General features: G+C 37.6%; 1 protein-coding gene across 1 annotated transcript; it reads right to left on the bottom strand.

Annotated features, from left to right (window-relative positions):
• Positions 1-8,508: 8,508 nt before the first annotated feature.
• Positions 8,509-47,448, bottom strand: EIF3E (eukaryotic translation initiation factor 3 subunit E). The gene is made up of 13 exons (XM_004607671.2): positions 47,308-47,448; positions 41,123-41,237; positions 39,788-39,905; positions 37,130-37,172; positions 36,104-36,208; positions 31,214-31,339; positions 30,038-30,162; positions 23,415-23,541; positions 22,502-22,603; positions 20,967-21,076; positions 10,544-10,646; positions 10,141-10,275; positions 8,509-8,693 (listed from the first exon to the last, which is right to left on the bottom strand). Exons 1-13 carry the CDS (start codon positions 47,395-47,397, stop codon positions 8,655-8,657), a joined length of 1,338 nt encoding a protein of 445 aa, XP_004607728.1. The 5' UTR covers positions 47,398-47,448; the 3' UTR covers positions 8,509-8,654.
• Positions 47,449-68,798: the final 21,350 nt, after the last annotated feature.

Here is a 68,798-nt window from a genome sequence, read left to right as displayed (position 1 = left end):
TTAGGGTGTGATAGTATAAAAACAGATATAGTTGCAAATCTGGGTAAAACAATGTAAAAAAGATTTGTAAAGCAATTCCATTCTTAATATTATACTACCATAATGTAATAGATAATTCTTATTATTTTATTTTGCAGTGATGACTTCTGTAAATTTGCCTGATAACCCACAAAACAGTGTTCCTCCACATTTGAAAAATCAGTGTTTTAAACAGAAACAATCCTTTCTATACTTTGATGCCTGCAATACTTTCCCTTCTAAGAACAAATTTTGTTTACTTCCAACCCCACCTTCCATCTATTCCTAGTTCTTATTTTACTTATGCTTTAGAACTTAATTCAGATATCAAGAAAAACTTGACATTTCCTTTGCCAAAGAAATTTCTCCTTACCTCTAGTTTAGGGTGGATTTCTTCTGTTATAGTTTCAGTTTTATTTGCATTATTTTCCCACTTGGAAATACATGATTAATTTTTATAATTATTCATGTTTGTCCTAGACTGTTATTTTCATTTGTTTATGGATGATATCTGTCTTGTTCATTACTTTAACTCCTGGCTCATAGTAGGTCCTTGATAATTATTGAACAACCAGGCCCTGTTGAGTCCACAGAGGCAGGAATAGCCCCAAGCACCTCTGGCTCTGGCTCCAAATACAAGTGAGATGATGGATGTGGCACTGCTAGAGAAAATGCCTCCATATGGGAGGCATTAAGTTTACCTAGCAGCAGCACACACATGAATATTAAGCAAGCATTACCATTCTTTTATTTATAAAAGACAATCAGATTAAGAATATAATTGAAATGAGAAAGTTTATGGGTGTTGAACAGAAAATGAGTTAAAATCATGAATAAACTGTAATACTGAAATCAGCCAAAGTGAAATGTAGTAAATATTGGAGATAAACAACATAAAAGGGATAGTTATTTTTTTTTAATAAATGTTCCTTGTCACGTCAATATTTATTTTGGGCTTTTGGGGTCACACCCAGCGATGCTCAGGGGTTATCCTGGCTCTGCACTCAGCAACTACTCCTGGTATTGCTCAGGGGACCATATGGGATGCCGGGGGTCTCTATGGGATGCCAGGAATCGAACCCGGGTTGGCTGCGTACAGGGCAAATGCCCTCCCCTCTGTGCTATCGCTCCGGACCCAGACATAGAGACTTAAAATTTTTTTTTCTTTTTTAAATGAATCACCGTGAGATATAGTTACAAAGCTTTCATGATTTTCAGTCATATAATGATTGAACACCCATACCTCCACCAGTGTACACTTTTCTCCACCAATGTCCTCATTATCCCTCCTGCCAACCCCACCCCAACCCACCCCCTGCCTCTATGGCAGACAATTTCCTTCTTACTCTCTCTCTACTTTGGGGCATTATGGTTTGCAAAACAGACACTGAGAGGTCATCATGTTTGGTTCTTTATCTACTTTCAGCACACATCTCCCATCCCAAGTGATCCCTCCAACTATCATTGATTTAGAGATCCCTTCTCTATCCCAGCTGCCTTCTTCCCCAGCTCGTGAGGCAAGCTTCCAACCATGGAGCAATCTTCCTGGCTCTTGTCTCTACTGTTCTTGGGTGTTAGTCTCATATTATGATACTTTATATTCCACAAATGAGCACAGGCATTCTATGTCTGTCCCTCCTTTTCTGACTCATTTCATTTAGCATGATACTCTCCATTATAAGCAAATTTCATGACTTGATCCTTTCTAACAGCTGCATAGTATTCTATTGTGTAGATGTACCAAATTTTCTTTAATCAGTCATCTGTTTTCAGGCACTAGAGTTGTTCGCAGATTCTGGCTATTGTGAACAGTCCTGCTATGAACATACAGGTGCAGATGTCATTCCTACTGTGCTTTTTTGCACCCAGGATATATTCCCAGAAGTAGTATTGCTGGTCGTATGGAAGCTCAATTTCTAGTTTTTTGAGGAACGCCCATATTGTTTTCCAGGAGGGCTGGGCCAGTCGACATTCCCACCAACTATGAAAGAGAGCCCGTTTCTCCTCACATCTGTACCAGCACTGGCCATTTTTGCTTTTTTAGATGTGTGCCAGCACCTATGGTCTAAGAGGGTATATCTTTATTGTTTTGATTTGTATCTCCCTTATTAGTGATGTAGAGCATTTTTTCATGTGCCTTTTGGCCACTTGTATCTTTTTTGAAGAAGTTTCTGTTCATTTCTTCTCCCTATTTTTTGATAGGGTTGGAGATTTTCTCTCGTACAGTTCTACTAACTAAAACTCCTTATCTGATAGGTACTGGGTAAATAATTTTTCCCATTCTGTGGGAAAATTTGATCTGACTTTTATGCCTGGCATTAGAGGTCTGCGTTTATTTTTTTGCAAGTAGCTGTCCAGTTTTCCCAGCATCATTTGTTGAAGAGGCTTTCCTTGCTCCACTTCATATTTCTTGCTCCTTTATCAAAGCTTAAGTGATCATATATTTGAGAGTCTGTGACCAAATATTCAACTCTGTTCCATTATTCTGCAGTCTGTTTTTATCCCAATACCATGCTGTTTTAATTACAACTGCTTTGTAGTTGAGTTTAAATAAAGATGGGGAAGGTGATGCCACCCATCTTCTTTTCCCCAAGGATTTCTTTAGCTGTTTGTGGGGGGTTATTGTTCCATATGAATCTCAGGAGTGTTTTGTGAATTTCTTTGAAGAACGACATGAGTATCCTTATAGAAACCGCACTGAATCTGTATAATGCTTTGGGGAGTACTGCCATTTTGACGATGTTCTACTCGTTCATTATTGGTATATAAGAAAGCCCTGTGCTTTTGAGTGTTGATTTTGTAGCCTGCCACTTTGCCATATAAATCTGTTGTTTCTAGAAGATTTTTTGTAGAGTCTTTAGGACTTTTTTAGCATTATATCATCCACAAATAGTGAATGATATCTGGATGCCCTTGACATCTCTTTCTTGAACTGCTATGGCCAAGACTTCCAGTACTGTATTGAATAGAAGTGGCAAGAGTGGGCGATCTTGTCTTGTCTCCAGTCTTAGAGAAAAGGCTTTTAGTTTCTTCCCATTGAGAATAATACTTTGGGCTTGCGGTAGATGACTTTGACAATATTGAGGAAAACTCCTTCAATTCCCTTTTTGTTGTGTTTTTAACATGAAAGGGTGCTGGACCTTGTCAAATGCTTTCTCTATATCTATTGATATGATTATATGGTTTTTACCTTTTCTTTTATTGATATGTTGTGTTATGCTGATTGACCTGCAAGTGCTAAACCATCCTTGCATCTCCAGGATGAATCCTACTTGGTAATGGTATATTAACTTTTTGATGAGTTACTGAATTGTTTGCTAGGATTTTGTTGAGGATCTTTGCATCTGTGTTCCTCAGGGATATTTGCCTGTAATTCTCTTCCTTTGTGGTAAGTAGAGATTTTTTGAGTGAAAATTCACTAACACTGCATACCAAAAGAATTAATATTGACTAATTTCACAATTTCACAATCATGTTTACTATGGTGCCTCAATAATGAAACTATTTAAAAAATAAAAACTTGGAGAATGAGAAAGAAGAAATACCTGAGATAATTTTCCAGAACTAATGCAAGACAATAGCCATTTTCAGAATTGGAAAACCCAATCCCACCCAGAATAAATAAAAGTAAATTCACACTTAGACCCATCATAGTGAAATACCAGAATACCAGACCCTAAAGGTAACCTAAGTCATGAAAGGACCAAACAAGAAAACTTCAAAATATTGTTTGAAATAACATCTAATATTATAAAGAATATGAACAAAAACAAATCAGAAGAAACACAAGTGTAACAAAACAAAACAACCTGTCCTCATATGGAAGGCGTTTTGGAGACATAGGAAGAGGGATATGGGCACATAGTAGTCTGTGTGGTGCTGGAATGATGTAAGCATGAAAATATCATCAGGATTGTATATAGTACTTCAACAAAAATGGAATGGACAAAACATAATATATATGGGATATGTGTCTATCTATATATCTATAGATATATAGATGTTTTATACATACACACATATATAAATGTATATGTGATATGTATTGATATATATGTACATGTATATCAGAATTGAACTGCCATATGGTCCAGCAATTCCACTTTAGGGCACTCATTCCAAGGACATAAAAACACTCTCTCAAAAAGACATATACACACCAGTGTTCATTGCTGCACTCAGAACAATAGCTAAGATACAGAATCAACCTAGGGGTCCAATGACAGATGAATGAAGTGTGGTATATATACACACATATATACGTGTATGTATATATATACATATATGTATGTACACATACATACACACAATGGAATACTATGAAGTTGCAAGGTACGATGAAATCATGCAATTTGCTGTAACTTGGTTGGACTGGGAAGGTATCATACTGCGTGAAATAAGCCAGAAGAAAGACAAACATAGGATGATCTCTCTTACCCATGGAATATAGCATTCTCGTTGAGGAAATGTATTGTAATAAAAATGGGATGCTTAAACCAAGATTGACCCCAGCGTTTAGAGAGGAGATGGAAGAAGAAAAGAGAATGAGAGTAATGGGTGAATAGTCAGTAGGGCTTTAGTTATACCAGTGATATGAGTGAGGGGTCTAGAATATATATACAGATTCAACTGAATACATGAGACCTAAGCTGCAACCACTGAAATTTTGTAATGTGCCTGTTGACAGGGGTGGGGGGTAAGGGGGGAAGAATGGGAGAATGGGGGAGGCAATCTGGGAATACTGATGGAGGAAAGTTGACACTGATAGAGGTATTGTGTTGAATTACTGTATGCCTAAAACTCAACTATCAGTTGACTTTGAAAATCATGGCTCTTAAATGATATCACTCCCTGAGTGATCAGGGTAAGAACAGAATGCTTATCTACCCCACTTGCAAAAGGGAGAAATGTTCATCATGAAAAGGTAAAAATAGAAGGGGAGGGGAACCAAAGTGGGGAAAAGAAAGCTCATAAAGATGGTACACACACACACACACACACACACAGACACACAAGTCAGTAATTAACAGACATGTCTAGGCTGATTCCAAAAACTTCAAAAATAACCGTGTTCGTCGATACTTGAATAAATCTAAAGGTATGCAGAATATTCCAAAGCAGTGAAAAATGAATAGCAAATATACTAATGTGAATAAATTATCAATGAATCTATTTGAGAAAAGGAAGCCAAAGATGCCAAGTATGACCACAACGAAATGTCAGATATGCTTTTTTTAAAAAAAAAAAAGCAGTAAATACAGCAAAGGATTAACACAGGTATGGGTAATGGTTACTTCTCAGAACAAAGGGAAATAATTAGTGAAGTCTTTTTGGGACACACCTGGCAATGCTCAGGGGTTAATCCTGGCTCTGTAGAATCACCCCTGGTAGTACTTGGGACCAGATGGGATGTCAGGGATCAAAACCGGTTCAGTGAATGCAAGGCAAGCACCCTACCCGCTATACTAGCACTGTGGCCCTGGGCTGCTCAGTCTTAAAAATGAACTAGGACCATTCTACTTATTGAGCCAAGTAGTAGATAGCAGGTATTATGTAGATAATTTTAAGTAGACATTCGCACAATATATATATGTGCATACATACATATGCCCACTTTTGCATATTTCAGCACAGTTTAAATATACATGCATGTGAATGACAGACAAGGACCACAATCGACCATTTAGTGTAAACTTCAAACTTTTTCTTCAATGTGATTATAGTGCCTGTAAAAATTGCTGACACAAAGAGTCTTACTATTTACTGGAGAATAAAGAGCACAAAAAATTAATCAGCACCATCCCATCCAGACCGCTTGTTAAATTTTAAGTTGATTCTAGAACTTTTAATGTAAACCTCAAAAATGAATTTTAACAATGAACAAATGTTGGTGATGGCCATATAATTTTGCCAGTACTAGTAGTACTAGGGCGGCAATAGTGTTTGCATGCAGCTTTTCATATGTAATTACAACTGGTTACAAATTGTTTTCATTTTGCCAAGATTCACCTGAGTTATGTGGAACAAAATCCTCATTTATAAACAATGACAGTTCTAGAAATATTTACCCATTGCAAATCTAGTTTGGACAGATTATAAGAAAAAAAGGATATAAGGACGGACAATGTGATATAACTAAGCCTGCTTCCAATTCCTGGCTTCATTTTCTCTGCTACCCACTACCCAACCTCCACTACCCAACCGCCACCACGATCCAGGCTGCTTTCCGGATGCTCCAGCCGAGCCTCACACATGAATGAAGTTCCACGGGACCCTGATAATGTGGAACTTTGTGACCTTGGACTCTGGACTCAATGGGACCCAGAAGCAGAGATCCTCTGCCTGCTTCTCCCACCCTCTGGTGACTCAGGGATCACACCCATAAGCCACACCCTGCCACACCCTGCTGGCACCAGGGCCACCCTCCAGATCTCAATGGCTGGCTCCTTCCAGACAGGAAGTATAAAATGAGGCCCCCATAGCCATGCCACCAGACTCCTCGGGTACCCCAGAGGGGGCTGGGTGAAAACCCTCCCCACCCCAAGGAACCCAGCCTGGCAGCTGACCTACACTACCTAACCACTGCCATGCTCCAGGCTGCTTTCCGGACACATTATAAGACACTTCCTACCTACTTTCCATAATTGCCACACCATTTTGATGGAGTTCAGAAAGTAGGCAACAAATCAGAAAGAATGATATATACATACCTCTCAGAGAGCCCGGCAAGCTACCGAGAGTATCCTGCCCACATGAGCAGAGCCTGGCAAGCTACCCGTGGTATACTTGATATGCCAAAAACAGTAAAGATAGGTCTCATTCCCCTGATCCTGAAAGAGCCTCCAATTGTTGGGAATGACAAGGAGGGGCTGCTAAAATCTCAGGGCTGGGAGGAATAGAGACACTACTGGTGCCTGCTCGAGTAAATCGATGAACAACAGGATGACAGTACAGTGATTTTCTCTGTAGGATCCTGAATAGCCATGTGAGAATGCTTTATGAAAAATATGTAGTAGCACTGATATTTCAAAGTTTCAAAATATAAGGCAAATATTAAAAATGTCTGTTCCTTACTCAGGCAGGTTAAAAGAAAAAACCCTGCTTGAGACACAGTAAATGCTAAATATTTTAAACTTCCAATATTTGCCCCTTGTGATTTTTTTACCTGACTCACCTTAACTTTGTTTTTAACAGTTATATAAAACAATAGAATGATTTGTTTGCTATTAATGTGCTTCGGTTGAGTTAGTCATAAAAATATTAATGATGCCTGAATTAGAACTCTTTGCCCTTCATCACTAAGAGGAAAAACGTGAAAACATCATTCCTATTTTATGTAGCCAAGTTATTTATGCAATTCTATGTACAGTTCTATTGTAATGGACCTGCACTTCTTATGTGTGTAATTAACTCTACACATGAGGTAAAAGTTTATTTCTATCCAGTTACTGATTACCATTTTCTGGTATTTTGTCAATGATCTTTACTATATGTACTGCCCCCAAAAAAAAAAAAATCTCTAGATTTAGCATTCTCACAAACAGTGGTTATAGATTAATACAAATAGCTCTGGCTTACACTGACCTGTAATCTGTCCCCAAGCTTCAGAATCAATCAGGGGTCCAGAACCAGTACTAGGGGGGAAATCTGAGCTGTATTCTCAACATTTTTCATTAACGTTAAAAGGAAGCTTGATCAGAGGTCAATAAAAGGAGAACATGTATGTATTTTCTTCCTTTGTATTGCTATTTTCAACATAAAAATTTCTGTTGTGATTTAGTTAAAAAACCAAAGTACAAGTCAGAGTAGTTCTGAGAGAAGAATACCCAATCAAGGCTTATATATTTGGGTATCCAACATAAATAAATGCCTGCAACATACAGGCTTTTAGAAAATTAACCTTATACTTATATTTTAGCCTAAGTGACCCAGAAGGCACTTGGTTAAGTACTTAACAGCAGCTTTGATAGTTCCACACTGTAAAAACAAGCAAATAGCCTTCTAGTAGATACTTGAAGAATGTGCTATATATCTATACATATGTATATATATACACACACCACACACATATATATAGCAATATGTGGCCAGTTTGATGCAGCAATTAAAATGTTTGGAATAGGAACATATGTAACAACTTGTATGGATTTAAAGGGCACTGAGTGAAAAAGCTAACCTCTAAAAAATCATACATCTGAGGCCAGAGGGCTAGTACAGGGGTTAAGGCTCTCGCCATGCACATGGCTAAAACCAACTGAATGCCAAACAGCACACGTTACCCCAAAGCCAGGAGTAAACACAGAGCACCCCCAGGTGTGGCCCCAAACCAATAATTATATAAAATTATTTAATTATTAAATTACTTTGTAAAAGGGGAGAAAATAGGTTAGGCAACATAGTAACTAGCATTTCTGCAACGTCCTGTGACTTTATCAAATAAATTGCTGTATCAAACAAACCTATGTTGTACACACAAGAAAATTCACCAGATAAAATGAAACAGCCAATTTTATTTAAATTTCCAAAATTATATTCAATATGCTAGTTGTTTTTTTAAATATGTCATCCTTTATATAATGGTTTCATTAGTTCATCTTTCATTTTTGAGCTTTTTTCATTCCCTTCTTTATAGGTCTTCAGTAAAAGCCAGAGTCTTGAGTAGCCCAGTTTGGAGCCTAAAATATACAAAGAATCATTAAGGTGAAAACAAATATACTTTCTGAAAGAGCTAGCAGGAAAAAGTGATACTGGCATTTTACAAAGTTTTTAACCATCTCTACAATTATTAAATGTCAGATGCCCTCCATAGAACAATATATCAACTAATAACATTTTTGAATAATCGTAAGGTAAAATAAATATGAACAAAAATGATACTGACATGCAGAAAGAAATATTCTTACAAAAGCAGTTTTCCAGGGGCCAGAGATATGATAAAAGGGGTAGAGAACATTATCTTGCATATGTGAGGCTCTGGGTTTAATCCTTGACACAACGTGACCAACCCCTGACCCCCAGCACTGCAGGATATGGTCCCCATGACATATTTTTAAAAAGTCACTTTCCAGATTCAGTTATTCTAGACTTGGATGGAATAAGCATGACTCTTTCTTCTTATAAAACTAAGAACTGTTCTAAGGACATAAACTTGCAGCTGAAACCTCAACCAAATAAAGTCCTTGAATGTCCTACAACTGCTTCCTAAAAATTTCCTACCCTCTAGTTACACATAATCATAATGTCCTCTAGTTACACATAATCATAATGTCTAAAGAACTTTGAAAGTGGTTAGGATTCCAAATATTATAATCACATTGCTTTAATATCACATTCCTTTAATACCTAATCACATTGCTTTAATATCTAACATGTAGGATAATTTATACCAAAGGCATACAAATATTTTGACATGATTAAATATATGACTAAATTTTATGAAATGCACACTGATACACACAAGATCAACATTTAATGAAAGTGCTTCTTATATTTAAAAAGAACACACATTTCGAGCACTTGAGATGAGATATACATGCAAGTTATCATCTGTTAGCATCAAAATGATGTTTTGAAAACCCTGAGAAAACGAGTTAATAAAGTCAAAGGAAGAGTAAAAGAAAAACTGTTACAATAAACTAGGAACACTTATTTTCTAGTTTCCTTAAAAATAATGTATATAATACATCTGTATCACTGTATCACTCTCATCCCGTTGCTCATCGATTTGCTCGAGCAGGCACCAGTAACATCTCCTCTCCATGTGAGACTTGTCGTTACTGTTTTTGGCATATCAAATAAGCCACGGGTAGCTTGCCAGGCTCTCCAAGAGGGGCAGAGGAATCGAACCCGGATCGGCCACGTGCAAGGCAAATCCACTGTGCTATTGCCCCACTGTGCTATCGTATTATTGGGGTGATAAAACATCTAAGGAAAGATTTTCTAAGTTTAGTAGTTTTTTAAAACGTTCATATGCCTAACAAAAATTTATATATATGTATACACACACACATATATATAAGAAACACCACATACAACAGATATCAAAAGTTCTCATTTCAAGTCCCTGCAACATTTAACATATTAATGCTAAATATCAGAAAGAACAGGAAATGTGTTTCTTACCTCTGACCTACTATTCTGATTAAGTTTCTTCTCAATATTCATGGCCAGCATTTGGCTTCTAAATGAGAGGCTTTTAGTTTTTTCAATCACTTGCTGATAGGGTGACACAGCATTGTTACCCATAACCACATGACCCTAAGTTGAGAAAGAGGAAAACAAATACTGTAATGCAAGTTTCCAAGTCAGTCCTGAGACTGCCCCAACAATACCCAACTGCTGCACACGGTCTTTATGTGATGTGCAAAGATAACATTCATCCAACAACAAATAGTATATTGCCACCAACCACAAAGCAACAGGTTACAAAAAAAAGCAAATAATAGAACATATAGTCAGAAGTCCCCCCAAATATAGAATTAGCAACTGATTAACGAGTGTGTCATGTTGCAGGCATAATACCCACCAACTTAGAATCAATCTTCGCATCCAGTCTTGCATTTCTAATCAAATTTACAATCCACCTTTCAGCTTCTTCTGGAGTCATATTCAGTTTATCTGCCAACATACTAATGAAAAGGGCAAAAGATTAGTTGGTCCTAAAAACTTGTATGTACTTATGACCTTGACCCATACCCCGCATATACACATATTCTCAGCATCGTTCACCAGCTGGTAAGGGCCTGAAGCAGGGGGTGGGGGTGGGGGTGTTCGTCACCTTATTTTCCACCTAACAGAAATCCTTCCAGCATTAAGACTAGTATCTAACACTTGGATGATGCTCAACTAGTAATGGTCTAACAGAAAAGGTTTTATCATGCACAATGATTCTGTAAGTAATCATAAAACAAGTAATAATTACAAAATGAAACAGCTGAACAAGTCCAGAGCTAAAGTGTGCCTCTCCTGGTGTAGGTAGGAAAGGAAAAGGTTGAAAGAGAAAAGACCCAAGAAGTCTAGCAAACTTGTGCTGAATGAACATGCCGATTTCAGAAGGAGGGAGTTGACGGCAAAGGACTTCTGGATCATCCGTTTTTTATACCTATACTCAAAAGCTGGCAAGCCTAACACTGGGCTACCACTGCCAGGGTGAGCAGGAAGTGGCCATATTCAAGGTGAAACGCGCCCAGGGAAGTCACAGTCTCTGCTCAGACAGACTCCTGACTGAGCTGACCTAAGTCCCACAGAACAGGTTTCCTCTGAGACCAGATACAAGCAAGGCAAGGATGGTCACTTTTTCTGCTATGTAAAATAGTTTTATGAGGTCCTCGCTATACCAATCAGGCAAGAAAGAAGAAAGTAAAAACAAAGGCATACAATTAGGAAAAGCTACTAAATTTGATGTTTGCAGACGACATGTGACCCTAAATGCTACACTAAAAACTCAGAAACATTAAGTCAATACAACTGATCATCACAGTATAAAAATCAACAAATAAAAATGCTGTATTTCTATATACAAGTAACAAACTAGAAGAAAATAAGACAATTCGATTTAAACTAGTGTTTCAAAACACCAAATAATTGAGAGCCCAAAGAAAAACTTCTGGATTTATGGACAGTTAATCCATGACAAAAGAGCTGGGTGCATGAAGTGGCACAAGAAAAGGTTCTTCAACAGAAGGTGCTAGGAAATTTACAGGTGTGGAATAACTGCAAAAGTTGTTGAGACAACTGGTAAAAAGTGGATACACATCTCACACCATAGAAGTTAATTCAAAGCATGTGAAAGATTTTGCACTTTTGTTCTCCCTGCCTCCTCTCTGCCCTTGCATTCTTTCTGGTTTTGGGGTCATGCATAGTGGTTGCTTAGGGCTTAGTCCTGGTGTGCTCAGAGATCACTCCTGGCAGTGTACTGTGGATTGTGTGGGGTGCTGGGGATAGAATCCCAGTCAGCTATCTGAAAGGCAAGTGCCCTGCCCACTGTATTCCAGCCCTAGATTAAAGAATTTCAGATTTGGGTCTGAGACAGATCAAGAAGCTAGAATACGTGCTTTGTATTCAGGAGGTCCAGGTTCAATATTACATGCTCTGTTGAGCACTGTAGAAAGTGACCCTGAGGAGTTAGCTGCGAGTGGCCCTAAACACTCTTGGGTGTGGCCCAAGAAACAAAGGTTCCTTTCTCTCCAACAGGTGTTCCTTTTTTGTTTTGACCAGACACAGCAGTGCTCTGAGGCTACCAAGCTTTGTGTTCCTTTGGAGACCAAGTGGTGCTGGGGACTCAAACCTGGGATTCCCGCCTGTAAAGCATGCACTGTCTGGCCATGACGCTCGTTTCTGTCAATGTCAGCCATCTTACTCTCATAGGTGTCGTGGTGATACTTGATTTTCATTTATCTAATAATCCAAAATAACTATTCAAACCTGTCTATTTTTTTTTAAATTGGGTTGTTCTTTGTTGTTAAACTGTTTTTAACCTATTATCCCCATGAAGTGCAAATAGTATTCAATATGCCATCTTTTTCTTCTGCTTATATTCTCAGCTTAATATATAGTTCATCTTTGCTTAAATTTCCCCTGTGATTGGGGCTGAGTCTCCAGAGATATTCTAATGCTGATGTCATGGAATTCTTCACTTAAGCTCTTTATGGTTTGGGATCTTACAGTTAGGTCCTTAATACTGTAATTTTTATTCTTACAAGATAAAGTGGCCCAGTTCACTCTTATGCATGTAGCTGTCCAGTTTTCCCAATACCACTGGAAAAAGCTTGGTACTAGGAAAGTTTGCTATTGAAGAGCTTTCCTTTCTCTACTGTATGATGTTGAAATCCTTATCATAAGGATTAATAAATGTGTGGGCTTATTTTCAGGCTCTATATATTTTTACTTCAATACCAAATATAGTCTTAATTACCATTACTTTGTAATTAAGTTTCATATCAGGTAACTTTACACTTTCATACTTTGTTCTTCCATTTCTTTTCCACATAAGGATTGCTTTAAGCTATTAGTCTGCTAGATTCCATATAAACCCTAGCATTTGGGGGGTTCAATTTCCTCTTAAAATGGACATGTGGCTTTTATGTTAATTTTCCCCATCCATGCATAAGGATGTTTTCCCATTCCTTTAGCATCTAGTAGATTTTATTATGAAGATCTTTCATTTTGGGGGGGTTGAAATCCCTGTATGTTTATTTTAATGTATTTCAGAGTATTTTATTGTCATGGATGCAACTGTCACTAACTATAAACAAATTCTACAATTTTTCATATACTGACAATACAACAAGATAGTTTACTAGTCACTGTTTCTAATAACTTTTTAATGGGTCCTGGGTTTTCTACATATATTACCATATCATGTGCAAATGACGCATATCACATACAACTGACCTTTTCTCCAATCTGATTTAATTTCCTTTTATTATAAGACCTCTGAAATAAAAATTAAATGTGATTCCTAATTCTAAAGAAAAATCAGTTTTTCACCAGTGAGTATGGTTTTAGACCTAGTTTTATAGTATAGAACTCTTTTTTTTTTCTTTTTGGGTCACACTTGGCGATGCACAGGGGTTACTCCTGGCTTTGCATTCAAGAATTACTCCTGGCAGTGCTCAGGGGACCATATGGGATGCTGGGAATCAAACCCAGTCGGCTGTATGCAAGGCAAATAAATGCCCTATCTGCTGTGCTATCGCTCCAGCCCCAGTATACATCTCTTATTATGTTGAGATATATACTTTCTATATAAACAACCCTTGTTTTGGGGGATACTGGGAACAGAAACCAAGTCTGACAGATATAAAGCATGCATGTGTTTTACCACTGAGCCACATCCCTGGCCCTTCTATCACCATTATTACTGGGAGTTTTAATCATGAATGGTTACTGAATCTTGTCAAATGCTTTCTTAGTATCCAATGATATAATCATGGTATGTTTTTCTGTAATTATTAATAGTACATTTCATATTGATTTGTGTAGGCTAAACCATCCCTTTCTCTCTAAAATAACACCCACCCACTTGTGACATATGATCTTTCTGAATTCAATTTGCTAGTAGTTATTTTGAGAATATTTGCATCTAAGTTCAGAGATACTCATATACAGTTTATTTTGGAGTGTGTGAGCGCTTCCTTATCTGGTTTGGCTATCAGGGTTATGAAAGTCTAATAAAATGAATTTGGAAGTATTCCTTCTTGGATATTTTTGGGCAAAAGTCTGAGAATAGGTCCAAGTATCTTTTTTTAAAAATAGAAATGTTGAAGCTAGAGAGAGAATACAAAGGAGGTAAGGCGCTTGCCTTACACATGGCAACCCCAGTTCAATCTACTACATCACATAAGATCCCCTGAGCACAGTGGGCTTTGTGCCTCCTCCAATACGCTCTATCAAATTAATTCATTTTCAAAATTTGACATGTTGAGCCAGTATGTGGCTCTGTGGTCTTGCATGCATGTGAAGCTCAGGATTTGAGCCCAACACTGGGGGTGGGTGAGGGGATAGATTTTTAATTTTTTTATTATTTTTTTTTTTTTTTGCTTTTTTGGGTCACACCTGGCGATGCACAGGGGTTACTCCTGGCTCTGCACTCAGGAATTACCCCTGGCGGTGCTCAGGGGACCATATGGGATGCTGGGATTTGAACCCAGGTCGGCCGCGTGCAAGGCAAACGCCCTACCCGCTGTGCTATCTCTCCAGCCCCCAGGGATAGATTTTTTAAACAGAAATTTTATTTCTAAAAATTACCATATGCAATTGGTATCATAGAAACAATTTTTAAAAATATAAAGAAAATCTATTTCAAATGTTGCTTTAATAGTAACAACACTATTTAAACATACAGGATTTCTCTTTGTGCTTGCTATTTCCAACTCACAAGGGTCTCACTAAACAGCACCATCATAGTCTTCTAAGATACCTCTTCCAACTGTGGCACATCTCTTTCAAGTTTTCGTCACTGTCTATCTTTCTTATAGCATTTATATTCAGTCCTGGCTTCCAGTATCGCTCACCAAAGCTATTTTGTTGACTGAATAAATCAAACAACTGATGCACCACATACAGAATGCAATACGTATTTATTTTTAAATACCCAGGGAATACTCTAGTTGAGACTAGATTTTATTATGATTTTCTAGTTTTCTAAATAATTTACCTCTCAGACTTTCATTATCTACTTTATCAGGTTAGTCCTATAATCCAACTAAGCAGTTTATACTCAAGTTCCTTTCAAAATATTAACAAAACCCTCAGAAGAAAAAAAGTAAAATTCCAACTTCTATGTTCTTACTCATGGTACTCTACAATTTAGCAACCATCTAGTTTTCCAACCACCCATTAATCTCCTCTATGGCACAACATGCCAGCCAACCAAACCAATTCTCTTCTTTCTCTGTCATTCATTCAACAAAATATGAACCAAGTTAAACTGCTAGTGATAAAATACAGTCTGTTCCCCACTTCTACCAAGTATGAGTTGGACTTTAGAGATGGAACAATCACACAATGCCCAGAAATATAAGTATTTTAAGAGTAGTAATGAAAAAGTTTAAGGAATTACATCACACACACACCCGCACCCACACCCACACATACTGTTAAGGGACTATTTCCAAAAAAATATTTAATTTCAAATTTTTTAAATAATACAGAGCTTTGTTTTTGTAATAATAATTTCAGCTATTTATGCCAATTTCCCCCCCAAGCTTCAATGAGTTATCTTTTATAACCTCTGTTTGCTGGACCATGCCACAGGTCCTGTTATTCTCTATGCCTGTATCTTAAGCAAATAAACATTTGGGATAGAGCATTTGGCATGACCTGAATAGTCTGGTTTTCCAGATTTAACTTGACAGGTTTCATTTATCTCAAATACTACTGACTTAGGCATAAAGACATGGAATCTCCTGCATTTCAATGAACACTGTGACCATATGCTTATCATATCCAAAGTACTTGCATCCTTTATAAAGACATACACTGATAAAGATGAGTGTCAAGTGTAGAATGTGTTTAACTATAAGATTAGCAGGAACTGGGATAAAATTTAGAAATTTATCACTAAATTTTCCATCTTGTTAAGTAAAAAGTAAGAAGTGTACTAATTTATAACAGAACTGTGATAACTCTTATCTCCATCTGAAAATAAATCTTCATTTCTCATATATATCAGAGAGCAAATTAAAATGTTAAGTTGCCATGAGGCAATAAAAAATACAAAAAAAATATAAATTGCCATTTAATATAACAAGCAAAATAGCAGAATGACTTCATAACTTTAAAAAAAATGCAAGAGTAGTTGGCAAATACCTTCCACAAGAAGCCAAAACTTAGTCCCAGTAGGGACAAAATATTAATGTATGTGCTAACATGTTTATCATACACATTCAAAATATTACTTACATACTGTTTTTATCTACAACTAAAAGTTGGTCCAAGAATTACTCTAGAACAGCTTTTCAATTTCAGAAACACACCATATCTGATAAACTATTCAGCTACACTACATTAAATCCCACCACAGTAATGTTTCTTGACAGATGTTGCATACTTTATGGTAAACAGATTTGTAACTTATCCTACAAGTCTATAGGCTTGTATATAAATGGATAAAAACATTCTTAATATGCATGTTATAAAGATATGACGATCATATGTACTTACAGCCACTTAGTCAAAAACCTATCATCAGAGTGTTCCAAACTACACATGGAAAGAATTGCTTAATAAACAATCATAGACTTTATAATACAAATCTATTCAGAATTTCAAATGGTTCCACTGGAGCAAACAATGGTCAGAGTTTGATCCTTGTATGTGTTCCCCAGTGCCAGCAGGAGTGATCCCTAAGAATAGAGTCAGGTGTAAACTAAGCCCTGAGCACAGTCAGGTGTGGCCCCCAAACAAAAGAAACCAAGACCCGCCCCCCACCCACCCCCAAATCATGTACTATTATCTAACCTGAGGCAGAGATAGACCAACATAAGTTGGAGTATTTTGTTCTAGTTAGTACACAGTTAGGAGTCTTATGGTTTAAGTCCTTTAAAACTCATCTGAGTTTCCTGAAACCATCCATTTAGACCCCTTCTCTGATTTTCTAATCTATAAATTATGACCATATCATTCTCTCTTCCTTCTTCAAAATACCCTTCCTGATCTTTCTTCAAAACACCTACTTTGCAGTTTTATATTTACTTTCTACGTTTCTCTAGATTTTAAGCTCTATGAGGGTATACTTCCTACTTTCTACCTAAAGCCAGGACTAAAGGTTACTCATTCACATTGCTACTATTTCTTTATTGAACACTTATAGCAGTTCTGCCATTAATCATAGTGTGACCACATCACACAGATTTTACCTCTTTACAAAGATTGAAAAACACCTTTAAAAAAGGTTTTGATACATATTTGAAATGATAAAATGATAGAAATGGAGAACAAATGAATAGCCGGCGAGAGGTTACCTAGTAGTAGATACAGCTATAAAACAGCTACTTGAAGGATATTCTCTGTCTGGACAGCAATGTTCTGCATCTGACTAGATCAGTATCTGGTTTGTCAGATACTAACAATGAAGGAAACTGTAATGGACATAGGAGACCTCTCATTTCTCACAATTGTATGTGATTCTATTATAGGCTCAAAATTAAAAGTATAATAAAAAATACAAAAAAGAACCAAAAAGAAGCTTTGAAAAAAATACAGGTCTGGGCTGGAGAGATATAACAGCGAGTAGGTAATTTGCCTTGCATGCACCAGCCTGGATTCGATCTCTGGCATCGCATATGGTCCCCCAAGCCACCAGGAGTGACTCCTGAATGCAGAGCTTGTAGTAACCCCTTGAGGAGTAACCCCTGAGTACTGCCCAAACAACAAATAAGGAAACAAAAAAACCACAGAAGTTTGAGATTCCTTCAGAGGCTTTTGGTTTTTAGGATTTGGGACCATTTATTCATTTCTGAATGTGCATTTTGAATCACTAATTTATATCAATTGATTACCACTAATTTATATCAATTGATTACCCAAACCTAATTGCAAGGAATTACTAGAGGTTTAAACATGGATTTTACAGATTTTTTTGACTCCAGAGATTTTAATTGGGAAGATCTGGTATAAAGCCAGAAAATCCATTCCAAGTGATTTCTTTTTTGTTGTACAAAAATTCTCCAGATGATATGGGTATACAGCTATGTTTTAAAAACTTTAAATTAGGGAACAATGATTTTTTTCCTATATATTTTTAAGAAATTAGCTCTTGTTTGTCACTCCAAGACTGACAATACATTATTGTGAATTCCAAGTGCATTTAAATTAAGATGTTTGCTTCAAAAAATCCAATTTAAATGGTTAATTATTTTCAGCCATATTCCTAACCCATTAGGGCAGCTTTAAAACATAAAGACGCTAACCTCTGGATAAAGTTTGACTGGACACATCCCCCCCAGCTGTTATTATTGTTTTCAACACTCCCACACTACATCAAACTATACTTTCTGTTCACCTTACCTTCTGAAGTCATTACAGCTTAAAGCTATCAAACTACTGATTTTCACTCCATTATTCTAGCAGGCTGTAACCATGTGCTTCAAAATGTTCTCAATTCTAGATGTGCTCTGGGTTTAGTACCCTTAAAGCACAGCATAATACAGCATCGTGGCATAGCATATTTAGAAAATGAGAATTTGTGATTGCTTTACAGAATATGTATTTGTAAAATAAAACAATACAGAGTCTAAAACAGAGTATAACATGGTTTCTTTATCCTTTGGTTCAAATAATGACAAATACTTGATGCTTGTAAAGATACAAATTAATCAGACTGAAAAAAAATAGAGGTGTAGTAATTAACAAATGCCAAAGAACTATCAGCCCAATCTGTCATTAAATAAGAATTAAGCTGCTCAATTTCTCTAGCCTTAAGTTTATTGATTATTAAGCAAGAATTACCAAACAGCGATGCTGTACCAAACTAGATTTTGTAAAATTGCATTTCTTTATAAGCCTAAGGGTTCCATACAGGTGTCTGAGCAGCCAGAAGTTGGGGGCAGAGGGAGTTATAGTACAGACCCCACACAGATAAGGGGCTCTAATTTCATCATCAATCTGACTATCTATATACTTAATATTTGCATTCTTATATACCTATATGTCTAACATTTCATTCTGAAGCAATGTGTTTACAGGCTTACACTTACACCACTATTTAAAAAATGATTCAAAAACCATGATTTAATCACCTTAGATCAGTCACGTTTATGAGTGCTCAAAAGGTACCTGTGGATATTGAAGACTGCGCTGAATAAGGCAAACAGAACACGCTGACATCACTGCAGAAAGTTCTACTGCAGTCCTACTGTAAATGATTCAGTAACGCTTTTAGGTCAGAAAAATCTTAATTTCTTCCAGTTCCAAAAATTTTCAATATCAATTGAAGAAAATAAAGTCATCAACGTATTCAAACTATCTAATTTAGTAAATTATTTCTCAACTAGCAGAAGTTTAAACAACCTAAGAACCAAGACTATCATTAAGAAATACATGATTTCTGAATTTTAGAAAGTCACTACAACTTTTTTTTTGGTGCGACTCAGGCAGTGCTCAGAACTTACCTGACTCTGCACTCAAGGGATCACTCCTGGTGGGCTCAGGGGGACCATAAGAGGTACTGGGGATTGAACTAGGTCCGGCATGAGCTAGACAAATTCCCTACCTGCTGTGCCATTCCCCTCCCTCCAAAATCTCTAGAATTTTAGTTTAACTCTACAAGAAACAATCCAAACTCTAAGAACTAGAGAACTATCAAAACCCACACAAATATTTTAATTCTGAGGTAATGGTATTATTATACAATAGTTCAGGACAAACACCAGTGACCAGATTCTAGTAAGAAACAGGGAAAATGCAACAAGGAAAATCAAAATATTAGCATACTTCTTTCACAAGCCCCATTTTTATAGAAGGAAGGGAGAGGGAAGAGAAGGAGAAGAGAGGAGGGAAGAAGAATACTAGAATTCACTGAATTATGTTCTATTAGCAGACAAAATTAGCCCTATTTTCACTGCTAATAACACTACAAATCTTTGTGCATTCTTTAAGAGATTTCAACTTTAAAAAGTGTATGTCTCTAGCTACAGTAAAGTGCTAACAAAACTGAAGTCAAGTTTCAATTCCCATAGTAATATTTCTATGATCACACTATCCTACTGGAATAACCACTTCAATGACAACCACTAAATTAGGCAAGCAAGTCTGGATGCCTTAGTAAAAAGAAATGACACTAAAGAAAACTAGTCTACACACAATTCCTAAGAGGCAAACATTAAAGTAGGTTTTCAACATTTATGCAGTATTCACTGGTTGGCTTCATCTGTGGCCAAGGGCATTAGTAATTATTCAAATTCTAATATATAAAACTAGTTTCTAATAAGTTATGTAAGTTTCACAATTTCCCCCCAATAATTTTCTCACACAACAGAGAAAATTTCAACTAAAATTCACTATAATTTTTCCATGTTTCAACATTTTAGGATGTCATAGAAGTTTGCTATAAGAAAATATAAATATATAATTAAATAAAACAAACTCAATTAACTGAAATGATTACCAAATGTGATCTTTCAACAGAATTTCCAATTTACTAAGGACTAATTCCTTATTTAAACCCCTACTGAATACCATTCTAAAACTGGCTATTCCTCCCCCTGCCCCAAGGTGTCTTAAAGTTTACGTCTGAAAACAAGCTATGGCACACATGGGAGCTATGTCTCTAGGAACCTTTATCTCTAAAGAAGATATATTTAAGTTAGTAGAACACGCCACAATTCAAACAAAAGTTAGCATTTACATACTCATCAGATTTTTTTCAATTAACTGAACTCCTATGTACACATAAATTTACAGGAATGTAAAAGTAGAAAACGTAAATCAAACCAAGGTGTTCTTACTTAATGCTAATACACTGGTGGATGCGACAAAAAGTCTCAAATATGAAGAGACGGGCGTTTTCTATGAAATCCTCGAGACAAGCCACCAAGAAGAAGTCATTTACAAGCACCTATGTGTATAAAACAAAAGAAAATAATGACAAGTAACTTTTTAAAATTAACACTTTATTGTTCTATTTCCAATTCTGTCATGTGTATCACCAATTTTACACCACTTAATAGAAAACTGCGTTCAAGTTTCGTATATTTTCATCAATAAGTGCTGTAAGAAAAAAACACCCTAATATCCACAATATTTCTCTATTCCACTGAAGACTTGAAGAACTCTGTGACAAAGCTGTCTTATCATTCAACCAAAATGATCCATAGATAACATATGCCAAAAACAGTAACAACAGATCTCAGAATGAAGATGTTACTGGTGCCCGCTCGAGCAAATCGATGAGCAATGGGATGACACTGATGATAATGATTCTAACTATTTAAAATAGATATGGACATATATTTGTTGATGTGAAAGTAAGTAGACAACGGAGGAAAAACATAAAGGGATAGCTCCTATTTCACAGACAGTTGTCATAACCAAATGTCTTAACTTCAAGAAAAACTACCAACTGTCCTTCAGTTTCAAATAGATCTAGATACACGGGGGGTAACAGTATTTTATAAGTCATACACGACTACACTAACATGAGGTACCTACACTAGATTCCTATTCATATTTTTTCAATGTTCATAAATTAACTCTCCCTATCTTCACCTTAGAGAAGTAATATTAGTCCTTGATCAAACTTTGCCCATTTGCCTACTAACATCTGAGCTCAAAACTAAACGTAATGGGCCAATGATCTGACTCAAGTGATAGAGCAAAAGCCCTTCCTGCCTGTTCAAGGCCCTGAATTTAATGTCCAGCACCAGACAGTAGCCCTGCTGACATATGGCACCCAGACTTGAACATCCAAGTATGACTTCTAGAACAATAAAAAATAAAATTGATGAGACTTATTAATTTGGTAAATGTATTAAATATAGACAAATTCTTAAGTTTACTTAAACTTGCAAATTTATTAAAAATAAGCAGCCTCTCCCATTTGCTGAGATGCTTCAGTTTCTATCAGAAGGTACCAATTATAAAACTCATATTTAATAAGTTTAATGGTTTGTAACAAATGCTAAATATAACTTAAAAATGTCTAAAGATGTATCACCCATTCAACAAATTGAGAATCAAGTCAAAATGTGCAATTCAATTGTACAACCCAGTCCAAATAGATGAAATATTTCAAAACGCTAAGATATGAAAGTTATCGGTATAAATGATAAATTTTACAGTACATCTAATGTTTCAATAAACTACTGGAAAAAAGTACACAGACAGCAATATGAAAAAATATTAGTTCAGCACATTTCTAAACAATCTCCCATCTTATGATTAGTACTTCTGATATAATTATTTTTAAAAGGTGTAAAGTTAACTTTTAAAATATCCAGAAATTTGAGAGTATTATTAATTTAAGGTCAAATTTTATACTTACTGATTCACATTCTCTCAGCTTTTTCTGAGCCCCATCAAAGTCAAAATTAACATATAGGCATTCAACAAATTCGGTAATTGGGTCCTTGTATGTGTAAGACTCCTGTAAAATTATATAAAAGGTCAAGATCAATTTGATTCTAAATTGTTTTTAGTAGACTAGCCTAAGAACATGCCAATATTCTTGTTTTCTCCTACATTCCCATTACTTTCTAATAAATTGTCTTTATCATATTCTCAAAACAATTGCTCATATTCTGATTCAGACAACACTAAGCATGCAATGCCTTCCAGAAAAAGTTCTCTAATTTCTTGTTCTAAAGCCTCTCTAAAAGCTTTCACATTTTATTTCAGAGAATATTATTTCCCTTACTCAATAATCAATGAAAATAGCCCTCAAAGAAGGATATTCATACCCTTCTGGGTAATTTTCTTAAGTGAATTCTCTTTGTACCTAATCTGTTATGTCAAATATAAAGTTCCTTTTTGTACCCATCGCTATTATTAAGAAACACTAAAAGTCAAAGAACAGGACCGCAGTTTTTACAAAACTTAAGAGACTACTAATTTTGCATGTGAAAATCACTACTCTGGAATAAAGCAGGTACTGTCCTTTCTGGCACCAGATTCTTTTACTCTTCGTACGGGCAATACTAATATGCGATGTATATTAAGTACCCACCTAGCACAGGGTAATACTCATTGACATCACATCTAACACAAGCATATTTTGCACTTAAAGACAGCAAGAGCCCACTGGGGGTTTCATTTTTTTCTAAACTTAAAAAGATATTGCATGTCTGAATCCAAATCATGAACAACTTTGTAACTGTGTATCTCACAGTGATTCAATTTTAAAAAAAAAAAGAGAGAGAAGTGAATCATACTTTAAAGTCAATGCCAATTTTCATTACCTGTTGAATAACTTTGACCAAATCTTTTAGCACCTGCCGTCGTTTCCGAACATCCTTGTTTGTTATCACTGCTGTAGTCAAATAGCGGAGAATATGTGGACACATTGTCTGAATTGCATTAAGATACCTAAGGAAAAAAATGGGAACTTATTTAGTACTAATAACCTGCCTATCATTTCAACACCCAATTGATATCATCTACCATTAAAAATCAAATCCAGCAAATCTGAACCTAAGGACAGTGGTAGGTCTCGGGCACCCAGGTGGTGATAAGGTTCCATTATACTACATCAAAGCCATAAACTTGAACACTATTATAAATATGTCAGCTAACTACCATTAATACTTAATCAGTTAAATAAATAAGAAGAAATGCCTGACTAGTCTGTTGGATTGTAATCCTTTAGTAACCCATGATTGCAAACACTTAAGAACGAATATCTGAGGCCGGAGAGATACAAGCAAGTAAGGCGCTTACTTGACTAGCACAGGGTTGACCTGAACTGGGACATTCCATGTGGTCCCCATCCCACCAGGACTGATCCCTGAACATAGAACCAGGAACTAAGCTCTGAGCCAACACTGGGTGTGCACCCCCACACCAGCATCACCACTGCCTCCTTCCCTAAAGCTTGTAATTACAAGGGAAAAAATCTGGTCCATGGAATCTAAATGATAAGGACAATGTCAGATGTTATTTATTACTCTGGAGTACATAGGAGATTCACTGAAAAGGCTAAAAACCCTGGGGAGCAAAAGAATTTCAGAAGGTCTTTAAATATGCTATCAGACTGCATAATACTATGATAATTTTCAATCACTCACCCAAAAGAAAAAAAAGTGAAAACCTTTTCTGCAGAAATTACTAATTAAAATCAGATAACTGGACATGTACATTAAGGAATCAAGGGATACAAGACTGAAAACAAGGGAGAGGTAAATTTTAAGACTGCTGCTAAATTAATTGGTAGTGCTTGAACTACAATAAATATAGACGGCAGGCAAATGTTAACGACAGTGCCTGGGCTAATTATTCAGCAAATGTTACTACTATTAGCTGAACACCTTACATCTCAAGTGCTTATCTTGTATTTATCCTACTTACTTACCTAAAATAGCTCTCTAATTTTTGCCTAATAAATAGTAATTGAGCACCTTTCATGGCCAAGTCCTGTACTATAGGCTTAGGAAACTGTGTCTATTTCCTCATCTAAATATTTAAGTTCTAACTGCCCACCCAGGTTCCACCTTCTATCACATAACCACTGTCACTTTCTCCTTCCCTCTTCCTTAATTTAAAAGCTCACACCACATGTTCTCCCCAACACAGACCTTATGTCCTAAGGTTATAATGATGATGACCTTAGAAAATGATGTAAATCAATTTCCAGAAAATGATGCAAATCAATTTCCTATCATCTGTACAAACACCATAAAATGTTTAACCATTCAGAGTACCTGAGAATTTGGTAATTGCCTCACACACAATACTACCTAGCTACCTTTGAATTTCCTCAAAACAAATCTGGTATTTAAATTGTTCATGGCAGATAGTACAGTGTTAAAGGGAGAGCACCTAGGTTTGAGCCCCTGTGCCACAGGGCTTCCCAAACATTGCTGTGCACTGCCAGTGTGGCCCTTAGTGCCCCTGGCACTGAAGGGCCCAAGAAGCACCACATCCTCAGGCCATAGAGTTGTACTGCTGACACAATAGGCTGTGAATGACCAGGAGTGGCCTCGACGCCATATATAATCTTTCAAACATGACCAGGAGTGACCCCCGAGCAGAGAGCAAGGAGCACCCTGAGTACTTCTGGGTGTGGTCCAGCCCCACCCCAAAGTAGAAAAACAAATTTTTAGAAAAAAGTTAACCTAAGCACATTAGCTAACAATCTCATCAGCTGAAAAACTAAGCCGGAGTTTAAAGCTGAATCTTCAAACTACAATGTTCATTTGGCACAATTTCTTGCCAGGGATGTTACGAGCAAGAAAGAATAAATGAATTTCTTAATGTGCTTAAAAGTAGTTTTCTTGGAAATTATGAAATCTATTCATCATTTATCCCAAATTATACAGGAATGCTCTACATCAAAATTTCTTTTGACTTACCTAACTTTAAAACATGTCTTCCTTGTTTTTATTGAAGGATGACTTCCCTGGGAAATAATTTCTATCTGTCAGTATATGGCTGGGGTAAGTAAAATAAATGATAAAAGAAAGGTCCAGCAAGTAACTTAGGTTCTGCAGGCCTCAATTCAAAACTGAGATTATAGAGGAAAATCTACTTTTAGAAAAAGAAAATAAATTTTCTGATTTTATTGATAAAACTCAAATGTAGTAACTGAGTACAATCTCTTGAAATAAGGATATACTAATGAGGAATACAATCCTTTTATTGGGATAACTTTGCTTAATTGAGTTCAAAGTCAGATTTCTATTATCACAATTGCATATATTTATGCCAGTGATGAGATTTTGCATATTTAATTTTTGAAAATGTTTTACATTCACCTAGGTACCACCAAACAAATCTGACAAGCACATGATTTAAATGTAACATAGTCACCACTTGGCATTTGTATTATTCCACGAAGTTCTTCTTTAGCCATTGCTTTAGCTTATCATTAAATGCAGACAAATAAACACAGAAACCCAAAACCGTGAGGCTGCTAAGTGCTGTCACTCAACCTCACACCTCTTCATTCTCAGATATGGAAAACAAATTATCTAATGCTTCCTTTTCAGCAGGTCCGACTTTAGGGGAGAGACTCTCCAAACAATAATAGTGAGTTTTGTTGAAATATTGAATGCAATCAAAGTGAAAGTAAATTGAAATATATTAGTTACACAGGCGGGGGGGGTAGGGGCATGGGGGGCTAGGGGCGTGGGGGGCTAGGGGTGTGGGGGTGCGGGGTGGAGCTATATTGTGATTCTTGGTGGTGGAATATATGCACTGGTGAAGGGATGGGTGTTCGAGCATTGTATAACTGAAACTTAAACCTGAAAACTTTGTAACTTTCCACATGGTGACTCAATAAAAAAATAAAAATAAAAAATAGACTCAAACTTTATACTTAAAAAAAATAAATAAGTGCAGGCAAATAAATTCCAATTCAACTGCACAATAGGATTTAAGTATGGAAATATCCTTTCTATTTTATGTTCAAAAAATAAACCTGCCATAAATTTGTTTGCGGATGAAGTTCTCCTTCTTATGTTAGCTTTCGATAGAAGATAAAGTAAATAAAGCAACCAGGTGTTATTTGTGTTTCATACAATATTAGTTGCCATCAAAATGACTTCTGCAATGTATTATCTCCTGGTATCAGCCAATCCAAACTTGGCAAGTTGAGCTCCCCCACCCCCCCCACCCACTTTAACCCTCTCAAGATGCTAACAAAAGATAAATTCCAATCATTATAATAGCATTTCAAGTAGTTTTGAATTTCTTTCATCTTTCGTTTTTGTTTGTTCTGGGGCCACACCGAGCTCTGATCAGGGTTTATTCCCGGCTCTGCAATCAGAGATCACTCCTAGTGAGCTCATGGGACCATACGGGTGCTACAGTTGGAACCCAGCTGGATGCATGCAAGACAAGTATCCTACCTACTGTACTAACTCTCCGCCCCAGCCACCGGTAGTTTTGAGTTTCTGAATCCAAAAGTTTCACTTAAACTTTGTTCCTGTTAACCTTCAAAAATCACGAAATTCGTGGACTGACAACAGTAAAACTCACAGGAATCGATGATGTTTACTGATTACACTGCTGAGTCAATATACCATGAAGTGTTTTCCATGAAACATGCATAAGTGATCAATAAAGCAATTAATATCATACTCTAAATGAGTCATATTTTCACAGGCTTTGTAAATTTATCCTATTAAGCCTCATTTCACCACATATATTCATCATCAAAAGTTTGAACACATCTTAGATCACACTTCAGGCCCATATTCCCCAATGTGACCTGTACTGCACCCTCTCCTGCCGAGGGGTCACTAGGACAATCTAGAGGAGTTGTAGTAGTCTTAGGTGCATCTTGGGAGGGAACTTAGTTCACTTAAAGGTGGGTTTGGGGGGTAAGGGGAGGAATTATGATTGCCTTTTAATCTGAAAAGGACAAGGTGAGTCAGTAAGTCCAGGAGCCTCTGACATTTACAGTACTAAATGAGTATGTTCTCAACTTTGAAAGTATGTTTTTATGCTAGTTGTTCTATATTAAGGTCAATGAATAAATAACCATACACAGGGTAGACACAATATACAAAGCTTTAGGAAAACATAGTATGATCTGGGCTTAAAAAAACATAGTATGAGACTAATACTCAAGGACAGTAGAAACGGGCCAGGAGGATGGGTCCATGGTTGGAAGCCTCCCTTAGGTACTGGGGAGAAGGCAGGTGGAATAGAGAAGGAACCACTAGGTAATGATAGTTGAAAATGATCACTCTGGATAAGAACTGTGTGCTAAAAGTAGGCAAAGGAACAAAGAAGATAACCTCTCAGCATCTGTACTGTAATGTCCAATTATAGGGAAGAGAGAGGAGATACAGATGGGGGTCAGGGGGAGAGAAAGAGATGCCTGCTATAGAAGTAGGCTGGTGAGATGGGGCAACAGAAGGGAAACTGGGTCACTAGTGGTGGGAAATGTACACTGGTAGAGGGGACTGGTGTTGCAGCATTGTATGACTGCCAAAACCCGATCATGAATAGCTTAACGGCATATCTCACAGTGAATCAATAAAAGGTAATTCCTTTTTCTTAAAAATTATATATATTTTTTATTTTATGAATCACTGTGAGATACAATTACAGACTTAAAACTTGCACGATTACATTTTGGTCAAAAAAAGCCCCAAACCAAAAAATGTAGAAAAAAATGAAAGACAGACTAAAAAGACAATACATAAAAAAAGGAAGGACATCTGGAATACTTCAGTAGATGAATTTTTAGATGCTGACCAGACCTTTATACAAGGAAATTTTTAGGGGACATCCTGAACTTCAGAAGAAAAACACTGAGCCCTGATTAAAAAAAAAAAAATGGGAAAAGAGGAATATGAAAGGTCTGAGTCTGGATACCTAGACAATTTTAACACGGAAGCTTGAGATATCTTAGAAAGTTTTAATTATTTTTATTTAGAAAAACAAATTACACATTATTTTGCTAACTGGAGTTTTTATTTTATGAGAGAAAAATTCACCCCCAAATTATTAGAATTTTTCATCTCTCTTTTTTTGTGTGTGTGGTGGAGGGGTGGGGTTCTTGGGGTCATAGCCAGGCATTACTCTTGGCTCTGCACTCAGGAATTACTTGTTGGAGCTTGGGGGCGGGGAGGGTTCATATAAGATGCTGGGGATCAAACCCAGATCACCCTGTGCAAGGCAAACAACCTACCTACTGTATTGCTCCAGCCACAATTTTCCGTATCTCTATAACACCTATGTTCATTTAAGCCTGTAAATTTGCAAAAATGCTGACTGAAACAATAATATGGCCACTTCTAAAGTCAAACATGTTTAAACAAATGCCTCAGAAGCAGGTCAAGATGTCATCATGGGTTCTTCTCTCCCAACATCCTCAGAAATCAATAACAGGTTTTCAGTGTCACTGGCTTAGAAAATGGAATAGGCCAGAAAAGCTGCTCATACATCTTGGATGCTACCACGTCAGTCCCTAGCACCATGCATGGTCCCAGAAGACTGCTAGGGGTCACTCCTGAGCATAGAGCCAGAATAACCGGTACACTACCAGATGTGACCTAATCCCTCTGGTTCAATCCGTGGCTCAGCAGCTGGTTGCCTGAGACAGCCAGGAGTAGCTCTGAGAACTGCTGGATGTGGCAAAAACCTCAACAAGACCAGGGTTTTCAAGGTTCATCACCTTCTTTCACAGAACAATTTCATGAGGTGACAAACTATAACATACGATTATCCATTCCGTCAGAAAAGCAGGTGGACAAATATAAATCACAAGCTTAAGATGAAAAGTAGCTACCTCACTTAAACATGCAATCTAGAAAAATTGCTCTAACAACAAACCTTTAAAGTTCATGGGGAAAAATAGTCAGAATCAAGGAAAATAAAATGAGCCTTTATAAAGAAAGACAAATCTTGGAAATGCCACTCAAATATTATGTATGTTTCTCAAGCCATGATCAGGGGTCACATTGGCAAAAATACTGTAAAGATGAAAATGTTAGGGCAATAAAATTTGATGCTGGGTGTCATTAAATAGGAGAAGCAAGAAAAAATAAATCCATAACATATATAGTTAACTTAAGAAAAATGCAAGAATGTATAACAGGAAAAGAACAGTCAACAAAAGATTCTGGGAAAAATCAAAAGATGCTAGACCCAAAAACCAAACCGCAACCCTTATATCTTACAGCACATACATACCTTTATTTGAAACAAAAGATTAGAACATAAGGCCTGAAATCAAGATCTTAAAAATGGTAAACCTTAAAAGTCCTAGAATTACATTTATATTCTTTAATTAACAGCACATCGAACATGAAGAGAAATACCAGACCGCCAGAGAAACATATTTGGGGGTGACGGGGTGGAGAGGGCAAACCTTCACAATACAAAGTCAAAGCTATATAGAAAAATAACTTACTGTGGCTGGTAAAGGAAAAGATCGATAATGTTATCACGCCCTTTGGGGTGGTTGAAGAAAACAAAGAGAGACCAGTGAATGAGCCATGTTCGCTGCTGCAGAGACTGGAGTGGAGAACTCACAGACTGAAAGATCAAAACCAAAGTATACAGGGAAATATTAATATGAGAAAGAAGCAAGGACAAGAAACATTGTTGATCTCATAATTTACTTAAAACCTAGCATCTTTGGGGCTGAAAAGATAGTACAGTAAGTAAGGTAGTTGGCCGGGTTCGATCCCTGGCACTCTATAAGGTACCCTGAGCACCACCAGTAATTCCTGAGTGCAGAACCAAGAGTAAGTCCTGAGCATAGCTGGGTAAGGTCCTCAAACAAAAGAAAACAAAACAAACACAAAAACCCCTTCTCTCTTCTAAGATATACACAAGAGACCAGAGAAAGATAGTACACTGGGAAGGATACTTGCCTTGCATACGGCCAACCCAGGTTCAATCCCCTTGCACCCAGATGTCCCTCAAACACAACCAGGTCCTGAGTGCAGAGCCAGTAGTAAACCCTGAGCACCCTCTGGGTATGCCCCCCCACCCCCCGCAAAAAAAAAAAAAAAACCCAAACCCCCACAACACCAAAAACCCACAAAAAACCCCCCAAAGATCTTCACTGGCATTACTGTGATCAAAGTGTAATTCCCTCAATCCTCCACTCTGCCTGATCACCAACATTTGAAATTTAAAATTTTCACTAAGAAACTTTTACAGGGTCTGTAACAATTATACAGACTTCAAGGCACTGAAGACTGAACTTTTTCAAAATATGTGGCCTAATGAGGCATTAGTTTAGATGAAAAACATATTCTGTGTAGGATTTTAATAATAGGTGGCATGAACAGTATTGTGTCATTTTCACTAAAACAATAAAAAAGACATTAAAAAATATGAAAGAAATAAAAACAGAATACTTTACTCCAAAGTCAGAAGAAAGTCTAACAATTTTCTGTAAGGAGAGGCAGTGAAACCTGCTTATCCACTAACTCACAATGCTATTTTCATAGGACAACATCTAATCCTTTTTGTTTCTTTATCCCGTTCTTCCTTTCAAAAAGCACAAAATGTATCCTTCATCAGAGATCAAGGACATAGAGAACTTTCAGTGACTGTCTGAAAAAGCAGAACTCACATTATTATCTATGGTCTCTTTCAACCGGGTAAGGTCTTCCATGGCTGCATCCCAATTCTGCATTAAGATTTCAGAAGCCAGTTTCCCCCAGAGTGAACTCAAAGCATTTCTATCTGTTGCTGGAACCTGTTTAAGCAAGCATAATTAATTATATTCTGAGTTTTCTGAAGAAAAAAAGAAAATATATTTTACATCCCTGTCTAGCCTCTGAAAGACCTGTGCCTCTTTCCCCAAAACGTGAGTTATGTAAGTCCATACTGCCTCGTACTGACTCAAACAGCTCCATTTAATTAAATTTACTAGAACTGCGAAGGTCTTTGACATTCATTCTAGACTAGAAATTTAAAAGTAACTTAAAACTCGAACACAACACACCAGTGTTTTAGAATTACCCATTTTGCATAACATATGTAACTAATCAAATTTTTAGGCAGTGAAGTTAGTTATAAAAACAAGATAGTCAAAATGTTGCTAAAATCAATAGAGTAAGAAATCAAGACTTATAAAATCCCTTTATCATGTCAAGAGAAATTATTTCCAGAAAAAATTTCAAATTAAGACATAAATGAAAGGTAGATATAAACAGATAAAAAGGTTATCATTAATACCAAAGAAATATAGAGTAAAATGACCTGTCAAATAATCTTAAGGAAAAAACCATAAACAGTATTTTAATACTCACTTAAAAAATATTTAAAACATAAAATGTTACTTGTTAACATTTGCCATAAACATCGCAAAAATCATACAATACCATAACATAGAATCTAAGCTGAAACTTTAAATTAAATATATTAAAACACACAGTAGTATAATTATAATATACTGTTAAAGATTGTAATTACAAGCTAAATAAAACTTTACAAATAGGATTAGAAATTTAGCACCAATAATACCACTCTCACTTTCTGTATATGCTAAACCAAATATTTACACTTTAGTTTTCTGCATCCATAAATGGGGCTAGTTGGCCAGGGATGTGACTCAGCAATATACAAAAAAAAAAAAAAAAAAAAGAGGGGGAAATCCACTTTTTAATGACAAAATACATGGATCTCATGCACAGTAATAATTCAGAAAATGTAAGTTACTATTAAATTAATGTGAATAGAAATTTATTTTTAGAATCAGTGTGTTCCTAATTAACAAAATTATAACCAATGTGAATAGAAATAAATATTAAAGAAAGTTCTGTGAATTTCGGGAACAATAAATACTTAGATCTAAGTCAGTCTCTACCTATACATATTAATATATACCTTTGATGGCAGTAAGGAACTGAAAGATAGTGAATAAAGTTCAAAACATAGGAAGAACAGGCAAATAACAGAAACTGAATTTTAAGTTTTAAAACACAATTATGAAATGACTATTATTGTAAAAGGTACACAAATCTTGTACATATTCATGACAACTGTTATAAAAACTGGGCATAATTCAAATGTTCACAATAGACATACACATTTTTATAATAGACTATTAGTCAGCAATAAAAAGAATCAAGCTTGTGATATATGCAATACCATGAACAAATCTCAAGAACTTGCTGGTCAAAATAAGTGCAGTACAGCTTACATTATTTTAATACTACACACATATAAAAATCTTAAAGAAAACTAATCTATAGACATAAAAAAGAAGATTAATGTATGAATTAGGTATAGAATGTGACTGGTAAGGGGCATAAGAAGTATATCTGAGGCAATATAAATATATGATTTGGTGATGACAAAAATCCATAAAATCAAATTATAAAAATAACATGTATATGCCTAAAAAGTTTAAGTATTAAAATATTCAATCAAATTTAATATGACATAAATTTTAAGATATACTATTCTTTTCTTTGCGTAACTAATTCCTTACATCTCAATTCCATATTTCTAAAATGCTTAAAATTACATAAAACAGGTATCATTTTCACCGACAACATAGAAGATTATTCATTCTAGGTAGAAAGCGTTGGTTCAGATCTTAAGGTCTGGGGCTGGGAAAGTGGCTCAAGTGGCAGAGCTCATGTCCATTAAGTACAAAACCCCAAGTTGAATCCCCAGCACCATGTGGCTCTGGTGGTCTATAAGCACAGTTGGGCTCTACAGGGTAGGCAAAGCTCTGCCAGGACTGATCTCCAGCCTGAGCATAATTGTGTATGTTTCCCATGAAAAAAGAAAAGATCCTTCAGAAGTCTGCTAAAGTTATCATTACTCAGGCTTCTTGGGCAGCCAGACATTCAAGTCTATTACAAGTAACTCATATTAGATTAGATCTATTTAACCAAAAACAATTACAAACAACTGGGGGAAAAAAATCGTAAGAAACAGCAACCTTGGTGTCAAACAGCAACCTTGAATCTAAAAAATCACTTTACTTCAAATAGCTACTCAGAGGGGAAGAGTTCTATTTAGGAGCTAGTTCAAAGACAACAATGATGAAAGAACTGAACAAAATCGTTGAAATATAGTCAAATAACTTCTAATAACAAATGCGTTTAAAAATGAATACCAAATTTGCCCCATTCTTCATTTCAAATTAAAGTATTCCTTCGAGCACAATAACTCAAGCTTTACAACCAAACAAGGTGCATCCAAATACTCCTTCATATAAGACAACAAGTTCTTATAAAAGTAGATCCTAGGGTCACACAGCTTTAATTTATACAACAGTGACCTACAATAGGTCACTTGGAGAGTCAAATTCTAATCTCAGAACATAGTTACAATGGTTCTTTCATAGCTTATGTTTCTCTAGCCATAGATTTAAAAGAAAAATGAACCACCAGAACAGAATTTAGAAAAAGACTTTTGAATTAAAAAAATTAAAGGAATAAAAATTTTTAAATATATAATTCATCCCAAATCCAAACAGACTTTTTACAATATTTCAAATATACATATATAAGCATAGTACTATACCTAAATCAAGAGAATAATATATATTTTTAAAACAATAGTTTAAATAGCTTTTTATAAGCTTCTACCAATTGCCACATGAAGTGGTCAGCTCCAACCCACCTCAAATGTTTTGTGGCAAAAGATGGGGCAAAAATTTAAAAGCTAAGTATTCATACTCTGTAAGCACATATCAGTATTTTTGACTCGTGTAAAACTTTTGCATTCAAATCATGCTATTTAATCATTTAACCAAACATCATCTGAGTTCCAGCACAAGGTTTGCTAGGCAAGGCAAAAAGCTTAAAACACATCTAAATTTGTTTAATGACAGATCTAAACTGGGATCTTTTTATTACAGAAAAAAAAAAGCACAAAAATCACTGAACTTTTAAGTAGATAGCACTCACTTGTGAAATTTGCCAGACTAATCCTAAAAACCGTATTACCTAAACACAGTGATACTATTAAAACTGAAACATTACATATGATAGGGTAAAAGTGCTTTGCAGCACACAGCAAGTTTCTGAATCCCTAAAGGTCCGTGAGCTCTGGTACTGCTCTGGCTCCAGTCCATGTCATTACAGTTGGCTCCTCATACCAACCGGCTTTCAAGGGTGGATATGCTAGAAGAGTTTCAATATCTGGATTTCCAGCAGTTACCTTAAGTTTCCATGTCTTAGCAAAATGGCACATTCACTCACTGACCAGCAACAATAAATTTACTGTGCTAGAATGCTAACATGACACTAAATCTTCATTCTCAAAATTCACTCCCAGCATTAACAAATGATATGAATAACCAACTCTTTTCATGTACCTGTAATCATATCAGGCTTCTGATTTTACAATCCTGGTTTAAGCTGTTTACATTTCCAAAGTAATCAACTTTTACTCTCCTAAATCCTTCATAATATTCAAAGTAAAACTGATGGAATTTTCTGATAAGTCACAAGTTTAACATGACCGATTACTTTCAATACACCTGCAAATGAACCCCAGTTAGTCTGTACATTAAGTATTTACAAGTGAATAAGAAAAAAATAATTTTATTCAAGTTAAATGTGAAAATAAATGAAAAATCTAAGAACACATCAGCAGTCTATAAAAGTGAAGTGAAATGCTTTTATTTCTAAGTGTAGAAATTTCATGTATTAGTAACACCAATGTACCTATCTCTCTAAAGTGGAAAAAGTACAAAAGCCACAGTCTTTTACGGCATGTGAAATTCAAAAAACAAGACACCTAAATAAATAAATAAATAAGAGGCACAAAAGAAAGACACTTTGGAACACAAAAAGTCTGAGTTTGGCACGTAAGAGCTCATTTTTCGACCTCTAGAATTAAAGAAATTAATTCACCCAACTCCCTTTATTTAACGAAAGCATAAAATCTAAGAAGGTGTCAGAAAAGTGTAGATAGCAAACAGGGAACTTTATGATTAACAATTTGCTGGAACAGTGGTATGTAAATGCATTTATCCCCTTCAAAATGAAGAAGCAATCCACATCACATTCTGACAGCTGAAGTAACAGAGATGTTACCATTAAGACTTAAAATCTAATTATCATTAGACTTCCATATTTTAAAACAAATTCAAGGTGGACAGCATTAAAAAATAAAATGCAATTAAATTAAGGTTAATATTTATTTAAGCATTTAGAATTTGTCGCTCACTATGCAGTTCAGTAATAGTAAATATTATAACAGAATAGACCTATTAAATGGTGGAACTCTAGTTAATACTAAAGCCGTACAATTATACAGAAATAACAAAGTGGCTGAAATTTTTGGGGAACTCCAAGAACAAGTTTAAATCTCCCTTCATACTTTGAAGTCCTGATACAAGCATCTCCCATTTCTACTTGTCTTTTGATGGGAAAGCATTTTTTCCCCTCCTTTTGCCAAAAACCAAAATCCAGCAATTAATGAAAAGATCTAAACCTAAAAAATTATTTTAAGCAATATAGTGTCCTTCAAAAGAGAAGAAAAAGTTACTTACCAAGACTCTAAAGAAGTAAAGATATTCTGCTGCTCCAGAGTAATTTCCACATTCATACTGGAATTTTGCATACCTGTAGAGTGTATCTAAGTATTCTTGCCTAAACTAGAAAAACAAACTTTCATGAAATTCTGCTTTTCAATTTTGACAGCTTTAAAAGTTAACCCATTTCCTTTTAAATGCCCCGTCTCCCAAAATTACCACCAAAACATAAATATCATGATTAAATCATTCCGTGACCCTTAAACATACATTAAAAACCAATATTCAATATTCATAATTCTATCTCAAAAAATTAATTTTATTGCGCTATTAGCTTGAATTACAGCTCCAAGTATGACATGTGAATCTCTTAGCTGGTGACTAGCTAGCTATCAACCATTATACATTCCTATATATTTTTATGATTTAGTTAAATTGACATTAGATCTTTGTGAAAACTGGCACCAAACTGCACCAAACTAGAGTTACTGATGAAAGGAAGGTGAAACTTAAAAAACAAAGGCTTACAACAATATAATAACAAATATTTTAGAATGAAATAATCTATAATAGTAACATGAGAAACTGAACTTGGATGCAAGTTAAAGAATTAAAAATATGCAATCTCAAACTTCGAACTAATACAATCGGGGCAAAGATTAAGAGGTGCCCAAGAAAGCCAACATTCCTTTACTTGGGTTTAATGAAGTTTTTGATAATGTCAAGGACTACTATTTTTTGTTCAAAACAGTTCTCATTCAAATTTAGTTCTTTTAACTTATTTGCAAACACATGAGAAACAGAAAGGAAATTATTTTGAAATTATAATTTATTTTGGAAACTAAAAACAATTTCCTATAGCACCAATTTTTAATTGTCACTATCACTGTCATCCACTGCTCATCGATTTGCTCAAGCAGGCACCAGTAACAAAGAATATTTAATCCAAACATCAGAAAATTCTACATTAGTCACAAATCTATCTGCATCGCATTACTTTTAAATGAGCTGCATGATAACAAAACACTTTTAAATGCCACTTACACCATGTTTATCTGCCAGGTAGTCAAAGAGCATCCGACCGTCCCTTAATAGTAAAAAAGAAGAATTAACTCTATTTTAAAGGGTGTGAAAAATAAACCTTTAAAACTTACAGCCAATCTAAAGGGAGGTTAACTGAAATATTTCAATATTAAATATATATAACACCTCACACTGAAATAAACAGAACACTGCATATTTTGAACATAAAATACAGAAACTTGGGGCTGGGATGTGGTTCAAGTGGTACAGCAGGTGGCTCCATGGTAAAAGAATCTGAGTTTGGGGCTGGGAAGATAGTTCACAGGCAGGAACACGCCTTGTACTGCAGGGAGCCAAGCCAGGTTTATCCCCTCTACCCTATGAGGTCCCCTGAGCTCAGTCAGGTGATCCCTGAGTACAGAGGCAGGAGTAAGAGCTGAGCAACTGCAGATGTGGCCCAAAGACCAAAAAGAAACAAACAAAAAGAATCTAGGTCTGATCCCCGACACCAGCAAAAATAAAAAGGGGTAGAGCGGTGGAAAATTACAAACTTATTGGTGGTGGAACAAATGCATTGGTGAAGGGATGGGTGTTTGAGCACAGTATGACTGAGACTCGACCCTAAAAGCCCTGTAACTGTTCTCATGGTAATGCAATTAAAAATTTTTTTTAATTTTAAAAAAATTTACAAACTTAAAAAATTCATATCCAAAAATAATTAAATGAATTTTACTTAATTTAGACTTCTGTACCTCTAATGAAAATCACAGGTTCTTTTTCACCACATAAAAACTTTGGAAGTTTTAAAGTAATAAAATCAAAACATGCAAACTATACTATGTGTTCTCTTTAAGTTACCTTTCCAATATACTGAAATAAAAAATTTTAAATCATTCCTAATTTGAGTGTTAGGCTACACACTCTATAAACGTGTAGATTTTCACATAAAAATATACTTTAGAAAAACCTAGCACTTCTGAGCAAAGATAACAAGACACCTCAGGTAAATAATCACAGTTTGATGCCTCTCTGGTTACCTCCTGGGACAGCATGTGCAGTTTAATATAATACGATCAATGAAATTTAATTATGGGAAACTGGTGGAAAGTGATTTACTTTAAAAATAGTTTATGCTGGGGTAGAGTGATAATGTAGCATATAGGGTTATTGCCTTGAACACAGCATATCAGGGTTCATTCCCAGGACCCCATTATGCTGTAGGGCTGCAAGAGACAGTACAGTAAGGCAGGCCACTAGCCTCACAAGTAGCACACCTGATTTTAATTCCCAGCACCCCTTATGGTCCCTGGAGGCCTTCCAGGAGTGATTCCCAGAGCAGAGCCAGGAGTAAGCCCTAAGCACTGATGGGCATGGCACCAAAACAAACAGAAGAAGTTGTTTGGGAATGGGGAGCCTGGAACACATATTTTGCATGAAAAGACCTGGTTTTGATCCCTGGCCTTGTAAGCAGTGGCCAGGACGGACCACTGAAAAGGAACCTCTGAAAATACTCCAGGAGTAGCCCCAGAACACCACTCGGTATAGCGCAAAACCAAAGGAAAAAAGTAGCTTATAGGTTTAACTAAACAAGTTTTCAAATTTAGTGCTTACGAAACTAAATGAGTCTCCTCATTTAGTGGTAAAATCTACAATCATCCATATTCTTATCTATGTACGTGTAATTGTGTATATGACATAATATGCACATCACGATATGCCATAATGTAGTCAAGTCCTTACTTAATGTTTCATACTATTTAAAAAATTTTAGGTGTCACATCTTATTGAAAAAAAAAAAAAAAGCAGACCCTCAAATCTCCTTTCGTTCAATAAGAGCCAGGTAGGTCATCTAAGTTAAAATGAAATAATTTTGAAAGAGATGCGGACCTGGTATCACATACTCAAGGATCTGATCTTAAAAAATAATATTTGGCAATACTCCCCCAAATTACAAATGACAGGTTAAAGCCAATCTTAAAAAAATTTATTTGATTTTATGTTCTAAAAACCAAAGGTAATATGGTAATGTGGTAATATCAGCCCCTCCTCCTGAGAATATATAGATAGTTCAAATATATCTCAATGGTAACACTCAACTTTAGATTTTGGTTATAGACATTTCTAAACACAAATGGTTTCAATTAGAGATCTACATTAAGAGAGGAAGGCAACATGACTTTTCTGGAAGCCAAACAGTAAGTCCATTTCCAACTAAGGGAGAGTTAGTAATAGAATAACCTTATCAGCTTCACACTGCCCTCCTTGGAATGACATCAAGGCTGGAAGGATATGAGAGAATGTATCGAGTGCATGATAAAGGGAGTTCAGGTTTCTCTTGCACAGGGCAACAGGTTTAACTAAGAGTTGGATAATTCTTGTTGGGGGATGGGGCACTTACTATCCAACACATTACAGGATGTTTAGCACATCCATCTTCTCTCTTCCTAGGTGTCAGTAGAACCCCTACCTTAAGACAACCACAAACTTTCCAGACAATGCCAAATGACCCCCAAATGAAGGGGAAACTGCTACAGTATGATCAAATTTGGGTAACTGGTAAAAAAAACAGTTCTAAATGAGAATTAACATACCACAAACTTTCACAATGAAATCTAAGGTAAGTTTGAAACAACACTTGTAATAATTTAAGAAAGAGAATTTTTAAAAAGAAAAGTTCACCTGGTTGATTGCATTTGTCTTGTAGTTTCCGGGTCTTCAAACATCTTCACAATTGGTTCCGTTTCTGCCTGAAGTTGCTTCAGTTGTGCAACAACTGTGGTCCTTTTTTCCCTCAAAGCTAGTTACAGATGCAAAGGAGCTTATTATTAATTTGAGCTGCTCACCTCATGCAAGTCACTAGAAAGCTTCCAACTTGAATTGTGTGTAAGTTTATGTATATCCTCACAACTCAGTTAATACCTACAACCAGTTTCTTCCTTAGCTACAAAGACCCGAAAAGGAAGTAGGAATCCTGGTCCTGCTCTTAGTTTACCTAAGTGGGGAATCACAGAGACAGCAGGTGGCTGACGGGGGTAGGGCTGCTGACAAGAATCAATACATTTAATTTCATCCCACTTCTTTTCATATCTGTTCTCACTGACTTCTCTCAGGTAACTACTAATCTACATATTATTACCATAGGTTTTATAAATAGAGCAAGTGGGATTTAAATCTAGTCGATAACTTTTTTCCCCCACTATAAATGTAAATTTTATACTTTTCAAGCCTATTTCTTTTTAATGCATCATGAAGTCAGAGAAAACTTACACATAACTTCCCCTGCTAGCATGTTTGTTTTCGTTTCCCTCTGGAATAGCTGACCTTTCCACCACAAACTGAAATTTAAAGAGTTTCTCTTATTAAAGTTTCTATGTGAGAAAGTATAAACTAGAACGATGTTTATCAAGTACAGTAAGAGACTTATAAATTTTAATTTAAACATAGTATATGAGTCCAGAATCTTTTCAAATACTATGTAATATAAATGATGTATTTTCCAAACTTATGGGATATTTTGGGGAGGGTTGTGGGGGGAGGAGGAGCTTTTTGGGCCACACCCAACAGTGCTCAGGAGTCAATCCAAGTAGGATTCAGTAGACTAGATGAGGTGCTGGCAAGGGCCCTCAACTATCACAGAAAACAGGACTTTGGAAACACTATACCACAGCTGTTCTTCAACCTGAGTGCTGAGCATCCAAGAACTTGCTAATTAAGTAGATCTGGTGATGGCCTCAGATACGTATTTCTTACCTGTTCTTTCAGGTGGTATTTGTCCAGGGAACAATACTTTTAGGAACTATGGAAATACACAGAAGTCTCAAGCAGAAAACAGTATTTTTCAAAGGTATAGAAGGTGCTAAATGACCTCCACCAATGTTCAAGATATTCTCAGTAAATCTGATTTTTAAGGACAACTTATAGTCTCATAGTTTTTACTATGAGAATATAATTTAGAAGACCCATAACTTTCAACCAGAGAATCTGATAGACTTCAATTCTAAAGACAAAACTTACCATGAGGAATATCATCAGAATAAAGGTTTTTGTACACATCCATAGCAAAATCTACCATGTTGGTATCACTAAGAAGATCCAATTTGCCTTGCAGTAATTCCTTTTCATTATATATCTGCAAAAAAAAAAAAATCGCTAATATACATAGATGTATATATTGATGTTCCTCCAAAAGCTCAACACTATGATCAGTTTACATAAAAATCCACTACATAGATGGTAGAGGAATAGTAACAGCTGGCAGGGTGTTTGCCTGGCAAGCATGCATCTGACCCAGGGTCACTGTCCAGCACTTGCTACACAGAGACAACATTTAACACTGTTCAGTGTGAAGGAACACTTTTTAAAATACTACTTTAAAAGTATTACCATTACCCACTCTCTCATAAGACAAGCAATCAACCTCCACTTTACCTAAAAATTGAAAAATGAAGACACAGCCACCCCCACCTACTTGAAGACTGTTCCTGGCAGTGTGGAATGGGGAATGAGGTGAGAAGGATCTAACAGACAACACATTTTCTATCATTTCAGCTATCTCTTAGGCCTCTACCTTTTTAGAACGTGTCTCTACACACAATTACACCTTCTAGAACAAGACCGAGTCCATGAGACTACCACACACACTCTGGTAAGCACATTGAGTTGTCTCTTCACATCCAGGTAAACGTGAATCGACAGTTATTTAAAGCACTTTCACATCTACAAGATGCAGTGAATTAGCCTCTCCTTTACCCTTTCACATTTCTTCAATATACACAATCTCCTCTAATGTTTTCCCATAGTCACCCCTGAAATAAAACTAGCACATCATATAAGTCAAACAAACATATCCATATCACAGTTTCAAGGAACATAGGACCAAGTAAAGCAAATTCACATGAAGTGAACTATATTGATAAGTCATCAGGTATTCTACAAAACAATACTGACAAATTAATTTTCTGATTTAATCAGTTATCAAGACCTCAAAAAAATTTTTTTATCAAATATGATTTTGCCAAGGAAAGAAACCTGTATGAAGAACTACTATCCAGTGAAAACGTGAAAGTGGTTCTACGAGATCAAAATCCTACTCTAACAGACTTCAAAACATGGCTCTTTTGCCACTAGAGCTCATTTTATATCTACATCGGCTTATATCACCTTCTCTAAACTCTGTCCCATAGGCATTCTGTAAAGGGTAGATAGTAAATAGTAAATAAATTTTATGCATCAAGATATCAAAACCACCTTATTACAAGAACTCTTATGTAAAGAACTCATATAAAACAGTGAAAGTTCAAGCGAAAAGATGTTTGTAGAGAATTCACCAGAGGTTTAGCAAATGGCAAACAAATACCCCCCCAAAATTCCAAGATCATGAATCATAAAATAGCCTAGTTAAAACCACATCAAAAAACCTTTTTAAAAAAGCTGTAACAATGTTATGTAAAACTAAACATACTTTTGAGCAAAGGAGAACTACTTTGGAAAATTGATTTTAATTTCAAGTTCAAATACTATTTGACCCAGCAATACTAGATTCTCAAGAGAAATGGGTGCGTTCATTTAAAAAGCCATTGCTAAGCATGTTCACAGCAGCATTACTTGTAATAACTAAAAAAGAATAAGCTATGGTATACTTGTACACAGTCACTGTATCACTGTCATCTAGTTTGTCACTGATTTGCTTGAGTGGGCACCAGTAACGTCTCCATTGTGAGACTTGTTACTGTTTTCGGCCTAACGAATGGGCTATGTCGTGTGGGCAGGACACCCTCTGTAGCTCGCAGGGCTCTCCGAGAGGGATGGAAGAATCAAACCCAGGTTGGTCGTGTGCAAGACAAATGCCCAACCTGCTGTGCTATCGCTCCAACCCATACTTGTACAATGAACTAACAATACCAACAGTGAATTAATTACTATTGCTACAAATTACAAAAATGAATGAACTACTATTATCATTAACAACCTGGGGGCTCTCATAATACTGAAAAAAAGCTATTCAAAGTAGTACATGGTAGTGAATGCCTGATTAATTTTCTATAAAATTCTAAAGGGGCAAAAGTAACCTACCAACCTGCCTTTGAGCCATGAGACGAATGGCATGAGGAATCAACAGTCAGATTTTTAAGATGTTTGTAATGTTTTATTTATTGATCTGGATAGTGGTCACAAAAATGTGCTTACTAAAAAAAATACTTATTCACTTTTCTATATTTAATAAAGTTGGCTTTGAAAGGTTAAAGCTGAGTTTCGGTCTGCCTCATGAAAACTCTGGAAACACCCTCTTCCTGAAGCATGCCATCTCTTCTTCCCACCCAGTCAACTGCTTTTATTTGCAATGTAATAACAGACCTCAAAACATGGCTCTTAGAGCTGGAGCAATAGCACAGCGGGTAGTGCGTTTGCCTTGCAAGCGGCCCACCTGGGTTAGATTCCCAGCATCCCATCTAGTCCCCCGAGCACCGCCAGGAGTAACCCCTGAGCATCTCAGGGTGTGACCCCCCCAAAAAACAAAACAAACAAACAAAAAAACAACAAAAAAAAACATGGCTCTTTTGCCACTAGAGCTCATTTTATATCTACATCGGCTTATGTCACCTTCTCTAAACTCTGTCCTATAGGCATTCTGTAAAGGGCAGATAGTAAATAGTAAATAAATTTTGCGCATCAAGATATCAAAACCACCTTATTACAATGGAGAAACAGGTTTCAAGAATTTTCCTTTTTGACATAAAAATATAATAAAGGAGCAACATTTCTTGTAAATACAGGTCTATTTGAAATTCAAATTCTTTTGAGGAGTAAATATTTCACTTAAATGTTTGGGGAGGTACAATAATGTTTTTCAACAGAAAATGCTCACAAATATTATGCTAAAACTTATTGCGGGCAGAGACAATACAGCAAGTAGGGCATTTGCCTTGCATGCAGGCAGCCTGAGTTCGGTCCCCAGCACTACAGCTGGCTCCTGAATCCTACAGGAGTGATTCCTTAGCACAAAGTCTTGAGTATAACCAAGTGTGACCCCAAAACACCAAAAACAAACAAACAAATAAACAAACATGTTCAGCTTACAGGCCACACAAAACAAGCAGAGGAGATAGCTTTATTAATCCTCTACTATTACTTGCTGATCCATGTTCTAGCAATCAACACCTCTGAAAACATACCCTATTTTTCAAACAGATTAAATATTTTAATCTTTTTTCTACTATGCTCTCCATATCCAACATTTATACTTATGATTCATTAAACTTAAGCCTTAAAATTCGCTTATTCCTCAAATCATAACAATTTTCATCGAGTAACTCATCTCTAAAATGTCCAACTTAATTCAACACCTCTTCTACCATTACCATTAAAACCATCATTATACCTACTCTGCTCTAATTGTCCTAGAACTCTTTTTGGCTGTCATGTTTTACTAAAGATCATTTTTAACTACTTCAAGAATTTTCTTTAGAAATATCATTGACTCCATCTATTTTCTCCAAATACAATCCAGTGCTAATTTTAGAGTTCTGAAAAGTGTTTTACTGCTTAGAATGAAGATAAGTTGTTTAAAAAACTTGTTATTATCATCACATTTGTGCCTTTTTGTATTCACTTATCAGCAATCCTTCCCACTAATCTCCAATGGCACTTACTTATTAAAAGTCTATCTCCATACACTCCCACTGATCAATGCCTGTCTTGAGTCAGTCTTCCCTGGCACCATTTCCAGTCCTTAACTAAAACCCAATGGTTGTCTCACTCCCCTCTTGGACAGGATCCCTTAGTCTACCAACAGAAAACACCAAAGAGCACCTTACTGTTTACTGTTCCAGAAGGTCAAGTGTTCTATATTTACTATTTATATCATTCTCATAAATACCCCTTGAGGTTGGTAGTAGTATTGACATTTAGCTACTTAGGAATGAAATAGAGAAAAGGATACTTAGGAATGAAACTGCTAAGGGTAGATGTGGAGGGGGTCGGAGTCTAGAATGTTGCTGGGGGCTGGGCATCTCCAGGGGATGCAGGGACAAGTGCCTGGGATGGAATCCCCAAAAGCTGCATTGTAGCTCTCAGAGTCTTAGAGTCAAAGAGCAGGATCCAAATTCATCACTCAGACAACAAAAAACTATGTAGTTTTCCTCTCACATAAGAATAAATAGTATGACAAAAATATCCATTAATTCTTAAAAATTATCACTGAAAGTCTTCCTAAATATTTTATGTGCCAAGAACAGAGAACAAAAACCAACCTGCTATGCTCATGGTACAAACATACTTCAACATAGTTGCAGGAACAGAGCACAAATGTATCAATCTAGCTTTGCCACCTCAGTATAAAACCATCATGTGTAATAGTCACTGTTTCTATCCTAACCATTAGCCTTCACAACCAAACTTAACCTGCTTCTTAAAAATTCTTTGTGCCAACCAACAGTTCATTTTTGACAGCACCCCACTGGTATACCTTTTTTTTTTGTTTTGTTTTCTAATTACACATCCTCAGCTCCTAGCAAAGATGGGTTGAATGACTGGATTTTGGAATAGAAAAATTCATGAAAGCCCTATAGTTAGTTCACTGATAATAATATCCTCAGGAAAACTTTGGCATAGAAAAGCCATCTTACCAACATTCATCAGACAATTGGAAACGAATTTTGTCTTGCTAATACTAGCTGACTTTAGAGACCAATTTATACTTACATATTTCAAACCCTTTCATCTCCCTTGAAAAAACAAAAGTGTTCACATTAAAGTAAGGCTAGTTTAGAAGCATTTCTACTAGTAACTGGTAAAGAATTTCAAAACTGATTCTTCTATTCCTTCATCTTCAGTGAATTATCCTTTCAGAAAACAGAAGGTAATGAACTACTTCATGAAAGCACTAAATTATGGGTTTAAGTAACCTCCTAAATACAATAAAAAAAAAAAATCAAGGCCGAAATATCCTTTAAAAGCTTTTTATGGAAAGACATCTTTGAGTATTTATGAAAATGAACCTTGCTGTTTGCTAGCATCTGTCTATAGTGTTTAGAAAAAATTCCCATCAGCTAAAAGTAACTACAAGGGACATTTGAAATGATCAGACAAGTTAGAGTCTCTTCTTTTACTGCTGTTGGAGCAGGAAAAATCTACTTCCCAAACGAGGGATGCCCCAGAGTGAACAAGCTATAATCTAAACAAAAAACAGAATTAAGTTATCTGGCCAGTAAGCCAACCCCTTCACATAAAAATATCACTTAATTTTTAACTTTTTAGAATAGTAAAAATACTTGACTGATATTATAACTAAGGTCATATACTTCTATGTACTGGTCCAAACCCAATATATAAAACCGAAAGTGAATTTTACGGCAGGATATGGATTTTGAGTGGTCATGATGTCAATAGAGGTTCTCTGATAACAACAATATAAACCACTGTCGCGGGTGGTGTAATTATAATTATTGAAGTGCACCAACTGCCCAAACACTAAAGATGCAACTCAGCCCACGATTTCAAAACTTTCAAAACTGAGGAGTTTTTCAAATGCATCACTATAACCACACAGAAAAGATAACTTCAATTCAGATCGGCAGCAACCCGTGCATCTGTCCACCAGAAAACATTTTTTGGGTTACTATGAGTCAATGGGGTTTTCTTCCGGGGCGAGGGGTCGCCCCAAGTCACCCGACGCTTCCGGGCTGCGGGTACTTGTCGAAACATCATTCCAAAAAAAAAAAAAAAAAAAAGCAATACGGGAAAACTCGCAACTTGACCGAAGTTCCAAGTGTGAGCAAATTATTCCAGCCGGCAAAATCATCAAGCCCAAGCCACCCCCTTGCTATGGGCTCCGAGTAAGCAAAAACGCAAAACACTCTTCCAACACTCCGATTTGCTTTTACAGTCCGCCCCAAAGTCAAGCTCGAGTGTCTTTAAACAGGGAGTACACGGGAAAGAGACGCGGAAAGTCCTCGGGAAGGGATGCAGAGACCTTGCCCCCGAGTTCCAGGCTGTCAAGCTCAGCAGCTCTCGCAGGGGCCTCACTCAGAGACGCCCCCAAACCCGAGACAACGCGCAACTCCCAGCGGCGGCTTCTTCCTGTCCTACTTCGCGGCTGCCTCACACGTGTCACGTCTCGGGCTTCCGCCGCCGCCGTTCGGCCACGCTCCGCATCTCCTGCCCTCCCCGCACCCGCTCCTCGCGCTCCCGGTGCCCCTCACCTCTTTCACGGAGAGAAACTCGAGCAACGGAAAGACTAGATGCCTATCCAAAAAGTGCGCGATGCGAGTAGTCAAGTCGTACTCCGCCATCTTGCCAGGGAAAGGAAAGACAGCTCTCGCGAAAACTTTATTGATCGCGCCGACAAACGGACACGCTCTGCACTACGCATGTGCGATGGCTAAAGTTCCCGCCCAGGAAAGGGCGGAAGTTCGGCTCCGGAGCGCTCAGAGAGCCACTGCGCCGGCGCGCGCGCGCGCGCTTCCTCGCCCTGCCCCGGGTCGCTCTCGAGCCGGACGGAACCTCAAATAAAATGTTTTTTCCATTTGCACAATTGTTCGCCTCGCCCTGCAGTTCTTTCTCTTAATAAGTATTTAAAATTGGATGCGGAGGCAATGTCGATTGCTTTCGGCTGCGACTGAAGACAAAATACAAGACCGCTTCCCCCCTTTCAGGAAGTTTTACAAAAGGAATTAATTGAGCTTTTATTGGGCGTATAGTAATTTTTTCTAAGCGTTTGCGAATTTAAGGTGAGATGGATTTCTAGACAGGAAGGAAATAGCAGAGGATTATAATGAGAATCACAGTTTGGAGGGTGGTGGCTAGGTTGAGCCTATTCGAGTGGTTAGAGAAAACTCGGGTGGAAGTTGGTCGTGTTTGAGAACACTCGGTAACCGTGAAGCTGAGACCTGTGCAGTAAGACATGGGGCAAAATTCCACGTTCAAAACCCAGAGGCCCTTGGAGAGAAAAGGATTTGGTGTGTCTCCCACGAGGGGGAAGGGTGATGCCTGCTGGAAGTAGACTAGAGATTTAACACGATGGCCACTCAACACCCCTATTGCAAACCACGAAACCCAATTGGAGAGAGAGAACAAAAGGGAATATCCTGCCACAGAGGCAGGGTGGGGTGGGGGGAGATGGGATTGAAGGGTGGGAGGGATGCTGGGTTTATTGGTGGTAGAGAATGGGCACTGGTGAAGGGATGGGTTCTTGAACATTGTATGAGGGAAACACGAGCACGAAAATGTATAAATCTGTAACTGTACCCTCACAGTGATTCACTAATTAAAAAATAAATTAATTTTTTAAAAAAAGGATTTGGTGTGTCTCGTCTAGCAGGCGTCTTGGAGCACTGGAGAGAGAGAGATTAGGGATGTTTCGGAAGAGCCAGGTTAATAAATCACTCAGTTAATAAATGCCAAGTTTATTTGCAGTGTTCTCAGGTTTTCTTTGCTAGTTTCTTCTCTTTTTTCAGGCCCTTATTTGGAAACAAGGGGTACGGTTTCAGATGAGAGGTACTCCTGCTTTTTGTAAACCCGAGGGTTCCCAAACAATTGGCTGGTTCCCTCTTTTCAGAAAGATTTATTCTGGAAATTTACCATCTTTAACTAACCAACAGAAAGTGCCCCCCCACCCTGCCCCTCCTCCCCACACCTCCTCTGGAGGCTAATACTGCCCACCCACTCCCACCCCAACCCATGTTTAGGAGCCCCAAGGGGTATACCCTATTTTGGAAAAGAGTGAGCTAAGTAAATGCAAGTGATTAAGCTTAGAAACTTTAAATGAATCTGCATGGATAACTCCTAATTAATACTTCTTACACAAACTATTAACCTCAAGACTCTAAATCCAGCTGCCTTCTCAGCATCTCAGCATTGATTGTTCAAAAGCAAACTCCCCCATACAGTTCACCAGAGCAGGCTTCTTTAGCGCTCCTCTTCATCTCAGTAAATGATAGGACATCTCCATCTGTTCACTTCCTCAGACCTAAACTTTGGAGATAGCCCTGACTCTTAATTTTCTTAGGTTCTAGGTTGAATTCACCAAAAGTCCTTTGTTCCTAACCTTTAGAGCATACCCAGCTCCAAGGTTTTGCTGGGTCTGGATTCAGACTCATGCAGCTGCGGAGAGGCCGCACATGCATGCGGCCCCCGGGATCACATCTCGGCGGTGGGAGGGGCCGGTGCCTCCCACCTTCCCAAGAGCACCCTCGTTGGACCCATTTTTTTTTTTTTGTGACTTAACTTCTCTTGTTCACGCCACTCCAACTTTAATCAACCACCAAACCGCTTTCAATTTATGTAGATTTTCCTATTCAGGGTTTTCATACAAATAGAGTTATAATAATATGTGACCTGACCTTTTCCTTTTGCGTAAGATTTTCAAAAGTGGTGCAAGTCATAGTATGTGTTAGTATTTCATTTTTAAGGCCTAGTAATATCCCATTATACAGTGTTTATTCGTTTCTCTGTTGATGGACATATGGGTTGTGTCTATCTTTGAGCTGCTATGAATAATTGGCTATAAACAGTCATGTAGAACTTTTTGTATGGACATATGTTTTCTGTTTTTCTTGGGTATAGACCCAGAGGTGAAATTTCTGGGATCTATGATAACTACACATTTAATTACATGAGGAACTGCCAGGCTTTACTATAATTTTGCAAGATATTATCACTGACCGTACAGGATTACCCTGTACTGTGTCTAATAAGTACAAGTGACTTTGCTACCTCAGATCAGATTTAATGTTAAAGAACATGACTTCTAGATTTAGGGCATAAAAAAACTTGGGCTTCCTGGGATTTATATAGGAGGAAAGAATGACAAAGAAATAAGTGTGCTTAGGTCTGCTTCAGAGAGAATGAGATCCCTATCAGATATCCAAGTGATGATGTCTCATGGGATTAAAGATACTCTCTAGGATCTTGCACATAGTGGTCAATCATTTCTGGCATGTAACCTTATTTAAATGTTATTGATTTGGGAGTATGACATGGTTTCTGCCAACATCATGCCATTGGTAGTATTGTTTAGAAACTAAGACTAATTCCCATGGAGCAGAAAATACATGACAGTATAAGCTACTAGACTGTAGGGATTGTGATAGTTTCAATTGAATGTTTTCTAGAAACTCAGAGACTAAACTTGGAGTAGAATATTGACCAGAAAAGAGGGCATTAATGTGAGAAATAGCAATGTGAGGTTTCTAACAAAGTGAACTGCAGCAAAGGAAAGAAGAATCAGGGGCAAGTATGAAAGTTTTCCAGAAAGAAATGGAGAGTAATTTGAGAAGCACAAAGAATTATATGCAACTCAAGTTGACAAACATTTTTAATTTTTATATATGCAAGGTACAAGCTATGTGTCAAGCAAGGTACAATTTAGGTGCTAATGGGAATATATGTGGGTGAGAGATAGGCCCTCATCATAGGTGCTTTCTATTAAGTAGCAATTGTTCAGTTACTCGTTCGTTATAAAATGAAAACTTGCATTGTTTTAGATCCTAGAAATAAAGCTTCTCTAGAGAAGCTTATTTATGTTCAAACAGATGGAGACAAATAAAAACATCAGTATTTTCTTTGTTAGCAATATTAAAATGAAACTTACATGGTAGAAGTTAGAGAAGATAGAGTTAAGGCTATTAATTTATATAAAGTGATCAGGGAAGGTCTCACTGATGAAATAATTTAAAAAGTGATGGAAGGAAAAAGGGATCCCATGACTTTCTAGAGCAAAAATCTTCTGGTAAAGAGATATAAAATATAAAGTCACTGGAGCAAAAGTGTGCCTGGCATCCTTGAGGAGGAGAAAGGATCACCGGGTTATGCTTCAGAAAGAATTTGGTACATGCTTGTTTTGGGTGGACATGTTACAGAGAAACCAGTACAGAGATGAGTCATGACTATAATTAAAGTAAGAGAACATGGTTGGTTAGACCAGAGTGGTAGCAGTGAAAGAGTTCTGGATAATAGGGAAATTCTGAATTATTTTGCATGAAGAATGAGCAAAAGTTTGCTAATGAGTTGTATAAAGCAGAGAAGGTCATAGAAGACCCTGAGGTTTATAAGAACTGTGAAGCCATGTGCTGAGATGAGAAAGAAGGTGACAGATGCATATTTTTGATGTGTAGAATCAAGGGTTTGGTTTTGAACATAGTATGTTTGGAATAGTTATATGATATCTAAGTTGGAAATACTGATTAGGCAATGGTGTAGTGGTGGAGAGGAATCTGAAATTCAAGAGCTGGAGATAGAAAAGCAGATGTTATCAACCAACTGGTGAAATTTAAACAGATGGAGCTAGATTAAATCAGACTGTGCATGTGTTTGGGGAAAAGATATAGAGGGCCTAATCTTAGTCATTTAAACTTGGGTCGGTTGAATGAAGATGACAGAGAAGAACTGGGCAGAAAGTGATGGAGAGAAGACGATGAGAAAGAAAAAGTGGTATACCAGATGTCACAAGAAAATAGTGGTCCTAGCATCAAAGTGTAATGAATTATGGCCAGAAAAAAATTTATATAACCCTGAGTATTTAAGTGTGTGTGTTATATATATGGGCATGCATGCACTTGCACACATGCTAGGTATGCAAATCAACCATTTGCTGATAATAATAACTTTATTTTACTTGATCCCTGTATTTAGTTATGTGGTCCTATGTAGGGATAACAATTCAGCTTCATTATTGTAATGTAAGGAACTGTAAGAATTATAGGAAGAACAACATGTGGTCCTAATTGTACTGGTCCCACAGATTGGTAGCAGAAAAAAAAAAGAGAAAGTTTAGTAGATTGGATGTTTTGTACTAGTATTGATAATTTTTACAATAGACATGGAAGATATAGTATTTTAGGTGGTTCAGAAACAACCTGATCACAATAAGCACATACACACAGATATAAAACATGAAAATATAAAACACATTTGAAAAAGATCACTTGTGAAGTTAAAAAGTTAGTGAGTGAAGAGTATAGGGAAGGATATGTCTAAAAAAAAATTCCCAGGATCAAATTGTAGAAAACTTCCATTAGGAATTTGACATTTAGCTAAGGTCGTGTGAAGTCTAGAAGTAGTTTTGAATCTGAGTGTGAATAATCCTATCTCTGCCTCCAGGAAGGTAATTCTGAGAGTTGTGTGAATAGTGGGTTGGAAAAGTGAAATGCATGTAGACTGGGGAGATCTTCAAGACCAGACTGGGAAATTTGGATTTAAAAAGATAGGCAACGGGAGCCATTCATTGAGTTTTAAACAGAAAAAGTCATGGAGAAAGTAGCATTTTGTCCTTTAAAATTAAACTGGAAGTGATTTACAAGAGGAATTAAAGTGGTGACAGATTGGAAACTGCTGATTTGCCTGGCTTTTTCCCTGGAATTTTCCTTGCTGGTTTGTGAAAATATCTTGTTTCTTTTTATAAGAGAAATTTAGCCCCAAATATGGAAAATCTAACTTACTTGCTTTAGTCTCTTCCTAGTGTTTTAGTGTAAAGGAGAGATTACAGAGGAAGGTGAGGTAAGAGCACATTAGTTTAAAAGACTGATTCTCAAATATTCTTGGATATTGACTGAATACTTTTATTATCCTGATGTCAATTTAGGGAAATGAGAGAAACCAATTCCAGCCTATAAGGCATTTTTCATGAACTCGCAGTGATGGCAAACCTATGAAATGTAAACTAATTCGGAGCATAATGTGAGAAAATGTATGCACAGACAACTGGATATCTAAGGGAGAAAAGGACTGCCAGGAAAAGTTGGGGCTTCATGGGAAAGGTAACATTGGACCACGTTGTCCTGTGGAGGCATTAAGTTGACTATGAAGAGGGGGAAGAATGTTTCAGGTGGAAGGAAGAAGACACACAGAGTGTAGGCCTCCAGGCAAACAGTAGGGTGTTATCAGAGAAAGTCTTTGCACCTAGATAATAGCAAATGTGCCAATGAGTTGTCTGTCTGACATGGTTTTACACTGAGGGTTAAGTTAGGCCTAAATTATCAAGGATCGGATTCTCCCCATGGACAGTTCCACAACAAAATTGACCACATCATATTCAATTGATGGTTTTGCCTGACCAATGTCTCTGTTGTCCCAAAATTCCAAACAGTATCAGACCACCGGTTCCTTTGTGTAAAATTCTACTTCACAGAGTGTAGGATAACATAGCCTCACTCTGTGAAGTAGTTTAGGTTTATTGGGTTACTCCCATCACAGTGCTCCCATTCCTCTGTGTTTATTTGTAGCTTTTATTTATTTATTTATTTTTAATTGAACCACACTGAGATACACAGTTACAAAGTTGTTCATGATTGGGTCAGTCATACAATGTTCCAACACCTGTCCTTTCACCAGTACACATTTCCCATCAGCAATGTCCCCAGTTTCTCTCCCACCCATCCCCACCACCTTCCCCAATGGCAATCACTTTTTTTCTCTCTGGCTCTCTCTCTATTTTCTTTTGGGCATTATGGTTTGCAATATAGATGTTGTACCTTCTTTCTTAATGTTCTGTTGACTTGTATATGTTTTTTTTCTCTTCTCCTTGAGTCCTTTGCATAGTTTATTCAGATCCATGTCCTTTTGTATGAACACAGAAAAACTGTAGCAAATGCTATGATTTTGTAACCTGGGAGTCATTTGACTCTACATGATATTTTCCTCTTGGGCATCTGTCCTCTTGACCTAAGCCTCAGCTGCCCTTACTTCTTAGCACTCCCAAAAGCAGGGTCCCAACGAGGGACTGGACGGACCCAGGGCAAGCGGTGAGTTATGTGCTACCCTGGCATCGAGATGGGCCTGGCCAAAGTGCCTAATGCTTAGCTATAAGTTAAGATCTTGGTCATGGACAAATGCTGTCATGATCCAAAAAGTAATAACTAGATTCGGACCCTGCTAGGGTTAGGAATGATTAATCTGTCCTGGGTGCCGTAGTCTGAGTCTATGGCAAGATGTTGCCAGGAGAGCTACCTTGCAAGCCTCAATGTGTCTCTTGCTATGTCCATACAAAAATAACGAGTATTAAGATGTGAATAAGTTCTTGGACTAAGGAAAGGAGAAAAACCTTAAGAGGTATTTTACCTGCTGGCAGTCAGGAAGGGCTTTGGAATGCCCAGCCCTCAGGAGGGCTTTCTTATGTTGATTTTGCGAGCTGACTGTGTGTAACCTAGAGAGCAAGGTGGGAGAGACAAGTAGGGGGAGAGACTAGTGAAGGAGGATCAGACAGTAGATCCAGAGAGAGGATGGAGCTAGGAGTGCAGGAAATGAGAAAGATGGAAGATTGAATAAGTGGCAACTAATCAGCAACCAGCTTGGTCCTCATTCTTCCTTTGCCTGTCCTTGGCCAACGGCCATCCCAATCCAGCCCATACACAGCGGTTCCAGGGCACTGAACACCGAGACAAAACCGCCCAGAAAGCCCGCGAGTGCACACGCCCTTCAGCGTGCATAGTTTTTTACAACAGAGTGGGGAGAAAGGACTGCAAAGTTTAAGTTTAAGAAGAGAACTTCCAGAATGACCACCCACTGGGAGCTCTTTTGCACTATTGTTTTTTTCTGTTTTTGTTTTTTTCTTTTTGGGTCACACCCAGCGATGCTCAGGGGTTACTCCTGGCTTTTGCACTCAGGAATTACTCCTGGCGGTGCTTGGGGGACCATATGGGATGCCGGGGATCGAACCCGGGTCGGCCGCATGCAAGGCAAACACCCTACCCTCTGTGCTATCGCTCCGGCCCTCTTTTGCACTATTGTGGCAACGTGGGAAGATGCCATTGTTGACAACATCAACAAGGAATACGATTGACTGGTTCAGCACCTCCATGACTGCTCAAAGAATGCTGAAGTGAGAAAGTCACAGATGCCCGTCTTCAGAAACTCTCGAGCTCATTCGCCAACGTGGTTTGGCACGAGCCTCAGGCAATCACAAGCTAACATCCGAGCTCGCAAAGCTGTGCAGCGAAGCAATAAAGGAAGATCTCAGAGAAGAGCAGCAGTGTTGGCTGATGTGGCAGAAACCGGGACAAGTATTCACAATGATCGCCTGCCCTTTGCCAAATACAAGACCAAGATGACTGCCATCCAACGTCCTGATGGACCTATCACATCTTCCAGAAGGGCAATGGAGAGGATTATTCACAACTTCTACTTTGATCTCTTTGACAGCCACGTCCACCTGCCCACATATCAAATTCCGCAGGATGGATATGTTCCCAATGTCCTCCCTTCTGAAATTCTACATGCCATTTTGTCAGTAAAGACTCGTATAGCACCCGGTCCAGACAAGGTCAGAACTGAACACCTGAAGAATCTGCCGCCAGTACTCATCAATACACTGGCTCGGCTCTTCACACCTTACCTGTCTGAATGCAAGGTTCTATCCCAATGGAAAACCAGTAGGACTGTTCTGTTGTACAAGAAGGGAGACATCCACGACATCTGAAACTATCACCCAATCTGCCTGTTGTCCATCATCTACAAGTTGTTCACTCAAGTCATCCTGAATAGAATAGGCAGAACACTAGATGAAGGACAACCATGCAAGCAAGCCAGGTTCCAAAAAAGATTCAGCACGATCGACCATATCCACATGATGACCTAGCTTATTGAAGTTTCATGAGAGTTCAAGATGCTGCTCTGTCTAATGTTCATCGATTTAAAGAAGGCCTTTGATTCTGTTGAGACTGAAGTGGTCAACAAAGCCCTAACCAAACAGGGCATTCTAACTCAGTACATCAGAATTCTCCACGAGCTGTATTACAGATTCACCACCAGGATCTCACCATTCTAAAAGGAAGTGATCATGGATGTAAAGAGAGGAGTTCAGCAGGGTGATACCATTTCACTGAAACTCTTCAGTGCCACCCTTAAGAACGTCATGTAACACTGGAATGGGAAGGAATGGGAGTGAAGATAGACAGTTGGCTACTACACTACCTCTGCTTCGCTGATGACATCGTTCTCATAACACCAAACATTAGCCAAGCAGCACAAATGTTGGCCAACTTTGAGCACGAGTGTGGAAGAAGACTGCAGCTGAATCTCACCAAGACAATGTTCATGAAAAAACAAACTAGTCCCTGATGTTCCATTTGCTCTCAATTGAATGAACATTTCTGAATGCAGCAGCTATGTGTACCTGGGTCAAGAATTCAACATGAGGAACGACTTGGCGCAAGAACTGCGCAGGAGAAAGAGAGCAGCATGGAACACCCTGAAGAGCATCGAAGAAGTAGCTACGAGGACAAAGAATCTCTGGCTCCAGGCACATCTTTTCGACTCCACCATTCTTCCTGCACTAACATACATCTCAGAGACCTGGGCCCTAAGAAAAAAGGACGAGAACACTATTCGGGTATCTCAAAGAGGAATCAAAAGAGCTCTGCTTGAAATATCATGTTTCACCCAAGTGAGGGAAGGAATCCAGAGTTCTGACCTCCGTTGACAGTCAAGAATATGGGACGCTGTCTTGTTTGCCCAGGTGTTGAAAATCAGATGGGCCAGACATGTAATTCGATTTAGAGATGACCGCTGGACTAGAGCTATTTCCGCCTGGATTCCCCGGGACGTCTAAAGACCACATGGTCATCCACCTATGAGATGGTCAGAGTTCTTCGTCAAAACCCTGAACAAACAGTTTGAGGCTCTTTGTGGTCCTGGAGTGAGCAGATACCATTGGGCCACAATAGCATGTAGGGATGAATGGAGACATTACTGGAGCTCATTTGAGCAAATCGAAGATCAATGGGATGACAAGTGATACAAGTGATCATGGGTGTTGTGAATTAATGCTTTGAGGATCAAATTAGATTTTGCATGCCAGTTTTCTTGATGACTCTCTTGGTATTTTTCTTATCCACACTGCTTTCTTTCTGATGCACCCTCTGACCCTCTCATACAGACTCCCTGTACTGGCCCTACACCCTCTACATTCACAGCCTGTTCACTTTAGGGAATGCTGCTCTGTCTAATGTTCATCGACTTAAAGAAGGCCTTTGATTCTGTTGAGACTGAAGTGGTCAACAAAGCCCTAACCAAACAGGTGAATCTAACCCTACGATGCGTGGGACTATGCTTTTCCTTCTCAAAGTCATCTGTTCAAGTCCTATCTCACAATGCATGTATGTCTGGAGACATAATACTGTTAGCACTGTTAGCACTGTAGCTCCGTTGTTCATTGATTTGCTTTAGCATGCACCAGTACCATCTCCATTGTGAGACTTTTTATAGTTTTTGGCATATCAAATACGACATAAGTAGCTTGTCAGGTTCTGCCGTGCAGGCGGGATACTCTTGATAGCTTGCCGGGCTCTCTTAGAGGGAGGGAGGAATCGAACCCGGGTCAGCCAGCATGCAAGGCAAATGCCCTATCCGCTATGCTATCACTCCAGTATGAAAACAGGGTAACCATCTACAAACTAGCAGAAGCCTCAAAAGAAAAAGCATTTGTGTCACTTTCTTACTCCGAGAATCAAGCACTGTGTCTGGCATGGATTAGCAACCAAATAAATGGGTGTCTAATAAATGAAATGGAAACATAGTTAAAGAGGGAAGACATTAAAATGCTGTGTTTGAGGCAGGAGAGATAGTAAAGTGTATAAGGCTTGCTTGTGTGTGTTTGACCTGGGTTTAATCCTCAGAACCACATTGGGTCCCTTGAACCCCACTTGATAGATTCCTGAGCACAGAGCCAGGAGTAAGCCCTGACCACTCTGGGTGTGGCTCCCAAACAAACAAACAAAAAAAGTTAAAATGCAGTAGGCAACTACATATCTATATGCAGTATATAAAAGGTAATGGGGTTAAAAATGTGAGTTAGGGTTACTCGGAAATACCTAATAGCTATTCCATCAATAGGGATTTCTGATTAACAACAAGCTACCTCAGAATGGTGAGAAATTAAACCTGTTATTTAAGCCATCTTATCAATGGTACTTTGTTATGGCAGCCCTAGCAAATTAAAACACTTTACATGTCCTGTTTCTTGTATTATGAGGTTAAAAAAAGAAACCTGCATACAGCCTCAAGTTCTTTAGAACCTTATTGAGATTCACTTATACTAATTCTACCTAGACAAGTAGCAAGTTTACTTTTTCTTCACTTGCTAACCAGAAGCACCTCAGGCTGCAATGCCCTTCTCCCCCTTATTACCCTGTTCACCACTTTTTAAGACATGGATGAAGTCTGTCATCCTCTATTCTTAAACTATTTGTTTTGGCAGGGGTTGGAGAGGTCACATCCGGCAATGCTCAGGGGTTACTCCTGGCTCGCCACTCAGGAATTACTCCTGGCAGTGCTCAGGGGACCATATAGTATGCCGAGGATCGAACCTTTGGCCACATGCAAGGCAAATGCCCTACCTGTTGTACTACCTCTCTGGCCCCATACTGTATTATTATGTACTGTTAGCAGAGTATATATTAAATAATCACTCCCTCCTTTTGCCTCACATTCCTGGCAACACACCTTTATCTCAGAGTCTGTAAGTTTTCAGCTTTTACAAACATTTTTTGGGGAGTTCACAAACCCCAAATAACACTGGATCCAGTAGCATTGAACTACTCACTGGTTGGCGGAGAACCCTTAGACTTCTCTTACACCACTTGAGATATCTTCCCCCAATTGATTTTTATATATTTTAAAGTAGAAATTTGCATCACTTGTATCACAACAAGCTACCTCAGAATGGTGAGAAATTAAACCTGTTATTTAAGCCATCTTATCAATGGTACTTTGTTATGGCAGCCCTAGCAAATTAAAACACTTTACATGTCCTGTTTCTTGTATTATGAGGTTAAAAAAAGAAACCTGCATACAGCCTCAAGTTCTTTAGAACCTTATTGAGATTCACTTATACTAATTCTACCTAGACAAGTATCACTTGTATCACTTGTCATCCCATTGCTCATTGATTTGCTTGAGTGGGCACCAGTAATATCTCCATTCATCCCTGTCGGGTGCTAGTGTAGCCCAATGGCATCTGCTTGCTCCAGGAACACGAAGAGCCTCAAACCATTCATTCAGGATCTTGAGGAAGAAATCTGACCATCTCGTAGGTGGGCAGCCAGGCATTCTTTTGATGTCCTGTGGAATCCAGTTGATAACAGCTTTAGTCCAGCGGTTGTCTCTAAATCGCATTATGTGTCCAGCCCATCTGATTTTCGACACCTTGGCAAACAAGACAGAGTCCTTGATTCTTGATCATCAATGGAGATCGGAACTCCAGATTATAAATTTGCATAGCTATAAAAATTTTATCATATGTTGTTAAAGTCCCAAGTTCTATCTCACTACGTTATTGATAATATACAGTCAGTGAAGGATCTAGAAATAAGTAAGTATGCATAGGGCCTAGATAGTCAGTCTACATGTTCTTGAAAGAAATTCTCTATCTCTGTTTTGGAGAAAGAGAATACCTATCTTGTGGACACATTTTTACAAACACCTCTGTGCTGATTAAATAGCCCTCTCTTAGGTATTTCAAGTAACACATAATGACATTGTTTTAATTCTGTTACCCATTTCCATACACGAAATATAGATGCCTATTGCATTTTCATGCCCTTAGTTATATTTTCAGTTTATTTATTCAATGCACACTTATTTAATCCCCAGTCTATGCCAGATACAGAGGTAGATTCTCAGGGTAAGAAAGTGATATACACACTGTTCCTGCATAAAGGAACTCACAGCGAGACAGCAGACAGAGACATAAACCAGCTATTATACTGCAGCATGTCACACACAATGGCAGAAATAGACATGCCATATTAATAGAGTGATACAAAGACATCTTACATCTAGGTGTTCTCTAAATCTTCCCTACCCTCACTTAATTATTGTTTCTTGGAGTATTTATCTTTGGAAAATGACTTTTCCCTGACTTTATGCCCTTTCTCTGGAGGAAACTTATTGGCAATTCTTAGGTGTTGATTATACCTAATGCCTGTGTGAGGATTTCCAGAAGCCTCAGTCCTGACTCCTTAAAGAATCACCCAAAGAGAAGGCGCCTTTGTAGGACATAAATCCTCTTCTTTCTTCATGCATCATCTCTTTACAACTAGCATTGACACTAATTCTACTCTAGTTCTGAGACTTCGTTCAGTATAAAATAGAGCATGTAGGGTAAAGAGAATCATCACTGCTTTTTCTCATCTGTCCCCAAGCTCAGCCCTGGAATGTAATTATTCCATTCTTGGGAGGTACATACCAATTCCCAGTTGTTGGGAGTATTGCAGAGGAATCTAAAAAGAATAGTGATGAATTTAAAAGTTGACAAGCTAATATAAACCACGAGCCACTTCGAAACCCAATTAAAATGCCTGCATATCCAAATGCTCCTAATTCTGTGTGTCTTTTATTGAACATTCTGTCTGTGATGTCCTTAAAATTTTCTACAGTGCAAGTGAACATTCATTATGTGATTATCACAGCTATGTAGCGGGTTAATGTGCTTACTACTAGAAATGCAGTGATATACTACTAAAGACATGGCAACAATCATAATCAAACATTCTCTTGTACTGTAACAATGAGCCTCGGTGATCTGTTCAAAAAAACCTCATTTGCTCCTGAGTGCTGAGCCAAGAGTAAGCCTGGATTATGACCCTGAAACCAAACCAAAACAAACAACCAACAACAAACCTTATTTACTATTTACTTGACAACTTTGATGTGAAAAATACGAGCGCCTTGAGAGAGTACTTTTAAAATATTTTTTTCATGTGGAAAACGTTAAGTTATATAGTTCAAGTCAATGCTAAGATCTATGGACTATGAGGGAATTAAGCTAATATTGCATACAAGTCAAGTTACTTCTGATCTGGCAAAAAAAAAAAAGTAAATATTAACATGATATAGAAAGCTAGGCAGAATTTTCAGCCTGGGATCCAAACAGGAAAATGGGTTTATGGGGACTCTGGAAGTTGAAGGTAGAAGACTTTATTAGGAAGAAGAGTAACCTTGATCATATCAGGGTTTGTCTTGTATTTACTCTTCTGTTACCTGTCAGTCCTTTTCACCAAAGTATGAGTTCTGCTAGGTCAGGAATGAGGCACATTTGTACACTCTATACCCATGGAGCAAATGAAGATAAGGAAAAGTAGGTCTATAGGTAGCCCCAAAGGGAAATAGGAATTTATTCCTGGGAAAGCATTTGAGTGCTGACATCAAACTAAGATGTCAAAAGACTATGCATATATTTGATGAAATCTTCCCTTGATAATTTTGTTTAAAATGATTTCTCAACTTTTCATTGACTTATTTCCCTCCTCGTTCTTATCACAGTCTATAATGACTTTATTTGTTTTCTGGCTTGCATAATTCACACCTCAAGGTAATTTTTGAAGGCCTAAATCCATAGTCGTATCCATTACTGCTCCAGACACTTTTTGTTGTTGCTTAATACTAATTTGCCAAATGAATCTTTGAAATATGTTAATGTTTGGTTCAGACCAAATGAATGTTTGTGTCTAGTTAATTATATGCTAGATATGAAGAAAAAAACAAACTTACAATACATACCATCCTCATATAGTAGGCAGAAGAGGAAGTAAAACAATCATTTTATCTTGGTGGTGGAATATGAGCACTGGTGAAGGGATGGGTATTCGAGCATTGTATAACTGAGATTTAAACCTGAAAACTTTGTAACTTTGTAACTTTCCACAATAAAAAATTAAAAAAAAATAAAACAATCATTTTATATCTTTTTCATTTATAAACAATTTTTGAAGTAAAAAAACTATTGAAAATGAACATTAAATGAAATATGAAAAAGAACATGAACATCACATGCTGGTTTTTAATTTCTAAAAGGGGAGGGGTTTCCCTTTTTTATTCTCTTAAATGACAATGGGAAATTAGCCTATTGCCAGTGGAGGAAGGGAGCAGAATGAGTGATATTCTTATCTTCAGAGTTTTCTCTGGGCCTTAAAGACAGGAAATGGAGCTAAGCACCGTTAACAAAAGTTTTCTGTACCTGCCATATGATAAGAGCTCTGGGCCTCAGACACAGAGATCGTAACAGGCAAGTTGGTAAGCTGCGACGCGCACTGAGCAGAGCTCCCGGAAGACACGTTTGCTCGGTTCCTTCTCTCTTCATTCCTCTTTGATTAAAAAACAAAACAAGATAAAAACCTACTTCTCATAAAGCATTATCTGCTGTGTCTGTTGGTGCTTTACATTCTTATTCCTTTTAGTTTCACCTTTGCTTGTGAAATGCTCTGCCCCCCCCCCCCCCTTATTCTTTTCTGAGTTCGGTGCCTTCCAGGACTGAGTTTTTCTGACTCTGATCTGTGTCTGTGATGTTCTTTGGAATCATTTCTTTTTATCTTTTTGGGTCACACCCGGCGATGCACAGGGGTTATTCCTGGTTCATGCACTCAGGAATTACTCCTGGCGGTGCTGGGGGATCATATGGGATGCTGGGAATCGAACCCAGGATGGAGCGTGCAAGGCAAATGCCCTACTCACTGTGCTATCGCTCCAAACCCTGGTGTCATTTTCTTAATACCTTGTAGGCTTGTTCTGAAGTGTGTTAGGTCATAATTTTTAGTGGTTTTATAGGCATAGCCACGTAACTTCCTTTCTGGACTTGTCTGTAGTGATGGTGACATCTGGCTTTAGGTTCTTTTTCCTTATAGTAGTTTTATATGAGCTCACCCCGAGATTCTTTCCTGGTGCTCATTTTGATGGGAAATCACTGTTTTGTCTTGTTTTTTTAACTATGACAGTGAAGGGGTTGAAGAAAAGCTTGCTCACCCACCCTCCTCTCCCCCCAGAATTTCAGCAAGCTTCCTCCCTTTCCAGTTGTTTTGGTAGAACCTCAGGGGCTTGCTCTGTGGACAGAATCTCTCCTCTGAGGAGCCTTTTCATTCCTTCCTCCCAGTGGTCAGATTGAAACTTGGGACTTATTATTTAAGAGGTTCTACTCAGAGTGAGGCCATGCACCAAATCCCAAATCAGAGAGCTGGTGAGTCATAAGTTTGTTTGTTTGTTTCTTTTTAGCTTTTTGGGTCACACCCGGCAATGCACAGGGGTCACTCCTGGCTCTGCACTCAGGAATTACCCCTGGTGTTGCTCAGGGGACCCTATGGGATGCTGGGAATCGAACCTGGGTCAGCTGCGTGCAAGGCAAACGCCCTACCCGCTGTGCTATCACTCCAGCCCCAGAGTCATAAGTTTTGAACCCATGTCGGGGAGGAGGCCAGCCGCTGTCCCTGTGGTCCTCTCTGTCCTTGGCTGGTTGCTGTGTCTGGATCTGCCCAGGTGCTGCCCAGGCGTTCTGCACACCTGCCCGCACTTGCGCGTCCCTGAGCACACCTGCGTGCCTGGACTGTGGTCTCCTCACCTGCGAATGTGCGGCTGTTGAGGATGTGCGCCCACCCACTTGACTCTGGGGGTCGACCGCCTTTCGTGCAAATATTGCCCAGGTGTTTGGGCCAAACTTGGGCTTGCGCTGTTTCTGCAGTTGTTCACGTTTGCCTGTTTTGCGCAAATCCAGAAATTCCAAACCTGGGCATCAAGCTTCTCATCCAAATCCTTATTAACTGCACTGAAATGCTGGGACAAATTTCGGTCTAAGCTGGGACAAATTTGGGTCTGACCTTCCAGACGGCTGTTTTCATTTTATCTTACTTTATTATTTATGCATTTATTTCCCTTTGTTGTCGATGCTGCGATTGGTGTGTGGGCACGTGGGGAGATTACAGTACATTCACACTTGGTTGTGGTGTTGGCCAGGGGGGAAACAGATGTTTGAATTAAAGATAGATCCTAATTCTTGACTAAATGCAAGATTCTTATGTATCCTCACTACTGTTCCCCACACAGCAGTCTGTCTTGTGCTGTGCATGGTCAGCTTTGTGTGTACCTTGGTTGGTTGATTTTAAACATTATTTATTTATTTAATTGAATCATTGTGAGATAGACCCTTACAAAGTCTACCTTTCATGCAAATCTGACCCTGTTCACGTCTCTGTTCCTACTGAATAAATGCTAAGCTCCTTGGCAGAATGTAAAACCCTCCATATTGAGCCTTTCTTCCTCTTTTGTTTTGACCACTAGTAGCTTAGCATGGCATCTCTGTGTTTCAATAATAGGACCGAACAGTGACCCTGATCACACACATATATGATGGTCTTTCACATCTTACTGCTTTGAAAATCTTATTGCTTCCTCCTGCAGTGCCTTTTCCACCCAATTGTTATTTCACTTTTTGAACTTAACTCCCCTTTAGGATCTAACAACACTTTGGAATTCTTTCTCATTTACAGATAAGGTATATATGATCTGATGACTTGTCTCTATCCTCCACAAGGAACCGTATCCTGCCCACCCTGTAACAAGTATGATGCCTAGCATATTGGTAAGATGAACATTTTCATTGCTTCTTATTCTACCTGTTCTTTTCAAGACACTTTACGTACTCTTGGATCTTTCAGTTACAGCCATGTCTGTAGCGATATCAGATTTCTCACTGCAATTCAGGTACTTCTTCTGAGTTTACTCAATTGCTTGAGTGATATCAGCATTGGTATGTTTTCCAGGAATGTAGTCAAGTTACTGCTTTGTAATTGATATTCCATTTCTTGATCAGTGGGACCTAGTTGATCATGCCAGGTAAAAGGAGTCCCAATAACTCATTCTGTCTTCTACCCTCTCCAAACATCAAGTCTTGTGGAGTTCACCCTATAAAGCTATCCTCATCCACCATCCCTGAACCAGTTTGAATCCATCTCTTCTCTCCTGGAGTCATTAAAAATAGATTCATCACTATTAGCCTCTAAATTTTCTTTAATCTGTCTTATACATGACTAACAAAATAATCTGATAAAAAAATAAAAAAGATTATTCCTGTCCTGTGTTTAAAATAAGTGGATTTTTAAAAACCGTTCCCACCATGAACTTTGAAAATTCTTAAATTACGCTCTGAATTCCTGTTCCTCCTTTTACTCCCCTACTTTCTTTAAATTCCTCAAATTCAGCCTATTCCTTCCTAAAACTCAGTCATGCTGTCTCATCTGTTTGGCTACTCTTCCTCATCCCCCTTCCCTCTTAGAATGCCCAAATCATACTTTAGTGTAAATGCAGTGAATACCTATCTGTTCTTTATGGTAACATTACTTATGTCTGCATTCCCTAGACAACATAGTTTAGTTTTACTTGTTCCATATCCTTATGTTATTTGTATTTTATAGCTGACATTATAACTGAAGGATTCATTCATATGTGGTTAAGGACATTGTCTGTTCTTTTTCATTGTTTTATGACAATTTCCGTTGCTCGTCTATTTGTTCAAGCAGGCACCAGTAAAGTCTCTCATTGAGAGACTTATTGTTACTGTTTTTTGGCATATCCAATATGCTCTCCCGGCTCTGCCAAGAGAGCCCGATACTCTCCGTAGCTTGCTGGGCTCTTCGAGAGGGGCGGAGGAATTGAACCTGGGTCCGCCGCGTGAAAGGCGAACGCCCAACTGCTGTGCCATATTATCTTAACATGCTTTTTCAGAATTGATGAATTTTGTAATTCTATCCAGTTTAAAGTTGTAATGAACTAATGCTTTCTCAACTGTCTATACACTTGTCTTGATCTGTTTACCTATCTTATTCCCTCTGTGTGTCTAAATATATACTATGAACATTGGCAGTTCTAAAGTGGGTATTGAAGGTTACCCTGACATGAGAAGTATATGAGAGTTAATATTGCTACACATTCTTGCTGAAGCTTTTAAATTCATGCCAATCTGATGGAGATAAGTTTCATGCACTTATAATAAATTGATCTGGCAGTATGTGACCAACTGTTTTTAGTGGTAGTCACAAATACCCCATATGGCCTTCTGTAGTGTAATTTTGCAGCTCTGCCACTAAAAATTAGTCTATTTCTCATCCCCTTAAAATCTAGGCTGGCACCATGACTTGCTTTGGCTTCAAGATCTAGGTCTTTAAAAGCCTGACAGTTTCAACTTTTATTCTCATGGGATCCCGCTTTCATAAATAAGCTCAGGCTAGACTTCTGAATGATGAAAGACAAGGTAGAAAAAGAAGGGTTGAGCCAGCCTCCAACTATTCTCTCTACTCTAGCTAAGGTGCCAGACGCCATCTTAGACATTTCAGCCTTAGATGATCTTTAAGCTAAATGCAGCTCCCAAGTGAACCTAGCCAAATCTACTTTCCAAAATGATAAGCGGTTATTATTTTAAGCCAACTTATTGTGGAGATCTTGTTACAGAGTAATAGAGAACATAATCACAATACATCAAGATCCTTAAAATGCTGATGTCCTCCATATCAATATTTTTCTTTAAACAATATCTCTTAAAGAAGTATTCTTTTAAAAAGGAGTTGTCATGTGTTTAAAAATATTCACCATGTTGCTATTTAATGTATTTTCAAAACAGTTCCTGCTTAAGATTTTATTTTCTTAATATAATCTTTTTAATGTATATTGGTTTTATGTCATTAGTATTTTCATTGAATTAATAGTGGGTTATACAGTTATAAATTTCAGGTGTCATTGTTAAAAACAAATGTTATACAATCCCTTAAATTTACCTCTAAAAGTAAAATTTTTCTCTTTCATTATACATTTGATCTCTATGCTGCTATTTATCTACCTTCATCTTCCTTCCCTTCTTAAAATTAAAAAAGTATTAAAATAATGAGAGAAAATTCTGAAGCTAAAACTATGCTGCATGATTTTTTATGATGTTGGAAATATTGCAGAAAAATACTGCGCTAGGTGGTAATGACAGGATAAATAAAATGTATCTAAACACTGGGAAAGCAAATTAATATATTAACAATAGTTTGTATAATTTAAAGGTTTGATTATGATCTTGGCTATCTCATTGAATGTTTACTGTAGAGAGGATGTTTTACTTGTACAGTGAGATAAAAGATATTAATAATATCTGGGCTGGAGCAAAACAGCTTACAAAACAGTCTAGGGTCTTGCCTTGTACTCAACCAACCCAGGTTTGATTCCTGGCATCACATATGGTCCCCCAAATCCATCAGGAGTGATCCCAGAGTGCCGAGCCAGAAGTGATCCCTTAGCACGACTGAAGGTGGTCCTCCAAAACAAACAAATAAAAATACCCCAACCGAACAAAAGATAGTTATATCATTTTCTAGCAGCAGTTGAAAATTTTCAATCAATTTTAAAATGTCCTGGCAGAGAAAATGCCACTAGTATTTTTTTTTAAATTTTGGGTGCTTGTTCATTCCTGTTTATGCTTGTAGTGAGGCTCTACCAAGGCTGTACATAGCAGGGTGTGTGTGTGTGTGTCTGTGTGTGTGTGTGTCTGTGTGTAGTGCAGGGATTAAATTAAGGATTGTGCACACATGAGATGTGTGCTCAAGTGTTGGAGTTCATTTCCAGTCCCCAGAAACCCCTGACTTTAAAGCTGTATGACTGTGGCATTCTACTTTGTGTGATGACAATTCATTCAAATGTTAAGAGCAGGCCTGAAGGTTAGGTAGCATAGAATTTTGAAATCTGGACTATATAGAGTTTCTAACTTTATTTTTATAAACTAAAATTAACAACAACAAATAAACCCAATCTTTTACCTTTAGAATTCCTTCCTAAAGAATGAGCATTTTGAATGGTATCACTTTTCTGTGGTAGATAGAATAACTGGACAAGGGAAGATAATGGACAAGGGGAGTACCTAGATCACCTTTGACCCCAGAGTATTGGGAGGAGAAGAACAGAAGAAAAGAATTGAGGGGGAAAGGAAGACGATGAGGAAGGAAAGGAAAGCAATGGGGGAGCAGGGAGCAGAGACCTTGAGTACATGGGTAATGTTGGGGTGTGGTATATATATAATATACATATATACCATATATACCATATATATGTATATATAAAAACCACACTCAACACTGAGAACATGAGACTCAAACTACAACAAACAGACTTGAAAATGTGCTTGTCAAGGTGGCAGGGTAGGGTGGGAAGGAACTTGAGGGAAGCTGACACTGGTGGCGGGATTGGTACCAGAACATTATACGTCTAAAACTCAGCTATCAATAGCTTTGTAAATCCTATTGAATAAAATTTAAAAATTTTTTAAAAGATAAAGGGCAATTTGAAGTTCTAAATACGGGAAGCATCATTTCAAAATTAGATGATCCTTTAAATCTGTTTAACTGTGTGAAAACCCTCTTGGGTCTACTTTAATTTTATTTTCCACGGACTGGTAGAAACTTCATTTGGGAGACTCTGACTCAAAGAAAACAAAAGCACTAAGCTTAAAATTACCCAGAGATGTAAATGTCACGCATATTCTTCTTCAGTAGAAAGCTACCTAGGGATTTTCCAATAAAATTAACTTTACGGTTGAGAGTAATGGAGTTTATGGAGTTAGGTCAAATTGGGCTTCTTCTGAGGGCAGAGTTTCTCCAACTGGAGGTACATAGTAAATATTCAATCTCAGGGACTCCATTCCAGACATATTGATACAGAATCCCTGAGATTGTTTACTAGGAAACTACATTCTTATTAATCACCTCAGGAGATACTTGCATACAGAAAATTGAAGGAAACAATGTCTTTTTCTCTCTTTTTCTTTCTCTTTCTCCCTCTCTTCTGCCTAACTGCATTCTTCCTCCCTTTCTCCCTCCCTCCCTCCCTCCCTCCCTCCCTCCCTCCCTCCCTCCCTCCCTCCCTCCCTCCCTTCCTCCCTTCCTCCCTTCCTCCCTTCCTTCCTTCCTTC

The sequence above is a fragment of the Sorex araneus genome, chromosome 2 (genome assembly GCF_027595985.1).
Source record: "Sorex araneus isolate mSorAra2 chromosome 2, mSorAra2.pri, whole genome shotgun sequence".
NCBI classification, from domain to species: domain Eukaryota; kingdom Metazoa; phylum Chordata; class Mammalia; order Eulipotyphla; family Soricidae; genus Sorex; species Sorex araneus.
This window is presented reverse-complemented; position numbering and strand designations above follow the sequence as displayed.

What these genes read in the sequence shown, in the direction of transcription:
- EIF3E (XM_004607671.2), bottom strand. Translation starts at nt 47,397, where the DNA reads ATGGCGGAGTACGACTTGACTACTCGCATCGCGCACTTTTTGGATAGG. An exon ending in CTTTTCCTTTACCAGCCACA is followed by an intron (nt 23,542 to 30,037) that starts GTAAGTTATTTT and finishes TTTTTTCCTTAG; the next exon opens with GTATCTTAATGCAATTCAGA. An exon ending in CGAAGATTGATTCTAAGTTG is followed by an intron (nt 10,276 to 10,543) that starts GTGGGTATTATG and finishes TTCTCAACTTAG; the next exon opens with GGTCATGTGGTTATGGGTAA.